The 66318-nt window shown below is 37.1% G+C and overlaps 4 protein-coding genes and 3 long non-coding RNA genes across 9 annotated transcripts; 5 read left to right on the top strand and 2 right to left on the bottom strand.

Annotated features, from left to right (window-relative positions):
- Window positions 1–826: 826 nt before the first annotated feature.
- Window positions 827–2799, bottom strand: LOC111019564 (uncharacterized). Its single transcript, XR_002602569.2, has 3 exons — window positions 2513–2799; window positions 2368–2441; window positions 827–1090 (listed from the first exon to the last, which is right to left on the bottom strand). It is a non-coding gene; the product is annotated as an uncharacterized LOC111019564 (long non-coding RNA).
- Window positions 2800–5427: 2628 nt separating this feature from the next.
- On the top strand, window positions 5428–6989 carry LOC148213258 (uncharacterized). Its single transcript, XR_015788446.1, has 2 exons — window positions 5428–6477; window positions 6559–6989. It is a non-coding gene; the product is annotated as an uncharacterized LOC148213258 (long non-coding RNA).
- A 2428-nt stretch (window positions 6990–9417) lies between these two features.
- Window positions 9418–10080, top strand: LOC148213259 (uncharacterized). The gene has a single exon (XM_088123859.1). It carries the CDS (start codon window positions 9418–9420, stop codon window positions 10078–10080), a length of 663 nt encoding a protein of 220 aa, XP_087979985.1.
- A 22832-nt stretch (window positions 10081–32912) lies between these two features.
- LOC111019559 (polygalacturonase inhibitor) lies at window positions 32913–34176 on the top strand. The gene has a single exon (XM_022295958.2). It carries the CDS (start codon window positions 33000–33002, stop codon window positions 33984–33986), a length of 987 nt encoding a protein of 328 aa, XP_022151650.1. The 5' UTR covers window positions 32913–32999; the 3' UTR covers window positions 33987–34176.
- A 467-nt stretch (window positions 34177–34643) lies between these two features.
- Window positions 34644–36441, bottom strand: LOC111019563 (uncharacterized). 3 transcript variants are annotated; one of them, XR_015788387.1, is made up of 4 exons: window positions 36293–36441; window positions 35981–36031; window positions 35076–35301; window positions 34644–34987 (listed from the first exon to the last, which is right to left on the bottom strand). It is a non-coding gene; the product is annotated as an uncharacterized LOC111019563 (long non-coding RNA). The 3 variants fall into 3 exon arrangements; XR_015788386.1 differs by lacking the exon at window positions 36293–36441 and having other exon boundaries at window positions 35981–36286; XR_002602565.2 differs by lacking the exon at window positions 36293–36441 and having other exon boundaries at window positions 35076–36286.
- Window positions 36442–43729: 7288 nt separating this feature from the next.
- Window positions 43730–46805, top strand: LOC111019561 (7-deoxyloganetin glucosyltransferase). Its single transcript, XM_022295959.2, has 2 exons — window positions 43730–44273; window positions 45447–46805. Exons 1-2 carry the CDS (start codon window positions 43754–43756, stop codon window positions 46376–46378), a joined length of 1452 nt encoding a protein of 483 aa, XP_022151651.1. The 5' UTR covers window positions 43730–43753; the 3' UTR covers window positions 46379–46805.
- A 15050-nt stretch (window positions 46806–61855) lies between these two features.
- On the top strand, window positions 61856–62467 carry LOC111019544 (uncharacterized). The gene has a single exon (XM_022295944.1). The coding sequence runs from the start codon at window positions 61856–61858 to the stop codon at window positions 62465–62467; it is 612 nt and encodes a 203-aa protein (XP_022151636.1).
- The last annotated feature ends 3851 nt before the right edge of the window (window positions 62468–66318 follow it).

Here is a 66318-nt window from a genome sequence, read left to right on the forward strand (position 1 = left end):
TAAAGTAGATTGATATACTTCCTCATATAATGTTTTCGTACCTATGTTTCAAGCGCAAGTTTAATTCTTTCGACATTATTTTCGGGATATGTTTCTTCCCTTATTTTATTTCGCCTTGTTCTTCTTTTATCTCTATTGCTAATTTCATATCATGGTTGCTTGAACTATTTGTAACATGGGTGATTTTTTTATTATCTTTTTAACATATTTATTTTGTTTACATGTATAACATTTGGCAAATGTATATAATATTGTACAATAAATGTTATTTTTCTTAATTTTATTAAATATCTTCAACTAAAACTTTGGTAAAGGAAAGCCCCAACGATGGAACCTTGAAATATTCGGGAAGTCGATGTTCTCGGACTCTTGAGTCTAAAGATCAATATCTCGGACGCCAAGATTTGATTTTTAATATGTTTCCTAAAAAATTGTGCAATTTTAATCAATATGGTTTAAACAAATATTTATCTGAGAAAATATCTTTTATAAATGCGTTTTCCCCTAAAAATTTCAAAACTTTTAAAAGCATTTACGATATTTCTAAAAAATAACAAATCAAATATTTGTCATTAATATTTTTCCTAAAAAGTTCCTATGATGGAAATTGAGGAGTTCGAAAGGTCGATTCCCTAATACTCTCGAGGTGGTGAATTTATTTTGGGAGGCCGAATTAAGTTCAAATAAAAAAAATTTCTTAATGGCTTTAGGCCACTCATAATTATTATTCATTATTTACCTTATGAATAATGATCAATAAAATGTGGGACATTTAAAAATAAAAATAAAATTCTTTTTTTTGAAGGCCATTTTCTTGAAAACAATATGAAAAACAAATTATCATTCATTGAACGAGTGTTGTGGGGTGCTAATACGTTCCCCATACACAAAAGACCCCGAACCCATATCTTTTTCGTGCAGACCAACTTATCCATGCATATGGGTGGCCAGTCACACCCTATAAATAAAGACTGGTGGCGACTCCATTTTTCTCCTCTCAGAAAAAAGTCGGCCGCTCCACGTTGCAAACCCGTAGCGACAATGTGTATTTAACTTCAACTCCAAAGAAGCAGTGTAGTGCTCCCAGATCCTTTAAGGCAAATTCAGAACTTAGAGTTTGGATAAGTTTATGAATATAGGTAATGTCATTTCCTGTGAGTATTATGTCATCAACATATATAAGCATAAGTGTTAAAATAGATTTATTTTTTAAAATGAATAGAGAAGGATCCGAGCGGCTGCATATAAAACCAATATGGAACAAGAAGTTTGCCAATTTATCAAACCATGCTCTAGGTGCTTGTTTTAATCTGTAAAGAGATTTTTGAAGTTCACACACATGAGAAGGATAGGGAGGATGGATAAAACTTGGAGGTTGGTGGAACACTTGTTCTTTCAAATGACCGTGAAGGAAAGCTTTTTTAACATCTAATTGTCGGAAAGTCCAATTTGCGCTAGTGATCAAGGATAGAATTAACCTGATTGTAGTTGGTTTAATTACATGACTATATGTTTCTTTATAGTCCAAGCCTTCAACTTGACAGTATCTTTGAGCCACTAAACGAGCTTTATGACAATCCATTGTCTCATCTTCCTTCCACTTGATTTTAAAGATCCATTTGGAGCCAACTATATTGACACCTTGTGGCTTAGGTACAAGAGTCCAAGTTTGATTATGTTGTAATACCTTCATTTATCTTCTTCCATAGCAACCTTCCGGTGGGGAGAAATTAGTGTTGCTTTGTAATTTTTAGGCTCGGTGTTTAATGTCTCAGCAACGTAGGACTGGTTCTTGATAGTCTTTAGGCGGTTGACTTCCTTGGATAGAGTTGAGTCAATTAGTGGATTTTTAGCCAACTTTCCTCTAGTGACCATGCTATGGGTGTTGATATCTTGTGAGTGATTTGATTGAGTTGCACATGTATAAAGATTTCTTGCACTAGGAAAAGCGAGTTAAATGTAAAAGCTAGTGTTGATGTTAGAGGAAGACTCACAATTCATTAAACTTGAGCAAACGTTATTTGGAGTAGAAGTAGGGGCATTCATGGGTTGGGTTGGGTCGATTTACAGATGTTTTCTGGACAACCAAAAATTTCGGGTTGATTGGTTCACTTACCCGAATGCATCACTCAACCCAACCCTTATTAGTTCAGTTTGGTTCGGGTTAGGTCCTCGGGTTACCGTGTTAGAACACCCTGATCTGCATAGACCAATGGCGAACACTCATCGAAAAGAAGGAAATAAGAAGAACAGATCTGAATCCCAAACTTCCCGCAGTGAATCGATCTAAAATAGAGACACCGAATATGATGCAAATTTCGGTTAAAAACAACGATGATAAGGTAGATCTAAAGTGGAGATGCTTACAGTGAGGCAGATTTGAAGTGGAGATGCTTGCGGTGAGGCAGATCTTAAGTGGAGATGCCGGCAGCGAGACAAATCTGGAGTGAAAATGTCAAAGATGAGAAAGAGGTGAAGTAGTATTGTAACCCATACAGAGAACTCGACTCACCGATTAAACCCATTTATGAAGACAGAGAGAGAGAGAAAGAGGGAGGGAGGAGGCTAAGGGAGAAACCAGAAAGAAAGAAAGAAGGGGCTGAGGGAGAAACTAGATGGACGGGGAAGGAAAGGGGGAGGGAAAGGGGAGGGCTGAGGGGGAAACCAGATGGGGGGAGAAGGAAAGAGAGGGGATGAGGGAGCTGCGAGAGAACGATAGAGAATGAAATAAAGGGGGAGATAAAAGAGGGAGAAGATGAGATTGAGAGAGAGATCGTGAGGAGGCGGTGGTGCAGAAACCCTAAACCTAAACAAATATATATATATATTAACAAAAATTATTTCGGTTTGGGTTGTACCAAACTTTTCTTTTTCAAACCTGAGTATCGAACCGAATTAGTCGGTTCTTACATTTTTTAACCCAACCTAAACCGAGAATTTACCTAAACCAACACAACCCTTACGGTTTGGATTAGGTTGCTCAGGTTCTTCGAGTTACTGGGTTTTTTAGCACCCCTAAGTAGAAGAGGGCAAATCTGTGTTGTTTGAAGTATTTATTTGCACTGCTTTTGAAGAAGCAGTTTCATCAGCTTTCTGAATGGTCGGAGAGGCTGCTTCTTGAGACATAGAGGAGCTGGAATTTTGTGTGCCTGCTGTGTTTATTTGTGTCAGGTTCAATTCGTATATCTTTGGATGTGGCTACTACATCAGTCATTGTTGTAGATGTTTCAAAGGCTATGTCTTGAGTGTAAATAAACTAAAGGTTGGTGTCATTGCTTTAGTTTGCACAATGGGAGGTTCAGCTTCCACATTAAATTCTTGGATGGAGTTTATTGACTAATTTTCATTGTCTACCTACTATAAATTTTCTGAATGAGAGTTTGCACCTTAGCTATTTGTTGTATCAGCCCACATATCAAACCTCATTCTGTTGGAAATGATATTTCTCTTTGCTAGGTAAGTCTTCTTCTTTCTCTAAAGTACCTGTGAAATCAGTGGCAAACAAAGAGGTGAGTCTCTTGCTCCAGTTGTTCGAACTTTGTTCCTCAAATGGGAATATTTCTTCATAAAAAACATGTCGTGAAATATAAATACAATTATTGGAAGGGTCAAAGCACCTATATCCTTTGTGATCCATACTATAGCCAATAAAAATACAATGATTTGTCCTTTTAGAGAACTTATTATTGTTAGGATAGTTATCGGTGAGAAAATCCCTATTTTCTACAATTCGAATTCTCCGTATTTAAGGAATTCAAAATGAGAAGATATCTTAATGGTCTTAGGATTTCCCTAGATTCAAGAGAATATATCATTTATTATTCGAAAGAGAAAATATCCCGATGACCTTAGGGTTTTCCTTCTATAAATAGAATAGAAGGGAAATACTTATGATGAAGATATGCTACGAATCTCCACTCTTTACTAAGTCGAGTACTCGACTACTTTGATTTCGACTTAAGCATCGGAACCTGTGTGGCAAGAACCACACTGTTCTTTAGTGCTATTCTGTTTTGCAGGTCTCGTCGATCCCTTTTATTCTAGAAGATTGGTGTGAATTTGGCGAGATCCCAGGAGGCCAAATTTCTGCATCAACAATTGGCGTCGTTTGTGGGGACGACTAAGATCTAAAAAGTCAAGATGAAGAACGATGAATATCACGAGAATGCAACTACACTACCTTAAAAAGCAACCGATTAAAATGCAGAGTTTCTACTTAAGGCGATGTTGGTCAAGGAACTCGAACTGGGACAGACCGAGAAGCAGGCCGATAAGCCTGCCAGCTGTCAGTGAAACCGTGGAAGATCAACGACAGGTTAAGCCTAAATGATCAAAAGGATCCTAAAGGTGATGAAAAAAGTGTGCGTACAGTTCCAACAAGGTTAAAACAAAAAGCAGGCGAGCCAAAACAATCAACGAAACTCAGGGTATAAAACCATTTTTGCAAAAGCCAAAATAGGTTAGAAACCCAATGGTGTTGATTAAACTCAACCTATAAAACCATGGGCAGAAGTCAAATAGGTTGGAAACCCAAGGGTGTCAACTAAACTCAATGTATAAAACCATTGGCGAAAGTCAAATAGGTTAGAAACCCTAGAATAAACCCTGGGTATTAAATCATGGGTAAAAGCTAAATAGGTTAGAAACCCGAGGGTGGTACAATTAGCCGAGCTAAAAGTTAGATTCCAAGGCCAACAAAAAACTTAAACAGTTAAAACTAACTGTAGCATAGAGCCCAAGAGACTTGACTACAGCCAACAACGACAAAAGGTTATGGAGGCTATTCCACGAAAATAGTCATCCATGAAACGACCAAGCGACAAGTACTCTTAATATAGAAGGTTTAACATTATGTTAATGCCTATTACATTCTATTTTGAGGGTGGGGGCTAATGTTATGGGTGAAAAAATCCCTATTTTCTACAATTCGAATATCCCTTATTTGAGGAATTCAAAAAGAAAAGATATCCTGATGGTCTTAGCATTTTCCTTAGATTTTAGAAGAATATGTCCTTTTTATTCAAAAGAGAAGATATCCTGGTGGCTTTAAGATTTTTCGTCTATAAATATAATAGAAGGTAAATACTCATGATGAAGGTATGCTATAAATCTACACTCTTTGTTACGTCGAAATAACCTACTCTCCATATTCGACTACTCTGATTCTGACTTAAGCATCGGAACCTGTGTGGCAAGAGCTAGGGGTGTTCAAAAAAACCGACAACCTGAAGAACCTTGTAACCCAACCCAACTCGATTAGATGAAAAATCGATTTGGTTGGGTTGGGTTTCTGAGAACAGAACATTTCGGTTCGGGTTGCGGGTTTGACTTAAAAAAATTTAGTTTGAACCGAATTGAACCGACATTATTATTTATTTATTTATTATTATTATTATATATATTTATGTTTTAGGGTTTGCTTTTCCTTTTTATTTTCCGCTGCCTCTTCCTCTACATCTCCTCCTTCCAAATATTTTCTGTCTAAATCTCATCACTCTTTGTCTCTCACTTCTCTCCGTCTTTGATTTCATCACTTTCTTGCCTCAATCTTGATCTGACATCTCTCATCTATCACGATTTTATCTCAAACTCGATTTCGCCTCCCCGTTCCATTGTCGTTGTCTGTCGTCGCAGGTACCATGACCATCACCATAGTTTGTCGCTGCAAGGCTTCACCCGTCGCATGTCATCGCAGGGCCGTCGCCCATCGCATGTCGTCGCCGTCTGTCGCCCATTGCCGCCGTTGCCGCCTCTATATCTCAGTATCTATTGTGATGAGTGAATGTAAAGTTGAGTTTTTTTTTTAATGTCTGAGTGGATTTTCTCTCATATATCCTTCGATCGGTTTGTTTGGATCTGTCTAGATCTAAAACTTAAAAGCAATTGATTTGTTTAGATCTGGATCTTGAAATCTTTTGATTTGTTTAGATATGGAACTTGAAATGCTGTTTGGATCTAGAATCTGGAATTTGAAACTAACAACAATCCAGTTACCCAACCCAACCCAAAAATTTTCAGTTTGGTTGGGTTAGGTTGGCCCTCATGTTCGATTCTACCAGTTCTTTGATCGGATCAACTCGAACGGGTTGGTCCCAAAAACCCCTCTAACCCGACCCAACCCAATCCGTGAATACCCGTAGCTATTCTGTTTTGCAGTCTCGACGATCCCTTTTATTCTAGAAAATTTTTAAAGCCAAATTTTTGCATGATCAAGGATTATTTCTTAGATAAGAAAAATATATACATCCAAATATTCTAATTTTGCTATAATTAGGTTCTTTTCCAAATAAATTTTGAAAATGAGAGTTCATGCTTAAGGCTTTTATGAGCATTCGATTTATGAGATAAACCATAGTTTAAAGGCATTGTATAGGTAGAGGATGAGGTCAAACCTGGTCAAGGTCGGGCTCGTGGCAGAGCTGACGAGATATGTTGAGGGAAAACCTGCACAAAAGGGGCAAACTCTCCGACGCTCAAGTTAGTAAACAGATTGGACTCAATATAAAGTTCGAGGAGAAATTTGGTACCTGATGTGGAAATGGTGCACTCTATTTATAGGTTGGGACTCCCACAGACCTTTTGATCGGCAGTTATCGATGTCGCAGTCGGACATGTCGGAGAATTTTTGCCGAACCTGGTAAAAGGCTGCACCCTTCAGATACTCTTAATGGGGAATTTGCATTATGGTAGACCACCTTAGCCTGTTCCGAGATGGACCTCGTCAGAGACGTTCTCAAGTGGCCCCAATCTATATCTTCCACGTGGCATAAGGATGTTCACCCCGAACAAGCATCAATTCAATATCTTAGAGGCATGTGAGCTTGAAACATGAGAAATAGACCAATTTCAACGATATGTATATGTTTTCTCTCTACTACTCCATTTTGTTGTGGAGTGTAGGGAAAAGAAAGTTGATGGATTATTCCAAGTTTTTCTAAAATATTCTTAAAGGCAATGGATTGAAATTCTCCACCGCCATCACTTTGAAACACTTTAATTTTTCGTTTAAATTGGTTCTCAACTAAGAGTTGAGTTTAGCAAAGCAAGTAATAAACTCAGATTTCTTTTGTAAATTAAGGATAAAGCCACACATACCTAGAGTAATCATCTATAAGCTAACATAGTATTTAATGTCGACAAGTTGCCCCCATAAATTACAGTGAATTTTATCTAAAGATTTTGAGCACAAATTTTCATTAGACTTAAAAGGAAGATTACAACTCTTTCCTAGCTGAAACGGAGTGCAAATTTATTGCTCTTTTTTCCAATTTAAACATTGATGAGTTGTTTATTAGAGAGAATTTTCAAAAAAATTGTCATTCAAGTGGTATGGTCTTCCATGCCATACAATATGAGAAGCTTTATTCAAAGAAGTAGCAGTAGATGTAATGAAGGCAATATTTTCTGCTATCGGCTGCATTGTTGGCAACTGATAAAGTCCTTTTCTTTTCCAACCTTCAGCTAGAACTTATCCCTATGAATCCTTAATAACAATTAAATTTATCAGCAAAGAAAGATATGGAGCAATCATTATATCTAGTAAGTTTTCTAATGAATAGGAGAATTTTCTTAATTTCTAGTACTATTAAGACATTTTTAAGATCAATTTGACCTTTGTGAGTTACGAGTTTAGTGTTTCCAACGTGTGTTGGGTTCAAGCCACATGGGACGCAACTTCCACCAAGCGATGACTCCTTGCATATGTACGGGTATGGGGATAATACGCATACCCCAGGTATAAGGACATAAAGGCTAAAGGGCCGCCAACTCATGGGTAATAGAAAAAACTGTGCGAATCTTGACCATTTCCAACATACAATTTGTTAGGTCCGTTATAAGGTCTTAAGAGAAAAATTGTAGAATGGATCGTTGAGTATGTGAGAAGTTGCACCCGAATCTGCATCTATGTTTGTGTCATCCACTTCATTCAAGGTAAGAGCAGCTAGAGCTTCCGGAATTTCTTCGGATTGATAGGCATGGTCAAATCTCTTCTAGCACTCAAGAGCCATGTGATCTAATTTGCCCCATATTTGACAAGTCAATCTTTTTTCCTGCTTGAAATTCGAAAGATTCATATTTGGACTTCGTGAGCTGCTCTCTTTCTGTGAAAGGAATAACTTATCTTGTTGCTTGAGTTCATATGTATTGCCATTTAGATTGATAGGTTGTCTACTGTTGTGGTAGAAACCTCTTCCCTTAGAGGTGAATTGTTTTCCTCTCCCTCCACTTCTTCCACAATTTGAGTAAAAGGCCTGATTGATGTTAGCTTGACCTCTTTTTTCTTCTTCTTCCATGGATAAAAGCTAATCGTGTGCTTTCAAGACGAGGGTAAATTGGCTCAAGGAAGGGTAAGGAGGTTTAGACAACATGTCTATCCTAAAATCTTTATATTTGTGTCCTAGTCCTCTTGCTAAGTGAAATATTTTTGTTATTTCATCTAGATGCTTTTTCATTGCAGCTAGCTTATGACACAAACTCTTGAATTTTCTTATATATTCACCTGTAGACTAAGAACCTTTCTTCAAGGTGAGCAAAGCTTCATTCAAGTGTATTTCATTTGCTCATTAAAGTGTATTTCATTCTCTTTAGTCTTAGTCAAAAGGAGATCTTCAAGAGAATGCCATACCTCTTTTGGAATGTTAGTACCTTCCAGTAAAGCCAACACGTCTTCCCCAATGATTCATAGCAACCAAGAGGTGAGAAGGCCATCATTGTTGGTCCATACGATGTATTGAGGATCATCCACTGGTTTCCCTTCCTTGTCTACTACTTGTCCCGTGGTGGGTGCATGTCTTGTAAGATGACGCTCAAGTCCAAACGTTCTGGTCAGTGGTAATACTTGTGATTTCCACAACAGATAGTTTGAAGAGTTTAGTTGGATGGAAACAAGGGTAGCACATTGGTGAAAAGTTTGTATTGTTATTGGTGTTGACTGGTTTGCCATTTGGTTGTTTCTGGATTTTAAGGGAGGAAGTTAGTTTGAAAAAAAAAAATTTCTGTGTAGCTTTTATACCATAAAGAGTTTAAGCCAAACTTCAGAGTGAGTATGTTAGTTAACTCAAAGCTACAAATACAAAGTTTGAATGTTAGTTTTGAATTGGTTTGGTCAAAGACCTAGTTTTTAGAAAGTTGTTGATATTCCTTTTTTAGTTGTAGTCAAGTCTAAGTTGCTATTCTTATGGGTTAGTTGAGTAGTTAATTATGTGGAGATATTTATGTTTATTTTTAGTATCATAGTATGTATTTATATGGAGCACTAATGAATGAAATTATTACTTCCCCCACTTTCTTATTTCTCTCTCAATAAGTACATCAACAGTGGTATCAGAGCCTTAAATTCTTAAGGGATTTGTGAGTAAGGACTAGTGAGATATTTTCGAGAGAAACTAAGTGATACACCTGTGAGAGTTTTGTCCAATGGAGTTAGGATCAAACAATCTTTCTTCACTGGCTCCACCTGTATTTGATGGTGAAAACTATCAAGCATGGGCAATCAGAATACAAGCCTACATGGAGGGTTGTGATTATCGGGAAGCAATTGAGCAAGATTATGAAATTGCTCCACTTCCTGATAATCCAACAATGCATCAGATCAAGACTCACAAGGAGAGGGTCACCAGGAAGGCAAAGGCTCGAGCTTGCCTATATGCAGCTGTGTCTCCCGCCATATTCAACAGAATTATGGCATTGAAGTCAGCAAAGGAGATCTGGGAGTTCCTCAAAAGTGAATATGAAGGTGATGAGAGGATTAAAGGCATGAAGGTGTTGAACTTGGTGAGGGAATTCGAGAGAATGCAGATGAAGGATTCTGAGTCCATCAAAGAGTACTCAAACAAGTTGATCGGGATTGCTAACAAGGCAAGAGCATTAGGAACTGATCTATCTGACAATAGATTGGTTCAGAAGATTCTGGTTTCAGTACCTGAGAGATATGAAGCAACCATTGCTTCCTTAGAGAATACTAAAGACCTCTCCAAGCTCAAAGTGATAGAAGTTGTTAGTGCTTTGCAAGCACAGGAGCAGAGGAGGTTGATGAGGCAAGAAGGAAGCATTGAGGGGGCACTAAAAGCTAGAATGTAGCCGGGAGAAGGTGGAAGAGAGAAGAAGTGGAAAGGGAAGAAGACGAGTGGCAGCAGTAGCTCAGAATCTACTGCAAAGGATGTTGGTAGTGCATGCAAGCATTGCGGGAAGCACAACCATCCACACTTCAGATGCTGGAGAAGGCCAGATGTGAAGTGTAGAAGGTGTAATTTATTGGGACACATTGAACGGTTTTGTAAAGGTGTCAAGACTCAACAACAAGGAGGAGCACATGCTGCAGTACAGCAAGAAGAAGATCAACTCTTTGTGGCTACCTGTTTCTCATCGGCCAATCAATGTGATGGTTGGTTGGTTGATAGTGGGTGTACCAATCATATGACAAGTGACAAAAAGTTGTTCAAGGACCTTGACAAATCATTCAAGTCAAGGGTGAAGATAGGAAATGGTGAGTATCTAGAAATGAAAGGGAAGGGCACAGTGTCAATAGCGAGCTGTGCTGGAACCAAGTTGATCAGTGAAGTGTTGTTTGTTCCTGAGATTGATCAAAACCTGTTAAGTGTTGGTCAACTTGTAGATAAGGGATTTAAAGTGTTGTTTGAAGACGGGAAGTGCCTCATTTCTGATTCCAGTGGAATGAGTTGTTCAAAATAAGATGCAGCACAAGAGCTTTTCATTAGATCCATTCGAGAAGGAGCAAATAGCTTTCAAGTGTCAAGTGAATGACACTGAGTATGGCACAAGAGGTTGGGGCATTTTCATCAGAAGGGGTTGCAGTGTATCTGCAGAAAAATGAGATGGCAATAGGAGTACCGGTTCTGGAGGAGCTGAAAACAAACTGCAGACTGTCTGACAGGGAAGCAAACAAGATTGTCATTCAAGAAATCAGTTTGGAAAGCAAACGAGAAGCTACAGCTCATCCACACTGATTTGTGTGGACCTCAACCAACTCTCTCACTAAATGGTAGCAGGTATTTCATTATCTTTATTGATGATTATACTCGGATGTGTTGGATATATTTCATGAAGCAGAAATCTGAAGCAGCTGGAGTGTTTCTAAAGTTTAAAAGATGGGTTGAGAATCAAAGTGGCTGTAAGATTCAAGTGGTGAGGTCCGACAATGAGACTGAATATACATCACAAAGGTTTAATCCTTCTGTGAAGAAGCTGGGATAGAACATCAACTCATTGCTCCATATTCTCCACAACAAAATGGAGTTAGTGAAAGGAAGAACAAGTGTATTATGGAGATGACAATATGCTTGTTGCATGAGAAGACTTTGCCAAGGGAGTTTTGGGCTGAAGCAGCAAACACAGCAGTCTTTCTATTGAATAGACTACCTACAAGGGTCTTGGAGAAGAAGACCCCCTATGAAGCTGGTTTGATACTAAACCAAAACTGACAAATTTGAAGGTGTTCGGTTGTTGTTTGTGTTTTTTTTTATGTTCCACAGGTGAAGAGAGACAAGTGAGTGAGAGTGAGAAGGAACAGAACAGGAATCTTTGTAGGCTATAGCATGGTGTCCAAAGCCTACAAGATCTATCAACCTCACACAAAGAAGTTGGTGATTAGTAGAGACGTTCAATTTTTGGAGGATGAGGAGTGAGACTGGACAGAAGAAGCAGAGGTGAAGCAACAAGAAGTCTCTCTGGAGCCTGATGAACTAGTTGATGATGCACCAGTGAGAGGGACTAGACTACTGACTAAGGTGTATGAAAGAAGCAGCGTAGCTGTGTTGGAGCCTGCAGGGTTTGAAGAAGCTCAAAAAGATCAAAATTGGATGGAGGCAATGAAGGAGGAGTTGAGAATGATAGAGAAGAACAAGACATGGGAGCTAGTGGAGAAGCCTACTGACAGAAAGGTGATTGGAGTCAAATGGGTTTTCAAGACTAAATTAAATCCAGATGGCTCTGTGAACAAGCTCAAGGCCAGGTTAGTGGTGAAAGGGTATGCACAAGTCTGGGGAGTTGATTTCTCTGAGACTTTTGCACCGGTTGCAAGAATGGACACAATCAGGATGCTACTGGCTGTGTCAGCTCAGCTTGGATGGAAGGTGTATCAACTAGATGTGAAGTCAGCATTCCTAAATGGAGTGTTAGAAGAAGAGATCTACGTTGAGCAACCAGACGGGTTCATCACACCAGAGCAAGAGCAGAAGGTTTATTTACTGAAGAAGGCTCTCTATGGGTTGAAGCAAGCTCCTAGGGCATGGTACAGCAAGATGGATGATCACTTGCTGAGCTTGGGTTTTGTGAAGAGTCTGAATGAATCCACACTCTATGTGAAGACATCAGGTACTGTTATTGTGATTGTATCTCTTTATGTAGATGAGTTGCTGGTGACAGGAAGTGATAATAATCGGATAGAGGTGTTCAAGCAAGAAATGATGAAGGTGTTTGAGATGACCGATCTAGGTCTGATGCATTACTTCATTGATATGGAGATTCAGCAAAGGCAGAATGAAGTGTTTCTCTGTCAGAAGAAGTACATGAGAGAGATATTGAAGAGGTTCAATATGGAGGAGTGTAAGAGTGTGAACACTCCGATGATTCAGAAGGAGAAGTTGCAGAAGGATAATGGGGAGGAACCTGCAGACGAGAATGTGTACAGAAGTCTAGTGGGATGTCTTATGTATCTCACATCTACTAGGCCTGACATCATGTACACTGTAAGTGTCTTATATAGATTTCTTCACTGTGCAAGCAAGAATCGTATGGTTGCTGGAAAGAGGGTTTTGAGATATCTTAAAGGCACACTGTCTTTTGGGATCAAATACAGTAAAGTTGAAAATTTTGAGTTGCAGGGTTACTCAGGTAGTGATTGGGCTGGGTTATTAGGTGATATGAAGAGCACCTCTGGCTATTGTTTCACTTTTGGCTCAGGGTGTTTCTCATGGTGTTCAAAAAAACAAGATATAGTGGCTCAGTTAACTGCAGAAGCTGAGTTTATTGCAGCAACAACAACAGTCAACCAAGCTGTTTGGCTGAAGAAGTTGATGTGTGACTTGCATCTAAAGCAAGAAGAGAGTGTGAAAGTGTTTGTGGATAATCAAGCCACTCTAGCTATTTCATTGAATCTGGTTTTTCAAGAAAGGACCAAGCACTTTAAGATCAAGTATTATGTTCTTAGAGAGATGCAGAAGGAAGGAGAAGTTCAGTTGGTGCATTGCAGCTCAGAGGAGCAAATAGCAGATATCTTCACTAAGTCCTTTAGTGTGGGTCGTTTTCAAGCTCTTAGGAGCAAGTTGGGTGTTTGTAGTATTTGAGTCAGGAGGAGAATGTTAGTTAACTCAAAGCTACAAATACAAAGTTTGAATGTTAGTTTTGAATTGGTTTGGTCAAAGACCTAGTTTTTAGGAAGTTGTTAATATTCCTTTTTTAGTTGTAGTCAAGTCTAAGTTGCTATTCTTATGGGTTAGTTGAGTAGTTAATTATGTGGAGATAATTATGTTTATTTTTAGTATCATAGTATGTATTTATATGGAGCACTAATGAATGAAATTATTACTTCCCCACTTTCTTATTTCTCTCTCAATAAGTATATCAACAGAGTAACAGAGGATTGAAAAGCTTATGAGTTAAAAGCAAAATTTCTTGATTGTATTTGCTAATACCCGTGAGCCTATTTAAACATACACAGAAATATATTGGAATTATGCTTTTTTTTTTAGTACAATATGTAGGGGTGGGGAAAGAACCCACAATTTCGTAGTTTGAGATATATGTTAATTATCGTTGAAGTATACTCTCTGTGACCTAATGAATCATACTTCTAACATCTGGGGAATTTACAAAGGGAAGAATTTGTGCCCAAATAGTCAACAAATGGAAAATGAAAATAGCAGGTGCATATGCAAGAGTGATTGGCTGGGATAGTGCAATAATGAGAGATTCTTGCTGATTAGAGGAATTGATTTCTAGCTTGTATTTCTAGCCAATTTCTCTAATAAAATGGAATGTACTTGATTAATGTACAAATTACATTTTGTCCATTTCCCTCTAAACTATTTAATTTCTTCATTTTTTTTCTTTTTATTTTTTTATTGAATTAATTTATTCTTAACATGCTCTTTCAAGATGGTTGAACCCCAAAGAGGTATCATCTTGGGCCAGATCGCATTTTCAAACCTGATAATCATTTGAGGTTTTGAACTCTGATACCATATTAATATTTATGAGATTTCATCTCAAAACCAATTGACAATGAGAGAAGTAGCTCACTTATAACGTGAGATCCTTGACAATCTCTAACTCCTACCTCGAGTTGGAAAAAAATTGAAACAAAAATAAGAATTCAAAGTTGGAAAAAATTTGAAAGAGAAAAATAAAGAATCGGAGTTGGACAAAATTGATTAAGAAAAATAAGATATAAACATAAGTGAGATGGAGGTGGAAGTATAAATATAGGTAGTGGTAATGGATTCAAACCTCATATGATGGGTAATGGGACTAGGGTTAATTAAGAGGGAATGAGTAAAAACCCCATGATGGTCACCTACTTTAGGGATTAGTAATTCCTATGTATTTCCCGGCATCAAATGTTGTAGGGTCAGACAGTTGTCCCGTGAAATTATTCGAGGTGCGCGTAAGCTGGTCTAGACACTTACGGATATAAAAAAAAGTAGTGGTAGAGATAGAATTGAAAGAAAAATAAAGAATATAGTTGAAAAAAATTGAAAGGAAAAATAAGGAATCATAGCTGGAAAAAAATTAAAAGTTATCGCTATCGCTATTGTTATCACTATCGCTACCGCTAATGATTTTAGAATTGTTGAGACCAAATTGGAAGCTACGTATGTTCCTAATACAAAATATTGTTATCGCTTCCACTATCGTTATTCTTTATCTTTATTTACTATCGCTACCGTTATCGCTATAACTAAAAAAAATGTGTGAAAGGCACAGAGAAGTAATTTGCCGTGATAAGATGATGTCAGGAAGGATTAGAATAACAAAATTTTTAAAAAACCAGACATATCTAATTGATGCCTCCAAATATAGGTAATTAATGGGAATATCCCTGTACTTTTTTAGTGGTAAAAAAGGAAAAAGTAGGAGAATTGGACATAATGGGGATGTTGGTATATCATTTGGGCAAAAATTAAAGGTTTCCAGCTTCACCCACTTTGGTAGCCATTAATGAACTATATAATAGTTCTTTTTGGATAAGATATTTAATATTACGATTATCAAGTTCAAATCTCAATCCACATGTTATTGTATTAAGAAAAAAAACTTTATCATCACGATTAACTATTTAAATTCTAATTATAATTAACAAGCAAAAAAAAACCACCTCGTGTATTAAAAAGTATTTATTACTCTTTTAGATGTGGTTAGTTAGTTTTATTACATATTACATTATATAATCATATTTACCTCTTTATATATTAAGATCATTTCGTAAATAATATGATTCATTAGTATTCTATTGTATATATTAAAAAAGTTAACTCAACGTACACATTGTAATGTAAAATTTTAGTAATAACAAATTTTTTCATACCTGATTAAAAATATATATTTTGGAAAAAAAAAAAGTCAACACAATGAAAGGAAAAAAGAAAAATCTAATGCCATGATTTAATTTTTGTATATATGTTTACACAAGCCCATGGTTTCTTTTTTTTTTCTTTTTTTCTTTTTTTTTCCCTGCACAAGCCCAATGATTTCATTCTGGGATTAGTATATAGATGGTCTATTTAGGAGACCTAATTACATAAAAGGATTCAAAGTACTAGAATTTACACTTTTGTCTAACATAATTCCTAAAATAGATGGTACCCATAATAGAAATTACTAATATATCCATCTCAATATTAAATCATTAATAAAACATGAAATTGGTAAATATTTATTAAGATATATGAAATCCCTAAAATCAAGCAAATTCAAAATTCAAAAATTGGGATTTTTAGAAACCCAAGATTTCGTAACCTCTTCATCTCCGTTGTTTTCTCCTTCTTCACCGCTGCGACAAAACCTTTTCTCCATCATCAAGCTTCCGGTCGCGTTTCTGAAGAGGTATCTCCGACGGGTGCTTCTCCGTTCTCTGCAGAAAATATCTCCGGCGGGCTCCGTCGCATTTCAGAGGGAAACATCGTCACGCTTTCCTTCGTCTCTGGCGGCTACGTCGACCCATTACACTGTAAGTTCTAATTTCATCTTCTTCCTCCGTCACATGATCAATCCAGCTCGTTATGTCCACTTATATCGTATTTTATGTTATATTTAGGTTTCAATTTTGTACAGAACATTGCAGATATAGTTCTTATTGTATATTCTAAAATTAGGTTTCATTGTTTGACAGAATCTGTTGCTCTCTGGCTTCTGGTATCTCAATGTATCTGCTATTATCGTTTATAACAGTGTATATTTGAGTTTATATAATATAGTGATACAAATTATGATATATAATATATATCTACATAAAAGTATCTCCATATATACCAGTGAAACAATTTCCATGGAAAATATAATAGGATATATAATATATCTCTAGTTTACAGAGGACTTTCGGTATTAAATTGGTATATACGAGTATATTTTCTTTACTCGTTTGTTCTGAGAACGTATGTATGGTGATATAGTGTTTAGATAAGGATAATATATATATTAAGATTTATGTATCTCGATATATACGAATGGTGATTTAAAGTTAAAAATATATTGGATATATACCGTTAATGATTTACATCAATACATATGGATAAATTTTATATCGCATAAGGTTTAGTCTATGTTATATCAGATATATTATATACTCAATATGTTATACTTTATACCATGTCTTTTAGAACTTCATATTGGCTTTCAACTTGGGTTGTTTGTCGTGTAATGAGCATTTACTATTTTACATGTTTTAGGTAGATATATATTAGTTGAATTACATTAACATGGTCAAGTGCAAAGGGCTACCAAAACAAAAGGAAAGAAGAAGTGCTACCTACATGACATTTATAAAAGTACATTACATGGGTATAAATTATATACTACTTCATAGGCGTTTATACGTAATTGATAGTATATTTCAATAGTACAAGTATATTATGTATCCATGTATGTACTAATCCCTATCTTATAATAACAAAACAACATGAACATAATTTATACCCATAAATATGAATAGCTAAAATGTAATTTAAAACAAGATAGTAATAGGAAGTGCAGAAATAATGTGACAGTGGAAAAAACTGTGATATTAACCTGTAATTATAAGAAATAATAAAAACATGTAATTGCTGGAGGCGTGAATGACGGTGGAAAAACCAGAATTCATGTTTTGAATGATGAGTGGCGTGTAACATAATGTGTTTTTTTTTTTTTTTGAACAAGTGCGAATGTGAGAGGAGTGCAGAAAATTTAGATTACCATTTTGAAACATTGTAGTACCGTGCAACATATCAGAAATCGAAGGGAAAGTGTTCGTAGCACCGTAGCAGACGACAAAGATGTTTTGTTGGGTAGTGAACAAAGAAGAAAACAGAAACAATGGAGGAGAGATGAAAAACAGAAGAAAAAACGGAAGAAAAAAACGAAGAAGAAGAAAATCGAGGGATTTGGAGAGGAGAACGGAAACAATGGAGGAGAGATGAAAAAAATCATTTTTGAGAGATTTGGGGGAGAGAATTAAGGAATTTGAATTGAGATAATATCTATGGGGCCCACATTTATTAAATGATTGTGATATTAATTTATGGAAATAACAATTTTATATTTCAAAAAATCCAAATCCATTAATAAATGAAAATGCAATCAACAGGGGTAAATTCGGAATTAAATGAAAATCCTACCTGCAGAAATCTAAAAGTGTAAATTTATAGAAATTTAGACATTTATGTAAATAAGTTTCTAAAACAGTCCTCCGAAGATATTATCTCTTTCATTTTTGTATATAGTTAAATTGTCTGTTTTCTACATTACCCCCGACTCTTTTTTTTCTAATTAAAGGAAACGACAATTCTGGGGTTTTTTTTTTATTAATATAGTTAATAATAAAACTTATTTTAAAAATATTGTATTTTAATTAAAAAATATTAAAAACATGGTATGTTTTGAAACTTTTTTAAAATATAGTTGTTTTAAAAAAGTGAAGGCTTCCGACATGTTGAAGAGACGACCATGCAATGTGGCGCCACGCTGGGCGCCACGTAAATTTCTTTTAAATTTGGGAGATGGTTGTCAACCATCTCTTTTTTTTTTTTTGATTAATTGTGGTCGTATCTTGAAGAGACGACCACATTAATTTTTGTTATTATATTTTATTAATTTTTTTAATTTTTTAGTGAATAAGTGTTCAATAACATTTTCAAAACATACCATATTTTAAATATTTTTAATTAAAATACAAATGATTGGGTATATTTATTAATTTATTAGCTAAAAATTCACTTTAATCTCTAGTTATTATTAACTATATGAATAAAAAAATCCCCTCAAATATATTATTAACCATATTTTTAAAATAAGTTTTATTATTAACTATATTTATGAATTTTTGTTATTATATTATATTTATTTTATTTTATTTTTTTATTTATTTGTATTTTAATTTAACAAAATTTTTTATTTAAACTGTATTCTATTCCTATGCTGTGTAAACAAAAATTTATATTTTATTTTTTCTTATATAATCATGAAATTATCTATGTTAGTTCAAAATTGGAAATTAATATTATAAATTAGAGAACAATGTTTGTAGTCTGTCAATTTACAGTCTATCGATCTAATTCGTTCCACAATGGAGACGTCGCCGGTTACGATGTGGCTGACAACGAACTAGTGGTGCCGCTGGTATCTCATGACTCTCTGTAGGGTCTCGATCCTCCATAGGGTTGAAGTATCGTCCATGCTCTCCACGTCCACGTCCATGGCCCCCTCCATAGCCATACTGCGGCGGCAAAGATGGTGTGTGATATTGACTAGAACCAGGAGTCGGTATCATGACTATAGGCGTGGACGGACCAGCATCACCCTTGTGTGTGTAAATGATGGAATGTCTTCAACCCTATGATAGATAACTTTAGGTACGGGATCGTCAAGCCCTACTGGAGCATCTTGATCTACTTGACGTCGTCCTTTACGCCTAGGGCCACGAGCAGGAGTAAGTACTTTGTACATTTGATGAAACCTCTGAAGATGTCTCCCGCCAACGTTGCACAACGTATTAATTTCATCTGATGACGAGAGAATACTGATTTGCTCGAAACACGCAGCCTACATGAAAAAAAAATTAATGAATATGTATTTATTAATTTGAATAATTTTTATAACGAAATAAAAGATTATATCGTAGCACCAAATGCTGCGCCACGTTTTTTTTTTCATTTTTAAGCCCAATTGTGTAACCCATATATCTTTTTAAACCCAGGTTTTGATAAATAAATAAAAAAAAAGGGACAAATAATTAAAAACAAAAGGCAAAAATCAATTTTCTCTCATCTTCTTCGCAGGACCCCCCCCCCCCCCCCCTTCTGTTTTTCTCATCATCTTATTCGCAGACCTAGTAGCCACCATGGGAACTTCGCCGTCGCACTCCCGGAGCTCCATGTTGTTGTCATCGTCTTCTCCAGTAGGTCGTCGGCGTTTTCAATTGTCCGATGAAGACAGCCCGTGGCCGCCTGTCGAAATCCCTCGCCGCAAGCGTACCTCTACTGACCACCGTGGTCGTCGGCGACTCACTTCTAGTCCAGGGGTAAGTTTGATTATGCCCAAACCCGAACCCTTTGAAGAGGCTGTTCCAATTTCTGAAGCCCGACGTCGAGCCCTAAAAAACCCCTCTATACTATTTCTCCAAGTATGGGGGCGCTTCGAAATCCATGGTGGCCTGAGTCCAAACAAAAAAAATTAAGGAGGGATTCAAACCGGAAGATACTGCTTTTAAGTTCCGATGAAGAGGATAAGCACGATTCGACTCATGATTCTCCTATGCTACTACCACAGTGGACCCGAACACTTGCTCAAACTAAATTAGCAGCGGGACACGCTAAGGAGGTAAAATTTACTCATTTACCTACTGATTTCGTTGAAGGTATGTTTCAGGGTGACAATGTTGTTGTTGGTAATGTGATTGGGACGAAGCAAGACAATGCGTTGGCCACAACAAATGCCTCTGTTGGTATAGAATATGCGGCTGGCACATCAGATAGTCAGTTTCGCACATCAGAGAAAGATTGTCCTACGGCGCCACTGAGTTCTAGTTCCTTGAATGATGTATTATTTAATTGATGGTGAGCTGGAATATTCGATCATGGGATTGTCCTCCGTTCCGGGTGATGGTTGAACCGCCGACAATCGCGCTAAAGCAACACGTGTCCTACGCCGAACGGGTAATTCTAAATTGATAGCCCTTGCCGACCTTGTCCTTACAGATGTCATTGTTCCCTCCGACTCCTCCACTAATTGCACATCACTATCATCACCATCATTAAGGGATCCTTTATCAACGCTGTTAGTGTCTATGCCTTGGCTTGGAGATTCGACCGAAACACTCCCCCCCGACTTCATATTCGTCTCTACTCACAAACTCATTAGAATTAAATAGTACATCATTCAAGGAACTAGGACTCAGTGGCGCCGTAGGACAATCTTTCTCTGATGTGCGAAAGTGACTATCTGATGTGCCAGCCGCATCCTCTATACCAACAGAGGCATTTGTTGTGGCCAACGCATTGTCTTTCTTCGTCCCAATCACATTACCAACAACAACATTGTCACCCTGAAACATACCTTCAACGAAATCAGTAGGTAAATGCGTAAATTTTACCTCCTTGGCGTGTCCCGCTGCTAATTTAGTTCAAACAAGTGTTCGGGTCCACTGTGGTAGTAGCATAGGAGAATCATGAGTCGAATCGTGCTTATCCTCTTCATCGGAACTTAAAAGCAGTATCTTCCGGTTTGAATCCCTCCTTAATTTTTTTTGTTTGGACTCAGGCCACCATGGATTTCGAAGCGCCCCCATACTTGGAGAAATAGTATAGAGGGGTTTTTTAGGGCTCGACGTCGGGCTTCAGAAATTGGAACAGCCTCTTCAAAGGGTTCGGGTTTGGGCATAATCAAACTTACCCCTGGACTAGAAGTGAGTCGCCGACGACCACGGTGGTCAGTAGAGGTACGCTTGCGGCGAGGGATTTCGACAGGCGGCCACGGGCTGTCTTCATCAGACAATAAAAACGCCGATGACCTACTGGAGAGAAGACGATGGCAACAACATGAGCTCCGGGAGTGCGACGGCGAGTTCTCATGGTGGCTACTAGGTCTGCGAAAAGATGAATGAGGGGGAAAAACGGGGGGGGGGGGGGGGGGGGGGGGGGGAGGTCTGCAAAGAAGAAGATGAGAGAAAATTGATTCTTGCCTTTTGTTTTTAATTATTGTCCCTTTTTTTTATTTATCAAAACCTGGGTTTAAAAAGATATATGGGTTACACAATTGGGCCTAAAAATGAAAAAAAAAACCCAAAACTAAAAATATAAAATAATTCACATCAAGTGCCCCTCCCATCAAGTTCAAAAAATGAAATGAGGGACCGATTAAATCATTCATGTATTTAAAAAGAAAATAGAGGTTTTACCTCTATCATATTGATTTCCAAATAAGGTTAACTCTTTGCGTTAACTTTAAAAAATATTACCTGAATTGTCTTTTAAGTCGATAGCCCCATGAGGATATACCTTCGTGATTTTGAATGGGCCGGACCATCGGGACTTTAACTTACCGGGAAATAGTCGGAGAGTCGAGAGTTAAATAATAGAACCTTCTCACCTATTGGAGGTGCTTGCACCTTATTCGTCGATCATGCCACTGTTTTTTTTTCCTTATACATTTTTGGCATTTCGTACGAAAACTGCCTAAATTCTTCAAGTTCTTTTAGCTGCAATTTTCTTTCTTCACCTGCAGCAATAAGATCAAAATTTAGTTTTTTAGTAGCCAATATGCTCTATATTCTAATTTTAAGGGAGATGACACGCCTTACCAAATACCATTCGAAAAAGGAGACATACCAAGAGGAGTCTGAACGCAGTTTCTATATGCCCATAGTGAATCATCTAGTTTAATTGCCCAATCTTTTCTATTTGTATTGCCGTTTTTTTTTCTAAAATAGTTCTTATTCCCTATTAGATACTTCGGCCATACCATTGGTTTGTGGGTGATAAGCAGTTAGCAGTTTTATGTTGAACTTATATTTTGCTAATACTTTACTCACTGCTCTATTAACAAAATGTGTTCCTTCATCACTAATTAAGCATCGTGGAGTGCCATAAAGGGTAAAAATATTTTTTGCAAAATTGAATAACAATTCTAGCATCATTTATGATGTTGCTATGGCTTCTATCCATTTAGACACATAATCAACTGCCAACAGGATATACATTTTACCAAATGATGGTGGGAAAGGTCTCATAAAGTCAATGCCCCCAAACATAAAAAATTTCTACTTCTAAAATTGGATTAAGAGGCATTTCATTTTTTTTGAGATATGTTACCTACCCTTTGACACTTATCACATACCTGGGCGAATTGTTGGGCATCTCGAAATAATGTGGGCAAAAAAAAACCACTTTGTAATACCTTAGTGGTCGTTTTTCGTCCAGCATAATGGCCACCATACGGGGACGTGTGACAGCATTCAAAATTTCTGTTTGTTCCTCCTCAGCTATACATCTGCACAAAATGTTATCAGGACCCAACTTATATAAATAAGGCTCATCACACTATATTTGTTTAGCATCATGCAAAAATTTTTTACCTGCTGCGAGTTGAACTCATAAGGCAAGATCCCACTACCACGAAGTTTCGTAGTCTGCATACCATGGAACACTATTAATTTGAAGGAGTTCATCAGCAAAATGTCCTCGATTTCTGAGGGTTCGTTCTGATAGTGGACTCTAATCAAGACAAGTGGTCTGCACACCCCTGGTTTTCTGTTCCTTTCCTATCTCGAATCTCCAAGTCAAATTCTTGAAGGAGTAGAATCCATCTAATTAGCCTTGGCTTCGCATCTCTTTTTGCAAACAAAATTTCAGGGCAAATGATCATAGTAAACACAATAACTTTCGAGCCTATTAAATATGATCTGAACTTATCAAAAGCAAAAACAACAGCTAATAGTTTTTTTTCATGGTGGTGTAATTAAGCTGAGTGGCAGTCAAGGTTTTACTGGCATAGTAAACTGGATGTAAAATTTTATTTCTCCGTTGTCCTAGCATGACTCCTACTGCATATATCGCTTGCTCACACATTACCTCAAATGGCAAACTCCAGTCAGGCTCTATTATGATAGGTGCTGAACTTAATGCTTTTCTAAGAGTATTAAATGAGTTCATGCATTCTTCATCAAATTTAATGGCCTATCAATTTCTAACAATCGACATAAGGGTTGAAATCCTTGCAAAATCTTTGATGAAACGTCGATAAAAGCCAGCATGTCCAAGAAAACTACGAATACCTTTAACAGATGAAGGTGGGGGCAGTTTTGAAATTATCTCGATTTTTGCCCTATCTACTTCCATACCTTTGTTGGAAATCTTATGTCCCAAAACACTTACCATAAAATAACACATTTTCCCATTTAAGATAAGGTTTGTTTTCTCACATCTGTCTAAAACTTTTCCAAGATTTTCTAAATAATTTTCAAATGAATCCCCAAAAATTGAAAAATCATCCATAAAAATTTCAATCACATTTTCAATCATGTCAGAAAAATTGCCATCATACACCCGCTGAAAAGTAGCTGGTGCATTACACAAACCAATGGCATTCTTCTTCGAAATGCAAATGTTCCGTATGGCATGTGAATGTTATTTTCTCCTGGTCTTCTGGGATATTGTGATCTGGTATAATCCAGAGTACCCATCGAGAAGCAGTAGAATTCTTTGCCTGCAAGACGATCAAGCATTTGGTCAATAAATGGTAAGGGAAAATGATCTTTTTTCGTTACCCCTTGTTAAGTTTGTCGGTAGTTCATGCAACCTCTCCATCCAGTTACAGTACGCGATGGGATTAATTCATTTGCTTCATTTGAGATGACCGTCATGCTACCCTTTTTTCGGGCACACATTGAACTGGGCTAAACCAGCTACTATCTGCTATTGGTAGATTACTCCTGCATCAAGCCATTTGAGAATTTCTTTCTTCACAACCTCCTTCATCTTGGGGTTCAATCTCCTTTGATGTTCAATTGAGTTGCTTACTCTCCTTCCAAATGTATTTTATGCATACAAAATGATGGGTTGATTCCCTTGATGTCTGCTATGGTCCCATCCAATAGCTTTTCTTGTAACTTGATAACACCTGTAATAACAAATTTTTCATGCTCGTTAGAAATGATGAAGATATATACCGTTAAGTTTCATTTTCCTCCTAAATATGCATATTTTAAGTGATCAGGTAGAGGTTTTTTGCTCCAGTTGTGGAGGCTCAATGATCGAAGGCTGCATGGTCCTGGTTCCTTCATTGGTCAATGTTTTCCGTCTCAGGTTTCTCTATTGGCCATGTTGAGGTAGCCATGTTTCCTACCTCCTCTGCTTCTTATAACTCTTGCTCCAAACCTGCAATCATCAAATCATAATATTCTTCTATAGAAATAGGGTTAGCTGTATTGATGGCCGAGCATTCATCATCTACTTCATCTGGTAGCCGCATGGCATCCAGAACATTGAATGTTACTTACTTGCGCGTCATTGACTTTCATTGTAATCTCGCCTTCCTTACGTTGAATATTGTATCTCCTGTTGCGAGAAACGGTCGCCCAAGTATTATTGGCACTTCCAAGTCTGCTTCACAATCTAAAATAATGAAATCTGCAGGAAAAATGAACTTGTCAACTTTTACTAGGACATCCTCTATTTTTCCCTCTGGTTTTCTAATGGACCTATCCGCAAATTGGAGGGTTACAGTTGTTGGGCGAGCTTCTCCTATGTTAAGTTTCCTAAAAACGGATAAGGGCATTAAATTTATACTCGCTCCGAGGTCGCATAGTGCTCTCCCTAAGTTTTTCCCTCCTATTGAACATGAGATAGTGAAACTTCCATGATCTTTATATTTAACCGGTAGTGGATTCCCTAAGGCATCACTACTACATTTAGTTACGCCACTGTTTCGTGTTCTCCTAGTTTCTTTCTCCTAGAGATAATATTTTTCAGAAATTTAGCATAATTAGGCATTTGTTCAAGAGCATCAACTAGAGGGATATTAATATGTAGTTGTTTCAAGATATCGAAAATTTCCGAAAATTATTATCCTGAGTTTTCTTTATTAAACGCTGGGGAAAAGGAGGAGGTGGTCTAGCAGTACTTACCTGTGGAGCAACCGGTACACTTACCTCTGGTTCTACTATTTTGTCAGGTACGGTCTGTGTGTCCTCCTCTCTCGAAGGGCTAGGGGAAGATTCATCTGGCATCCGAGGTCCTTCATATGTTAGTCCACTCTTTGTTGCAATGGAGTTGCAATGCTCTTTTCCTATTCTTCTTGGCTCTTCTGTACTACTCGGTAATGAATCCTAGGGTCTTGTCCTTACCTCATTCGCAATTTGTTCCAATTGCATCTCTAAATTTCTTACCGTAACGTCATTTCTGCCCATGTAATCCTTCACATCCTTCATGTCCTTCATGGTAGCATCAGTCCTAGTCATTAATTCCTTCATTGTGGCATCGTTCTTGGTTATGAATTCTTTCATTAAAATCTCCATGTTACTCAAATTTTGTTGTGCCGGTTGCACATAATTTTTTTGTTGGTTGTATTGATGTGGAGTTGGTGGAAAAACCGGTGAATTTGGAAATCCAGGTGGGGTATAAGCTTGCTTGTCTGTTGATTATGTCTCGTACCACTGGAACTTCCTTGTCCACTCCATGAGAAATTAGGATGCTGCTTCCATCCCGAATTGTATGTGTTCGAATAAGGATTGAATTTTTGTTGATTCATTTGACGTACATAATACATAGAAGAAGGGTTAGAAGGGCAATTTTCAGATGGATGTAGATCTCAACAATAATAACAAGTAGATTCAGCTATTTGATAAAACAGGAGAAGGATTGGTTGTTGTTGGGGCTGATGCGGCAGCCGCATTGTTCTTTTCCATGTTCTTCAACATTTGAGTGATGATGTCAATTTGTTTTTACATAGACGTCATATTATCTAAGGCTAGCACACCTGCTGTATCTGCTCGTTTTAATTGGGTCCTTGATTTCTCCGAGCACCATTGATCATTGTGTTCAGATAGTTGGTCCAGAAATCTCCACTATCTCGTTGAAAGATTTTGATGTAAATTTCCCATTTGCGGCCCCATTAAGCATCATCTTAGTCGGTATATCGCAACCTCTAAAGAAATGTTCAATTTGTACGCACGTTGGGATTCCAATATTTGGACAATTCCTTATTAGATCTTTGAAACGTTCCCAGCAACGTTACCACCGCCTCATTCTCCTTTGTCTGAATGAGATAATCTCTTCCCTAACATCTGCATTCCTTGTCGGTGGGAAGTACTTAACAAGAAATTTATCCACCATATCGCTCCATGTGGTAATGGTGTCTGACGGGAAGGCGTTTAGCCATGCTGTTGCTTGGCCTGAAAGAGAAAAAGGGAATACTGTGAGTCTTAATGCATCATTAGAGATTCCAAGTAATCTAAAAGTGTTAGCAACTTTAATAAAAGATTTAAGGTGAGAGCGTGGATGTTCATGTTCAAGCCCCCCAAACTGGCCAATAGTGTTTAACATTTGAAGCATCATTGGCTTGAATTCAAATTGGGCATCTGCTGGAAGTGGATTCATAACGCTAGAGTTCAGGTCCTCTAATATTGTGGCTGCATAATCTCGCATTGCACGGTCTCTTTGATCAGCCACGTGAATTGGGTTCGGCACTACATTTTCTGCCATTTTGTTGAAGTGCTCATGTTCTTCTCTTTTTGGGATTTTTGCTTGCTGTTTTTTCATTCTCTGTTCATTTTCCTGTTCTTAACCTCTTGCAGGTTTTCTCGATCTCTGGATCATAAGGTAACAAATATGAATTTGTGCTCATACACTGATACTCACTTTGAAGTTGGATAGGGGGATATTTTCAGAACAGAAACGGTGGAGTGATTGCACACAAAAACAATTCACAAAGAATAAATTAAAATGAAAATAAAGTCCTCGGCAACGGCGCCAAAAACTTGTTGCGCCTCTGCTTAATAGCAAGAGGGACGAGTCCAAGTGCACACTGTCACAAGTAATAATCTGGAAATATTCCAAGTTCGTCTCCACAGGGACTAGTTTTCTTTTAAAATTGATTTTGCAAATTGTTGGAATGAGCAATCTAGTTTGGGAATAAAAATAATTGATTGGTTGAAATGCCGTTTAAATTTAATAAAATAGAATTTTGAAACCAACCCTGATACTACTGACTAATTTGAAGAGAAATGAATTACTACCTATCAGAATCTCACACTAAATTTACTCTCTAATTGCAAACTGGTTCGACTCCTATTCCATACCTCTTTTGGTTTGTTTAGAAGATTAGGCCAGTATTTAAACATGTCTGTAAATAACTAGAGAATCCTAAGTAATTAAAAAAAACTAACTTACGTTTAATTAGGTAAGAGAGTCTATGTCTAAGATCTTGTTTAAGTTCTTATGTCTAAGTAACTTCCCATTTTATCTTGATGGACTCCGTTGACTCTAACCTTTTCAGAATTAAACTTAACTATTATGATTTAAACAAGTGGCCAGTAAGTAAAATCAACTAGATTAATTAACTCAATCAAGATAAGCAATTTGAGCGTAAACACCGTGCTATCTGATAGATGTAATTAAAATGATGGGAACTAAGTCATTCGTAAGAGGGTTGGAAAATCAAATTAGCTACTCATAAAAACCTGAAAAATAGAAATAATAAGAAGTGGATTGAAATAAATATCATATTAAATTTAGAAGTAATTACAATAGCTAAATTAAATCGAGATTCAAAATCTAAGAAATTATAACAACAAAAAGGAATTGCAATAAAAATAATTCAAGGAATGTTGAGCAAAATTAAAGACAAAACAAATTATAAAAACGTAAATTCTAGAGAGGAAACAAGCTGGAATTTTAAATGTCAAGTGAGCTCCCCCCTTTGAAGCTTGATGGAACTTGGTATTTATAAGCTAAACCTTGCAAGTTGGTGGAGAATATCTTGGGTATTTGAGTGGAGGAGCTACAATGGGGCTTAACAGCATTTGGTTGCACGGATCAAGGGATGGGTTGAGAATTCTTCTAACTGTCCGATCAACAAAAGTCCTTATTTGTAGGTGGAGAATGCGTTAGGCGCATTGCTAAAGTATCTGGAGTGTTGGCGATGTGCCAGACGCATCGCTGCTAGCTTTAAGATAGCCTATGTGTCAACTGCAGTAGGTGCATTGCTACTTTTTCCTTCCTTTTTCCCTATAAAACATATATATTTCCTCATAATTCCATCTATTTATCCAAAACCAAGTGTACAAGTCTTTCCTAAGAAATAGTCTCATTTATACCAGATTCAATGCATGAAACATACGTATTTAACTTCAGAAGACACTAAACATGCACAATTTGTAAACACTTTTTTCTAAAATTCAAGACTTATCAAGTAGGTACTTTGTACATTTGATGAAGGCTCTGAAGATGCCTCCCGCCAATGTTGCACAACGTATTAATTTCGTCTGATGAAGAGAGAATACTGATTTGCTCGAAACACGCAGCCTACATGAAAAAAATTAATGAATATGTATTTATTAATTTGAATAATTTTTATAACGAAATAAAAGATTGTATCGTAGCACCAAATGCTGCTCCTTCTCAAGTTATATATCGTTTGGTGATTAACGTATACCAGCTCATGTATCCTGGATCGCAAGCACCATCGTCGTCGACTGGAGGATTGATAACAAGAAGGGATCTCATGTTCACCCTTGAGTTCCAATTCATCAAACTCATCATCTGTCGCTGTCCTGAGTTCTATAAACCTATTATCAACAGTTAAGTCTGTATTTTCATCTAAATTAGTCGTTGGAGGTACAACTGACTCAGGTTCGGGATCAAGACATTGACTATGGTCAAGACATTGGCTGGGTCCCTCGAGATCCAATGATTCAAGAGGGATATCATGTTACCGTCGAGGTCAAATGGGACATTCGTCATATTTCTAACATTCACGTATAATTCCACTAATTGTGAACATGGCGATGCAATAGAGAACATTAAATCCAATGCATTCTGGTTCTCTAATGGAATAGGAATGTATTTAATGGAACCCGATGGTGTTTGATTAGGGTGTCTATAAACAAGTTCTAATTTACTCCTCCCCATATCTAACTTCAGTGACACTCCAGCCATTTGAACAAAATGTTCAAACTCAATACCACTGTACACAGTAAAACCTCCACTTGATGGTCCATCGTAATCAATTTCATTTACACCATCAACAGTACCTCCATTCATATACAGTACAATCACCAAACATTTAGCTGTCATTTCAATCCTAAATTGGAAAAGGATATATTTAATTAAGGTCCTAATTAAATTTAACTACACCAATCAAATAAATAACCTAAATTTATTAAATATTACGCACATGTATTAAATAAAAAAGCAAATCAATAAAATAAATAAATTACATAAATATATATTATTTAAACAAATAAATAATATATTAATTAACAATTAAAAACAATTAAATCTAACTAAACTAAGTTTCATTCTAAAACAAAATAAATATATGATTTTATAATTGCCTAAATTCATCCAATAAAGAAACGAATTAAAAATATATGTACAAATTAAACAAATAAATTAGATACATTCACCAATTAAATATAGCACAAAATACAAATAAATAAATAAAATTGAATAATAATAAAAAAAGAAAACAAAGAAAAAATACTTTTATCCTTTGTAATTCCAAAAAAAAAGGAATGGAGTGGTCTCAAATCTAACAAAAAGAATAAATAAAATTAGATTACAAAACAACAAACAAACAAACAAACAAAAAAAGAACAAACAAACAAAAACGGAAAAAAAAAAGAAGGAAGAGGCAGCCGCTCACCGGAGGAGGCGGCGGCAGCTGAAGAGCGGAGGAGGCGGCACGCCGATGGCGGTGCAGAGGGAGTCGGTGGCGGATCAGCCAAGCGGCGGCGGCGGCAGAATAAAAAATTGGTGGTAGGGTTTGGTGGTGGGGTAGGCGTTTTAAAAAAGGGTTAGGGGTGGGTTTTGTAGATGGTCGTCTCTTCACAGGTGGTTAATTTTGAGACGTGGTCGTCTCTCAAGAAACGACCACCTTAGATGGTCGTCTCTTGAAGAGACGACCACGTTCAAAATGGTCAAAATTTAATAAACCATGCAACGTGGCGCCACGACCACAAGGGATGGTCGTCTCTGACCATCATTTGGTGTTTTAAAACAACCATATTTTAAAAAAAAGTTTCAAAAACTACCATATTTTGAATATTTTTAATTAAATAACAATATTTTTAAAATAAGTTTAATATATAATAATATTAAAAAAAAAACCCGACAATTCTGCCATACATTAATATTACTAGTTTGAAAGTACAACCCGCCGTGATACTATGAATTATTATTTCACATAATCCAATTCCAATCAATGTCGTGTGACAAAAGTATAACATGAAGCCGATGGATTCGAATTCAGGACTTTCTCGTGGGACCTAAACTATTCTCAATTTGGCTTTTAAATACGATATTGGTAGTGTAATTTTAGTTTTTATTCATATTTTAAAAGTGATCAAAATTGGTCTTGGCTTTTAAAATTATAATACAAATTTTATTTAGAATAAAAATTCTTTAATATAACCTTATTATTACATTTTTTAATTATGATTACATTTTAATAAATTTATTGAGTGGAATGTCATTCTAAAATTATAATTAAAAAAATAAGATAAAATAAAAAATAAAATATTTATGACGTTATGATTACATTTTAATTATGATTACATTTTAATAAATTTATTGAATGGAGTGTCCCGTTGAAATTGTAATTAAAAAAATAAGATAAAATATAAAATATAAAAAGTAACTTTTGAAAAATATAGGATTAAAACTAACGTTTCAAAAGTAAATAATAATAATAATAATAATAATAATAATAATATTATTATTATTATTATTATTATTATTTAAGCCTTATATCAATTCGTTGGAGTCCTAACCATTCCATCATCAATTTGTTGTGAAAGCGAATGCCACGAAAAAAGCACTTTTTTTTTCATCCTATTAGAAAGGTCATGGCTTTTGTGCACGTAACAGTGAGGGAAATTTTCAAAACATCTTCCAAAACTATTAAGAAGGGGTAAATTTATACTTTCTAACCCAAGCTTTAAATCTCGATGTCTATGAAAATGTTGAAATAGAAATATCGATAAAATGTTAACGTCGATGTCGATGAATATTTCTGAAGAAATCATAGAATAAAAAATTCATAAAAATTTATCTAAATTAACAAACATTTTATCAATATTCATGAAGTTTCATCTTATGTCCACTTAAATAGAATAGCCTAGTTATATTATAAACCCTTGTTGGGTCATTTATTTTTCTAGGTAGAATCCTATTAACATGTTCACTTAAGATGGAGTCTCTTTTGGGTTCCCCGATCTTAGTTGGATACTCTTTTTGGATTGAATGCTCATTTGAACTTTTGGACTATGATATCATATCAATATTCATGGATTTCCATCTCAAAACCAATTAGATGATCAGTAACTCATGTCTCAATATCGTAGCTCTTTTGGCTCATCGATCTTTCTCATATCATATCAATATTTATGCATTGTCAATTGGTTTTGAGAGGCATGTTAAGCATCTTATGTTGAAAAGATATGAGACCTAACAAATGTTCACAAGAGACATTAGCTACCTTTCACTTTTTTAATTAAGTTAAAATTTATTATTTATTTATATTATGTCTACGTTACTGATATTTCGTTGATATTATATTACATTTTGTCGATTTTTTGGTTTTTTCTTTTACAATGCTATGGAAATGTTAATTCACTCTTATATGTAGATGTCGAACCACTCATATAATTATAATATGAATGTAAATGCGTCCCAAGGGATAGTTTGGGGCCTCAAGGAATAATCTTGAGGTCTTGGGTTGGCCCCAAAGCATATTTAACAACTACAACGAATTCCATAAGTTTGAAAGATAATCTCGCTCAATTAAAAGTTTAAAGGTGTCATTATTATTATTTTTTTTTAATATTCATAAGTGTTTCAGCCAACTTACATCATTTTAAATATCTCACGGAACAATCGATTAATCCTAATTCCTAAGATATGTGACCATCGTGGAGTTTCAATTCATTCTCTCTCAATTTACCCTAGCATCCTTTCGACTCCATGATGATCTAAAGATGCCATTACGAACTAAAGCAAGAAAATTGTCTACCACCTAGTAATTACATAAATTATTTTGTACGGCTTATTTTTTAGCCATGAATTTTACATTATTGAATGACACACTAATAATATGTTATATTTAGTAGGTTACTACTATTAGTTTGTTTGACACTTACTTTGACATGCTAACAATAGTTGATCTATATATCATGTGGGGCTAATTTGATCATGATCCTTAAACAATACTATTAATATACAGACGTAAACGTTAAACTCAAAATCAATGATATAGATTTGTGAGACACAAAATTTAAAATTCGTGAACTAATAAAAAATCTAGAAATTCATAAATCGAACCTATAATCTAACCTCTAAATCTAGTTAAAATTTAATAATGCATCCCTAACTTTGTTGTTTCCTCGAGCTACCATTCTTTAATAATTACCAAACTGTTTATAGTTTAATTGTTACGATGAAAAGATTGGAAGTTCGAATCCTCCCAAGAAAATCCCTTTGAACGGGCACGTGCAGCTGCCTATATAAGTTAAGAACTCTTCACGTTTTAGATTTAGCCAAAAACCTACCAAGGCCACATAGTAGTAGCCAGCCATGGCTGCTCCAAAGCTCACCTTCTTCTTCCTCCTCTTCATCTCCTCCTCCATTTGTTTTGCAGAACTCTGCAACCCAAATGACAAAAAAGTCCTCCTCAAAATCAAAAAATCCTTCAACAATCCCTACATCCTCACCTCATGGAAACCCGAAGAAGACTGCTGCAGTTGGTACTGTGTCCAATGTCATCCTACTTCTCACCGTATCATCTCCCTCACCATCTTCGCGGACGACAAACTCTCCGGCCAAATCCCCCCGGTGGTCGGCGATCTCCCGTTCCTCGAAACCCTGATGCTCCACAAGCTCCCCAATCTCACCGGCCCCATCCCCGCCGCCGTCGCCAATCTCCACAACCTCAAATCCCTCGACCTCAGCTGGAACGGCCTCTCCGGTCCGGTCCCGGAGTTCCTCGGCTCCCTCTCCTCCCTCACTTACCTCGACCTCTCCTTCAACAATCTCACCGGGTCCATCCCGAGCTCCCTCGCCAACCTCCAGCGCCTAGGCGCTCTCCACTTGGACCGCAACAAGTTAACCGGCCCCATCCCGCACTCCTTCGGATACTTCAAGGGAAAAATACCCTACCTTTACCTCTCCCACAACCAACTGTCAGGAAAAATACCAGCTTCCTTGGGGAGGGTGAATTTCAATGTGATTGATCTGTCTAGGAACAAACTCGAGGGCGATGCGTCGGTGATATTTGGCGGGAATAAAACGACCGAGATCGTGGATTTGTCGAGGAACTTGCTGGAGTTTGATTTGTCTAAGGTTGTGTTTCCTCGGAGTGTGACTTGGTTGGATCTTAATCATAATAAGATATTCGGAGGGATTCCTGAGAAGGTGGTGGAGCTGGAGTTGCAGCTGCTGAATGTGAGTTATAATAGGCTGTGTGGTCGGATTCCGGTCGGGGGAAGGTTGCAGAGGTTTGATGTCTATGAGTACTTCCATAATAAGTGCTTGTGTGGGAAGCCACTCGGCAGCTGCAAATGATGTATTTGGAAAAGATGAACTCATTGCCAAATATCTTTTAGTATTTTTCCTCTGTGTTTACTTTTTTATGGTGGATCTGGCTTGTGGTTTTGTTTGAGTTGTTCTTTGAAGCTTGGATTTGCTAGATTTTGAGTTGGGGATTGGAAGGATGAGTTTAATGTGTAAATAATGAAGTATGAGTTTGTGTGCACTACTAGCATTGAAGTTTTTACTGACCAAAAAAGCGTTGAGAAAAGCCTAAAAAACGTAGGGAAAAACTATCCCAACGTCTTTTTTTTAAAAAAAAAAAACGTTGGGATGGGTACTCTATCCTGACATTTATAAAAGCGTCGGGACAAGTGTTTTTTAATTTTAAAAAATAAATGTAAAATATGTATATTAAGCACATTCCACAGCCTACGACGAATAAAACACTAATTATACATGTACGTTGAAGAAAAATTCAAGCTCAACAAGGGCACATGCGCCTGTCCCAAGACCTGAACCCGGGAGACATTAAGCTTACCAGCAGGTTAAACTTAAAACCTCTAAACCAGTATGATCGAGATACTCCAAATCCTTGCCAATTGGACTACCGCTTGGTGGCTAGAACTATGCAACACTATTAATATTGGAATCCATTTCAAGACATTAAAAGCCTTCATCAAACAGCACGAATATTTCAACGTATATTTCATTTTTCCAAAGAAGAAACTAGAGTGAAATACAACCATAGATTTCATTTTTATTCTATTTACTTAAACTACTAATTCTGACCCTACGCCAATATGATTACAAATAATTAAAAAAGATCAAATTTACGTCAACCCATAATGAATAAGAGAGCATGGAGTCTTGGGCACCTTGAGAGCTATATCTGAATTGGATGGCCATGACTGCCTCTCTCGTAGAATCTCCCTTCTCCACAATCTGTTAAAGCTCTACAATCTTCTCCAACAAAATCTTGAATTTGAGTTGGCTGCTTCAATGAACTTTACTATCAATTTCAAGAGACTGCACGTCTGAAAATGCCCCAACATACATCCATAAGGGGAAAAAAAATCTTAAACTTACAGTTATAGTGTAAGGTGTTTGAAGTTTAGGGCAAACCTATCCAGCCTACACAAAAGTTCCTGTTAAGAATCATAGAGTTTCGCATGTGAGAGTGGTTGTCAAAGACTCAAACGACTGAAGCGGACTTCCCCCTCCACGAGAATAATCCGAAAGGCATTTTCAATTCGGAAGGCTTTTTTGTTTGAGTAGGCGGCTCTGAGTCTTGTGACTGCCCTATTCGGCAGAGAATCACGGGCCTTTCAGAGCAAGGTTCTCTCGGAACCTACCCATATAGAGCAGAGTACAGAGAAAAATGATGACATGAACCCAACATGGACATAGGCTAAATAAATGGGAAAGGATATATGCAAATAGATATCTAAATTCTAGTGGTGGTTAGTTCCTTGACGCCCACAGTTGTTAGTTCCACAGTTATTAGTTCCTTCACGCCTTTATAACCTCAACATTTGGTTTTTTTACAGTTGTGTTAATTGTATACCACCCACGATTTTTAACTATATCATTGTATAGGTACATGCAAATGCAAATGTTTTGAAATATTGAAAAAATCATGGCAGAGCTCCTCTTTGCATCTCTTGGAAAGCTTCTCTTTGCATCTCTTGCAAAGACACAAACTTTTCAGTTAGAGGGAGGAAAAAGTAACAAAAAAGTTTCAACCCAAACTCACATCAACCTCACAAACATCCCCAAAATTAAATTCACCAGCCCCACACAATATCAAATTTCATGAAAGCTTTCCAATTTGAAACAATTACCAAAAATTTCAAGAAATCCAACGTGAACAATTAAATTAATGAAATTTGGTCTATTATCAAAATAAACGAAAATTGTTTCTTATGGGAATCATGGTGCAACATAACTGGTGGTCAAGAAAGTTCGTTATCTACAAAACAAATAAATAAAACTAAGTTAAATATCACCCATTTGTTCCCGAACCGCACCTACAATTCAATCACCACCTGTGCTCCTCCTCCGCCGTGAACTTGCACCCACTTGCCAGAGATCAGAGGAAAACAGAAAAACCGAAACACATAAACACATAAACTCACATACCAAGAAATTAGACCCGAATCCGAGCTCAACCATTCTCTCAGGCATTTTCACAAACAGTTTGCAGGCACAGATACAATCGAAGATAAATCAGTCAGAAGGGAGGAAAGAAACAACAAAAAGCGAACAGCAATTACTCAATCATTCAAAAACATCAACAAATTCAGAAATGCAGAACCAAAGCAGGAGCAGAAATTGCTTACTTTTTCAAGTTGGGTCTAAGTTTGTTGACCCAACCAAGACGGCAGCACTTTCCAGTCCTCTGAAGAAGTCCTGATCACAATGGTTAAATTGGAAAAGAAAAAGAAAATTATAATTTGAAAAAATTTAGAGATAACATTAATATTCAAAATATATAAATAAAAAGACACAAAATATATAATTTTTGGAGGAAAAATAGATTTGGAGAAGAAATAAAAATATAAAAGATAAATTTTAGACAGAGAAAAGTTTGAACGAATATTAAATCTTAAGAGAGAGAAATGAGGGTGATCGGTTAGAAACAAAAAAAATAAATAAATAAAAACATTAAAGTCGTACATGAGCTGGTTCACAACGTCGTGAGACAGTTCGATCCATATCTAGTGTAGGCGTTAGATCATTGAGATGAATTTTCCCTAGTACGAGAGGATAGGGAAGGACGCACCTCTAGTGTACCAGTTATCACCTCTTAGTGTACCAGTTATCATGTCCCATGGTAAACTTTGGATAGCCAAGTGCGGAGCGGATAATTGCTGAAAGCATCTAAGTAGTAAGCCCATCTCAAGATGAGTACTCTCCTATTCGGACTTCCCCAGCACCTTCAGTAGAACAGCCAAGACAGCGATGAGTTCTCTGCCCCTGCGGGGATGAAGCGGCAGAAATTTTGAGAATTCAAGAGAATGTCACGGCGAGATGGACCGTTTATCATCACGATAGGTGTCAAGTGGGAGTGCAGTCATGTATGCAGCTGAGACATCCTAACAGATCGTTAGACTTGAACCTTGTTTCTACATGATCCGATCCATTCGATTAGAGATGAAAAATTTAGAGAGATAATGACAAATATTCAAAATATTAAAATTTGAGAGAGATAAAAATAATTTTTTAAAGAGATATTTATGAAAAAAAAAATAGAGTGAGAAAGAAAATTTTCAATATAAATATGTGAAAGAAAAAAAAAGTTGAGTTTTATAATAAAAAATAATATTTTGAAAAACAGAAATATGTTTTTAAATTTTTTTTTTTTGCGTTGAATTTATATAGAATTTGAAAATCCCTTTTGAAAAACAAAAAATAGAAAATTGAATCGGTTATCAAACACCCTTGTTTTTTAAAAAATTAAAAACCAAAAACAGAAAACGAAGGGCCCGTTTGATAACCATTTTAGTTTTTGATTTTTTGTTTTTCTTATTTTTAGTTTTCGGTTTTTGGTTTTATGTTTTTAAAAAACAAAAAATGTTTGATAACCATTTTTTGTTTTTTGTTTTTAAAAAACAAAAAACCAAAACATGTTTGGTTACCATTTTTAGTTTTAAGTTTTTAAAAGTTAGAAAATTGAAAATACATATTAGAAAGAGAAAAATTTATATAGAGTAGAGATGACAATAGTGTGGGTGCGAGTGACGATGCTTTCTTCCCCATTCTCGGGTTCGTGAAAATTTTTAGTCTCCGTCTCCACCTCGTTCTTGGGTCCGAGAGATGTTCTTGAGAAAAATTATCGGTTTTATAATTGTTTTTAATTATTTTTAGAATTTAAGTATAAAAAAGTGTAATAAATATATATTAATTATTTAAAAATTGAATCGGGGACGGGAACGAGGTTGGGACATGCATTTTCTATTTTTGGGATACAACCCCACGAAAATTTTTGTTTTCCCCGAATGCTACTTCTTCGACGCCAAGGCACCAAGCTAAGACCCCATCGAATATCTTGTAGTCCAAATTGCCACAACATTTTGTGAAGCATTTCAAGTCTTTCCTGGCTATGTGCACTGACGACACTGATTGCTTTAGTTCTTGACCCTCTTCTAAGCCTATGGGAGAAGATTGGGTAAAAGAAGCTTTTAGCCCTTGCTTGTTCGGTGTTATTTCTCAGTCGTCCAATGGTCTTTAATCGCATGAAAATGGAGATGGAAATAAACTTTTGGAAGATAAATTTTAGAGAGATAAATAAAAATGTTTAGAAAAAATATAGTGAAAGAAAAGTTAAAAGACAAAAAGAGAAAAATTTTGGAGAAAAAAACAAAGTCGAGAGGAAAAGATATGTCGAAGAAAAAAAAGAGAAAAATTATAGTGGAAACAAATTTAGAGATAAAAACAAGATTCAAATATAAATTTTATAAAAAATAAATAAACACATAGATAAATAAAAGTTAGAAAATTGAACGAGAAAATAAAATATAGTTTTTAGAGTAAAGAACAGATTAGATTAGAAGAGAAAAAAGTTATAAAATATGAAATTTTAGAGAAAAAAAACTAGGAAAAATATTAAATTTTTAGAGGGAGAAATGAAACTGGTCTGTTAGAAAAAAAATAAAAATACAGAAAAATTTAGAGATAGACAAATAACAATAAATATTCAAAATATGAAAATTTTAGACGGAGGAAAATAAAGTTATGTAAAGAGAAATTTAAAAATAAAAAAATTTATTGTGAAAAATAAAATTTTTAGAGATAAATTAGAGAAAGAAAAAGAAAAGTTGAATATTAGAAAAAAAAAAGAGATCAAACTAGTATTTTTTATTTTTGAAATTTACATAGAATTTTAAAATGGTTTTCGAAATAAAAAAGAGAAAATTGAATTGATTATCAAACAATCATATTTTTGAAAAATTAAAACCAAAAACCAAAAATAAAAAACAAAAAACGAAATAGTTATGAAAGAGATCCGAAGTGATTACAAGGGATCTTAATTGAATTGAAACCTTGAATTAGTTACTGTGAAATTATTTGAATATTTTACGCTTGCGGAAATTCTGCCATCCGATTGTTGAGAATTTTAAATTTCTTTAACTCAAACATCCTTATTTAAATAATGAACTCAATCCAACCTAACCATAAAATATAAAAGTTGGGTCGATAGAGTCACTAATTTAAAATTTTGTTTAACAAAAGTTAATATTTTAAACAACTATTTACCTACTTTCCAACATTGAATTAAGATTTGTAACTCTTTATTGGATTTCCATTCCTCAGTCAAGTCACCCTCTGAACCACCCATAATTTGTATTCGTTTGGCCACTAAAGAATTCATCTTAATTTCTATTTTTTATTTTTGGTTATGGACTCTTGAAAATTATTTTATAATGTTGTCCTGCACCGATTACTAACTAGATAAGGATTCCACATTGAAAATATAAGAGACCTAATAAATGTTTATAATGAACATACACTACTCTTGTCATTACCAATTAATTTTAAAATAGAACCCCATGAATATTAATATGATATTAGAGTTCAAGAAGTTCAAACGAGCATCCAATCCAAAAAAATGATCCGACAATTTTTTCGAATAGATTGAACTATTGGTAGAGTCCATGTCAAATGTTTCGAGAGATTATCTCATTCTCATCAACCACAAGACCCAATTGAGTCATCGTCAAATTGAAAAGCATTTATGCCTATCCCCATATGGGCATATTATTCTCTGAAATTGGTGTGTGGTTCTTGAAAATTTTCATCTTGTGGGCGCTGTAGTGACCTCTCGAGGGTTTTTGATCTCCAAATAATTTAAACCAATTGGTCATGCTAATATCCATTTTCGGACCTGATTTTTGTTTCAGCTTTTTGAATTCTAATACCATATTAATATTTATGGGATTCCGTCACAAAATCAATTGGTCATGAGAGAAGTAACTCATTTCTATTATCCTTAATTTGCCCCTCAAGAGTACTTGCCCAGAAATCAACATCAACAACATCTATGAGACGCTTTAAAATTCAAGGACTCCTCCTGGACACAAAATTTGAAATTTTAAAGATTTACTAGACGGTTTTCAAAATTTAAGACCCATTAATTTTTATTTTAACTCGTGGATTTAGGATGTCAACGTTTAATAATAATATCAATTTACAATCTCAACATAGACCAATCTTTTTTTTTTGTTGAGTTAACAACATGTGGGTGAGAATTTGACTAGTTGACCGATGCTCAGGTTTCAGTTATATGTTAGTTGATAAGACATTAATTACTTTATTGAAGTTGAAAATTCAATCTTTAATTCAAAAATGGTTGAGGAAAATAGGATTGAATTATCTTAATTGACCATCTAAACCAAACTTTAGGACAAGAAATAGTAGGATTTATTATCATGATAAAATGAATGAGGTTGAAATTGTTTTGTTTCAAAACTTATTGAAATCCAAAATAAATATTCCTTAAAAAAGCAAAGTTGTTCAATTAATTCAATAAAAAGTGGATTAAAAAAAATCAATAAAAAGTGAAATGGGACTTCGCACTCAATCTCATTATAGTAAGGTCCAATTGAATCTAATTCTACTTTGAGTCAATTTTCAAGTTCAACTCATTCATTTTCAAAAATAATATCCAGTGGATGGATAAAAATCTTTCAAAAATCCTTCATTTACAACTCTATTAACATTAATTTTTATATACTTTTTATCATATAGATTCTTTAAAATATGGTTTTCAAAAATGTACATTTTTGGTTCTTTTAAAACTTTCAAGTATCTATATTTTACTCTATACAATTTTTTTTTTAATTATTTTGGTCCGTAGTGTTATTATGTCACTTAAATACTCACTGAATATTCAATATTGTCTCAACTTATAATATTAATATATCATCTTAATAGATACAACTTATAATATTATTCACTACATAATCAATAGATACATTATTTTATTGTGTGACATTCACATTTTAATTTAATTTTATTTTAGTTGATGGGTACCTCTACCTCACAATACAATGACGTGAGCATATTAGTACGCTCATTTTAAGAGGGGATACAAATACACATAAACATAAAGGAAAAAGATCGGTCTAACCTGAACTAAGCAATGTGTATTAATTTTTATTACAAACTTTCAATTTTATCAAGCTGCACCTTAAATTTGGACAAATGTTGCAACATTCACTTTAAACTTTAAAAAGTGTTGCAGTTTCTATCCTATCAATTTTCGTGAGAAGATTTGAAAAAGTATTATTATATGTATCAAATGAATAACAAAACATATATTTGTTATAAAATTGATAGAATTCAAATAAAAACGATACAAAGAGTTAGATTTATTTTTTTTTAACAGAAATATTGAATAGAGGATAAAAATTGTGAGATTTAGATTCAATTTAATTTGTTAATTTTTAGGGTAAAACCCGAATCCCAGATTCTACCTAGCTAAGGCTTCAAACACAGGACAAAGATATGGAAAGGTAGCATAGGGGCTAGTGAACGCCAACCGAACACGAAACCATATTGTTTAGTATAAACATAATATATATTATTTAACTAGATCTAAGGGCACGGGCTCCAATATAGATTTGTCCGTGTGACTATGAAAAAGTTGGAAATTCGAATCTCCACTCGCTACGAGTTGTTGAACTAAACAAACAAAACAAAAATAAAGACCAAAATAAACATTAGGACTAAAATAAAAATAAGTAAAAAAAATTAAATGAGATTTAAAACTTTTTGAAATGATTATATTGTTAAAATATTATGAAAATATAAAACATAAATTAAAGAATCCAATATAAGGACCATTTTGAGTAGGCATATTTGTCAGTCGAATCCAACCATTTTTGGGATTACATTCCACATTCCCTTCAAAGAAATGCTACTTTAATTGCACTATCCCTTCACAACTTTAATTGTGCAATCTTCCTCTTGCAACTTTAAAAAGTATGGCAATTGAGGCTTCAAGAATCATTGAAAATAGTATTTTCTATAAGTGTTCGATGAATTATAAAACATATATTTAGTATCAATGGATCGAATTCGGACAAAAATGACACTAGAATTTTCTTTCTTTTTTTGGTTGAAATTTATAAGTTTTGACGGAATTAGTTTAGGCGTGTTTTGTTAGTTATCTGAAAATTGAAATTTAGAAACAACGATTCGATGAAAAACAAGTTGTATTCCATATTTCTAATGTTTTAGAAATATGAATTAAATTTACCCAAGCCATCAATTTAAGCTTTTGAGTTGAGTATAGTTTATTCATCCTTAACATGGTATCAAAACAGGAGGTCATCTGTTCGAACCTCTCTATTGTTGGAGGAAGCAAGCAATCTCCACTAGAGCGAGAATAACTAGTTGGCTTGGTTTCGTCTCCGTCTCAACTCTCTTCCCTTCTTATACTCGTATGTGGGTTGAGTGGAAATGTTGTTTCAAAACTTTCGACCAAACAGAAATTCATTGAATTCCAAGGCCTTGATTTCTAGTTAATGGCCTATTTAGTAGCTCAAGCTTTTGAATGATTTTAAGTTTTGGCGGATTCCAAATAAATTCCATCGTTTGTTACAGAGAATGATTTTAAATAATCAAAATCGTGTTTTCACTTAAAAAATTTTCCAACCAAAACGATTTTTCAGGATTTGAATAGAATTTGAAAATAAATTACTTATTTAAACTAAAACTAATAAATTAAGATTAAAAGCCTGCATCATCAAACTTTTAATTTCTTTTTCTTTCTTACCCAATTAAACATAAAAAAAAAAGTTAATTACATTCATTTCAAATTACTCTCATTTTCAACGAGATTAAATTTTAAAATTATTTCTGGATGGAAAAAATGAGCTATCCAACCAAGATCTCTAACTAATTTCCCGGAATAAAGTAGATACATATAAGTAATAACGAAATGAAATACAAGATATAGGAACTCAAAAGCTTAACACATATTTTTATAGTGGTTCACCCCAAACTCGAGACTACATCCAATCTTCTGCAACTATAGGTCTTTCTTTCAATACTCTACAATGATCTCAAGATATCACGACAATGGATAGTGGCTATCTAGCTTTAAGTACAATGACAAAGGATACTTAGGATTATTAAACGAATACCTCACTAAACTCACGAGAACGAGCTATCGATAATGTTCTACGGCCCCCTTTTCTCTCTTCTCCCACACTGCTAGTTGCCATGCTTGATCTTTTATCATTTCTATATCAAATGACCTAGTAGAAAAGAAGGCTTTTATAACTTTAGCGCCGTAACGCCACAACACATGCATTAAGTGGACGCTATGGCGCTCCAAATCAGATGCTTCAAGTTGTTGCCCCATGACACTGAAATAAAGCGCCTAGGCACTAGATCGCTTGATCACCGCAGTTCCATTGTTTCATAACATTTTTGAGATTTTAAATCACAGGATAAATTATTTTTCAAGTATTCTTGATGCCAAACTAGAATTAAAGTCAAGTATAAATGGAAACATTATTCTTACCATTCTAATCCCAACCATTTCTCATAGCTTTTTATACATTTACATTACTATTACATTATTTTATCTACTTTCTAAATCAGGTCAATATAATTATATTCGTTGTTTCTTTATCTTTAAACTTTAGCTCCACCACTTACACCAAAGTATTGGAGAAGGAATAATAAGCAAGCACACACATCAAACTTTTTATTCGAACTTGAAAGGAACTCTACAAAATTTGGCTATAAATTGGAACTATTTTCCCAAAGGGACAAAATTAAATCACAACATGGCTTCTTACGATGTTAAGCCTCACGTTGTCTGCATCCCTTTTCCCGCACAAAGTCATATAAACGCAATGTTAAGCATAGCAAAACTTCTCCACGAAAGAGGCTTCTACGTAACGTTCGTCAACACCGAATACAATCACAAGCGCATAATCAAGTCTCGAGGCCCTGACTCTCTCCACGGCTTATCAGACTTTCGCTTTGAAACCATTCCCGATGGCATGCCAGAGGCCTCAGACATTGATGCTCCACAAGACCTACGTGCGCTATGCGTCTCCAGCTTTGAAAATTTTTTAGCCCCTTTTTGTAGCCTTATTTCTCGACTCAATGATGCTTCGTCTGGAGACAGTAGCATTCCCCCGATCAATCGTATCGTTGGCGATGGTCTATGCTCATTCTCCATCCAAGCTGCTACGGAATTTAATGTTCCAATTGCACAGTTTTGGCCTATCAGCGCTTGTAGTTTGTTGGGTTTTATTCATTTACAAGAACTTGTGAATCGAGGGATCACTCCATTGAAAGGTGATTAATTATGATCCCCTTTATTTTGGTCTACTTTCTCTTAATTTATTTCGTACCTTTTTTCCTCTGGTTTCAAACACATTTGAATTATTAGTCAAATATAAAAAACAAAAACAAGTTTATAAAAACTATTTTTCTTTAAGTTTTTAACATTAGGCTTAAATTTTGACAACAAATAAATAGATAAAAGAAGTAAATAAACATGTGAAAATTAAATGGTGTTTCTAAGTTAAATTGTTCAAAAATAAAAAACTAAAAACAAAAGGAAAATAAGTCTTTTTTATTTTTTTTACTACTAATGTGAACCATTTGCTTTCATTTTTAGTTTATGACACATTGCATTTTTATTTATTACCATGTGTTTAAGACTTTCATGATGTTCATGAATTGTGGTATGTATAATGAATTATGGTAGGTAGTTATATATTATTGTACTTAAAAGTTTTCCATAAATTCTATAATTTTTTATAATTTTTTTATTATTTGTCTTGTGTATAAAATTGTTTTATTTACCTTGTACTTGCATGTTTAGGTCTATACATTTATTATTTGGAACAAAAATGTCATTTTTTAATACAACAAAAATGTCCAATAGATTATAATAGTCTTTTTTTTTTTTCTGTATTTAACAAATTGATGTAATATTCCAAAACAAAACATTTGTGCTAATGTGATGTGTGATATAAGATTTTAGTCCAATACAATGTCAAAATTTAATTTAATAGTAAGGACCAAAATAGACTTTTAAATCAAATTTAGTAACTAAAGTAAAATAGTAAAATATTCTAAATCAAACAAACATGAAAAATAAGATAACCAAAATAAGGTTAAACCTTTTTTGAAACAATGAAAGTGAGGCATAATAAGCTAGTTTTAAAATATTTTCTTAAAATAATTAATAAGCTAGCTTTAACGTACTATTAAAACTACCAAAATGGGCATAGTTCACATATAACTTTAACCAAGAGGTTGTGAGTTCAAATCCCTCCCCAGCATGTAATTAAAAGGACGTGAGACCTTATAGTATTACTCATCCGGGATGATGATCTTCGATCATAGGGATCCACTAGCTCAAGTTACATGACATCAATGATTTCGAAAAACCCAATAAAAATATATTTTGACCTATATATGAATGATTAATTTTTTTAAAAGTTTAATTATAATTTGCAGATGAGAGCTATTTAACAAATGGCTATCTTGAGACAACAATAATAGATTGGATTTCCGGGATGGAAAACATACGACTCAAAGATCTTCCAAGTTTCGCCCGAGCAACCGATCCAAACGACATATTTCTCAACTTTCTCATCCAAGAAACCCAAAGAACTGTAAAAGCCTCAGCAATTATACTCAACACTTTTGATGCATTAGATCAACAAGTTTTGGATGCTCTCTCTCAGTTCCTCCCTCCCATTTACACCATTGGCCCACTCCACTTACTCACAAAGCAAATCAAGCATCAAAATTTGGCTGCAATAGCCACAAATCTGTGGCCAGAGAATCCAGACTGCATCAAATGGCTCGATTCGCACGAACCCGACTCTGTGATCTACGTAAATTTCGGAAGCATAACCGTAATGAAACTCCACCATTTGGTCGAGTTCGCTTGGGGACTCGCAAATAGTAAGAAGTCATTCTTGTGGATCATAAGGCCCGATCTCGTGCGAGGTGATTCGGCGATCTTGCCGTGTGAGTTTATGGAAGAGACCAAAGGAAGAGGGATGATTGCGAGTTGGTGTGCGCAAGAGGAGGTTTTGAAACACGAGTCAGTGGCGGGATTTTTGACGCACTGCGGGTGGAATTCGGTTGTCGAGAGCATAAGCTATGGAGTGCCGATGATATCATGGCCTTTTTTTGCTGATCAGCCGACGACCTGCAGATATTGCTGCGTGGAGTGGGGCATTGGTATGGAGATAAATGGTGATGTGAAGAGGGATGAAGTTGAGAGTTGCATTAGAGAGGTGACGGAAGGGGAAAAAGGGGAAGATATGAAGAGGAGAATTGTGGGATTGAAGAGTAAAGCTGAAGAATCGTGTAAGAGTGGAGGATCTTCTCATTGCAACTTTGATAAACTAATAGTGGAAATTCTACTAAATTGTTGAGTGGAGACTTTTAAAGTAGGTGGATAAGGAATATTATGTGGAAGGTTGATGTCAATGGACGTGTCGTTTGTAATATCGATAAAATTCAGATGTTGATAGATATTTATAAAATGGGTTATAAAAATAAAAAAGTCGTTAAAAAGTATTTAAATTAAAAAAAATAGTATGGAAATGTCGATTTACTACTAATATCGATGTCGAACATGTTGATACATGACATCTCTAAGTAAGAACTTATTTTGTGTTTTAAAATTCAACTAAATAGTAGTTGATTTGTAATATTTTACAAGATGGCCAAATTTGATCAGCTTAGTACAAGTGATTAAGACACATGTATTTGATCGAGAGGGTTTGAGTTCAAATCTTTAGCCTAACATGTTATATATATATAGATAAATAATGAATGATGTTTGGTGCTTTTTGTTCCCATTTATTTGTATGCTAATCTAAATGAGACAATAAATACCACTTATTTATATATATATATATATATATATATATATATATATAAAATGAAGGATGATGAATGATGTTTGGTGTTTTTTGTTCACATTTATTTGTACGATAATCTAAATGAAACAATGAGATAATAAATATCGTTGTGGTATACCAATTTTCCTTTTTTTAGGTATGGGGCTAATACTAAATTAAAGTATCCGTGAGATAACGTAGTGGCAAGGATGTGAGGCCTTATGCTATCACTATTCAAACCTTGTACTAGTAATAGTATTACTCAGGTAACGTGTTCTGGTTATACAGATCCACTAGCGCAAGCTATATGACATCAACGATTCCAATAAACCCAATTAAAATATACTTTAACCTATATATGAATGATTAATTTTTTTTAAAGGTTACTTATGATTTGCAGATGAGAGCTATGTAACAAATGGATATCTTGAGACAACAATAATAGATTGGATTCTCGAGATGAAAAACATACAACTCAAAGATCTTCCAAGTTTCGCCAGAGCAACGAATCCAAACAACATTTAGCAAGAGAATAACGTAAATGTAGTCAACTTTTAGATGCCCCTACCTCTAAGGCTGGATCGCTACTTATAGCGTGAAGTTGTTCCAGAACTTTCCGTAGCTAACCCTAACTCACCGTTGCAAGGCCTGGGCGAAACCGTCGATCGAAGATGGGGGATCATTGGCTGGGCCGCGGGCCGAGCACCGGGTCGGGACAGAGCACCGGGTCGGGACCGAGCACCGGGTCCGGACCGAGCCCCTCGTGGCCCAGCGGGCTTCCCTCCGGTCGTAACCTGTAGCTCGACTATCGATTCCCGTTGCATAACAGTTGCCCCTACTCCCAATGCGATGCTTTCGATCTCATTGGGAGTATAGCTTTTGTAGTGACTTATCTTGTCTGTAGGCCCGCGATCCAGGAGAATGCAAGTTTTTTCGGGGTTCGCACCGAGAATGTTTCAGTCTAATGGTCAAGGATCGTGGCCCGAGCCGATTGAGTTGTCGAATCATTATGGGGCTCATGGCACCCTAGTCGCAGTGTGCTGTCTTATCTTCACGAGACATAGAAAAATGTATGTCGATTTCGAACGGACCTCCTCGGATGATGGGTCATCGTCGAAACCTTCGTCAGAATCTCACCCCACTCTTACGGCGAGGGACCTGCGTCGCTTACGTTCGAAATACCGTATCCCGGATTCGGTTAGCCTTCGTCTTCCGAATCCGGGAGAGAGTATTGATGGCTTTTATCCCGGTGAAGTTGTATTTTATGCCGCGATGTTCCAATTTGGAGTTCGCCTACCGTTGCCTATTTTCCTTCAAAACTTTTTAGCTTTTAATCAAGTAGTTCCTTCCCAAATCGTCCCGAATGGGTGGTCTACTTTGATCAGTTGCTTTATTTTGTGGTCGTACCTCGGGGGCGAGCAGCCTCTAACCGCCATGGATTTTATGTCGCTTTATCACTACGTTGCTCGTATTTCTTTTCTTTGGAATTATCAATTAACCCTCTTACCAATCACTTATTGGCTTACGACTCTAACTCTGATGGAGTTTTGTTGCTTTCATTTCCGTAGGTTTCTAACCCATTGGCCATAGCCAATGGTTTTACACCCGCTATCGTTTTTGGCATTTTACTCCATCTCATGTTTTAATCGTTCTAGGTCAATCGACCCGCTTCTGGTTTGGCCGTGTTGAGATTGTTTAATTGTTCTTTCCAAATGTGTCGATTAAAGTAGATTCGTCCTCCGTCGCCCGTGGTCGGCGTCGAGTGGTGGTCGGACCCGAGCCCTGTTCAGTCGAAAATAAGACCTATTGGCAAAAATAGGCTATCTTATAAAACTGCCAATTAATGTAGATTGGTGCCCATTCGCATTTGGTCGACACCGAACAATGATCGGACCCGAGCAGTGGTCGGCCCCGAGCCCTGCTCGGCCTGCTCGGCTAGAGCTGGTTTTACCGTCGCCGTGTAGAGTTGAGCCCTATTGCCCCCTACTCTCAAGGTAGTGTATTGTCGATATCTCTTGAGAGTACGCTTGTAGACGAGGCAAGGTGTTTTATCAAAGTCGCTCGGTATCTCGTTTTGGATTTAGGAGACATAGTTGACAGAGAACCAAACAAATGGATACTTTATTGAATAAAAGAAATAATAATTAGAAATCTTGCTAAAAGTAGAGAAACAAAAACAACCACATTTGAAGGAAGAAAGGAAAGGTCAACAGCCCCCCTTAGTAGAAGTCCTGTCGTTGCCCCTCATTGAGGTATAGTAGCATTCCCGCGACACTCGTTGTTCTCCTTTAATCTCTCCCTCTTTTGGTCGGTTCGCTTTCTGTCTGGCTCCCTTTTTGAGTAAAAGAACTCATCAGCGCTCATGTACCTCTGATCTCGGCTTAGCGCCTCCAAGAAGGTACTCGGTGTTTTATTTCCGAACGAAAATGACAAATGCTCATCCCTGACGCCGGACATGAAGGCCAGCAGAGATACGGCGTTTGTAAGGCCTTCTACCTGCAGCTTCTCCTAATTGAACCGAGCTACATAGTCGTGTAGACTCTCTGTCGTCCTCTGTTTAATAGTTAAAAGATAAGCCACAGGTCGGCTCCGACATCGTCCCCCTACAAACTGGGTCACGAATGCTCTGGCCAAGCTCTTGAAACTCGAGATTGACCCTCGTTTTAATTGTCGGAACCATATTCTGGCTGACCCGTTTAATGTAGTCGAGAATACCCGGCACCTGACTGTCTCCGACACTCCGTAGATATCCATCCATTCCCGATAAGCATCTAGATGGTCCACTGGGTCGGTCGTCCCGTCGAATTTTTCACCGTGGGTAGCTTGAATTTTGGAGGGATCTTCTCTCTCATGATCTCCTCCGTGAATGGTGAGTCGACTTGATCCAGTAGTTCTTCGAGGTCGAATCCCTTCTCCTTTTGGTTATGTCGCTTCTCTGAAGACTCTAGCCGATCTTTCAGTTTGCCTTTGTCGAGACTTATCGGCTCAGAGTTTCTGTTATCCTGGTTGTTCTTGCCCCCGTTTGGTGCCGGGGATTTATGTTGCTTTTTTATCTTTTGGGAGTCGAAAATTCGGGTTCGTCGCCTGGTATTTCCACCTATTCACAACTTGCTCCCTGCATTGTTTGTTGATTCCTCGGTCTCGCTTTGCGCTGGGCCCTTCCCTTTTCTCGGGTCTGACAAGGGGTACCTCGTCGGACTCTTGTCGCTCAAATTGTCGAAGGACTTGGGTCATGCGTTGCAGCATGCCCTCTACCTTGTCTTCCAAGATCGCGAACTGCTTTTGGAGTGGCTCAGGGGTTGTTAGTGCATGCGCCTCGGGCAACCCTTCCTGACGTTCCGGGTTTGACTGGCTGGTCCCATCCTCGAGTCCTCCAACCTGGGGGTCGTCCAATTTCAGCCTCCTCTTGGCAGAGTAGTTATCATCAGAGCGTCGTGGACTTCTTTCTGGTGTCATGTTGCTCAACTGGATGCTTTAAATCGTCCCCACAGACGGTGCCAATTGTTGATGCGTGGATTTTGGTCCTCCAATTCTCCTCCTCGCACCCACCAAACTTGTTGATTCGGGACTAGTACCTGCAAAACCAAATCGAGCTAAACCGGTGTGACTCTAGTCACACGGGCTCCGATGCTTAAGTTAGCAAGAGAATAACGTAAATGTAGTCAACTTTTAGATGCCCCTACCTCTAAGGCTGGATCGCTACTTATAGCGTGAAGTTGTTCCAGAACTTTCCGTAGCTAACCCTAACTCACCGTTGCAAGGCCTGGGCGAAACCGTCGATCGAAGATGGGGGATCATTGGCTGGGCCGCGGGCCGAGCACCGGGTCGGGACCGAGCCCCGGGTCAGGACCAAGCCTCGGGTCAGGACCGGGCCCCTCGTGGCCCAGCGGGCTTCCCTCCGGTCGTAACCTGTAGCTCTACTATCGATTCCTGTTGCATAACACCATCGTTCGTAGAGGCTGCTTCTCGTGGATTGTCACCGATCGTCGCTGATCAATGTCCATTGGAACTGATCTTACTGCTGCAGATTGTCGTCGTCCAGGTTCGTGGATCTACTCATCGCAATGTCGTTCATGGAGTCATGTTTGTAGGGAGGCCGAGCTGCTGCTAGGCGGTGTTGCTGGAGGAGTGCTGGGTTGTCGGAGGGGAGGGATGTGGCGACTGCGAGTGACTCACGAAAACCACTGGTGGGAGAGAAAAAGAGAGAGAGGTATATTGAGAATGAGGTGTATGTGGGTTTTAGGAGAGAAAAAGATTAGGGTTTTGGAGGGTAAAAAATCATATATGGGAGGTGCCCTAAAATTGAGGTTTTTTCCTTACAATTGAATAAGTTGATAGAACACTAAGATACATAATAGATTGTCCTCACCTGTTTGATCAAGTGTACGAGTCAAGTTTTAATAAAGTGGTAAGTCAATACCGATATCATCCTCTGGATTGGGTTTCTAGATCACTCAAGTACCACAGATTCAATTGCTCAATTTTATTTAGAGAATCAAAATCAAATGAGAGAATATAATCAAAGCAAATAAACATGCAATAACAAAGATAAAAACAATGGGGAGAAAGGTCTTAAGGAATTGATTTCACCTATTGAATCTATGAACCAACTACTTAATTTCTCAAGATTGAAAGAATTATTAATTATATAGGCCAAGAACTCTCAAATCTCAACTGCCTCTCCCGAGTGCAAGTTAATTCTCCTTACAAATTAAGAAACCAATATCACTATCTAGTTTCTATAACAAGTAAAAGCTTTATTGATCAAGTCTTTTAACGATCTCTAAAGGACTTCTAAATCTCCAGATCTTAAAACCCCTTTTGTTCTGCATCCCAGTTCTAACTCTAAACCACCTCTCCCGAGCGTAAGATTTCAAGTCTAAAATCAATCAATATATGGCCAGTAGATTCAAGGCATTAAGCATAGAGAAACATAAATAGAATATTCATAAACATTCTATCAAGAAAACTAAACAATCAATGCATAAAGTTCGATGGGCTACATCAATCCCTAAGATAAGAGGTTTAGCTTCTCATATTCAATGTAAAACAATAAAATCACAACGAGAAGTTGATAACAAAACTAGAAAAATCAAGTGAAAGGAGAAGAAACTATGTTTGGCGTGTCAATTGTCCGTTCCCGAAGCGACCTCCACGATCCCGAGCCTTGAAAATCACTTTTCTAAGATCTTCAATGGTCTCATTGCCCTCCAAATTGGCCAAAAAGGCAAACTACCAGAAAACCTCTCCCAAACTCCCCCCTCTCGATGGCTGCACAACCCTATTTTTATAAAAAGTTGTCGCGGCAGCGCCGTGATGCAATATATAGGGTCATGGTGCTACACTATTCACAAAACGGGAAATTTAAACTTCGGAGCGCTGAGATGCTCTAGGCCAGTGCCGTGGTGCTATCTCCTCGGGTTTTCGGCTTCAAAACTTGTTGTTATTCCATGTTGGTCACTTTGATTCCAATTTTTCTCTCATTTTGATCCAAATATTACTTGTTTCATCCCGATACTTTATTACTGCAAAATATATCTTATGTGCTTAAATTTGTCATGAACAAACGAAAACTAACAAATAATTTCAATATAAATCATATGAAATGTAGCTCACAAAGTGTTCTATCAGTTTGAAGGAAAAGTAATAATTTCGAAGGATATTTTACTCAGGTGCTTCCTAAAGGAACAAGACAACAAGTAGTTGCAGTTAGCTTGAAAAAAATCATATATTTGTGATAAAAATGCACAAAATTCAACTAAAGAAAAATATGTGAGCATATATATCATGATACAACCTTTATAGATTTTATTTTGCGAGTTGGGGATGGAATAGTGGTAGCACACTACTGATCTACATTTTATGAGATTCATATGGGTATTATTTATTAGTTTTTGTTTCTTTATGACATATTTATGCACGTAAGATATATTTTGAAGGAATGAATAATCAAGAGGAAATGAGACATAAATGGATAAAATTGAGAGGAAAATCTTAGCCCGAGCAAATAAGAAAACATCACAACATTTAATCAAGTGCAAAAATCCGAGAAGATAGCACCATCGCCTTGGCCAATAGTGTCATGGTGCTCTGAAATTTTAACTTCGCGTTTTTAAAATAGTGTAGTGCCATGGCGCTGTCGCGAAATTTTTTTTTTTAATTTCTAAAAGTAGGATTTTGTAGTCGCTAAAAGAAGAGAGGTTGTTTGGCGATTTGCTTTTTTGGCCAATTTGGAGGGCAAGGAGACCATTGGAGAGCTTAAAAAAGAGATTTTCAAAGCTCAGGATCTTGGAGGTTGCTTCGATGATTTACACGCCGAATTTAGTTTCTTCTCCTTTTCCTTGATTATTCTAGTTTTGTTACGGAATTCTCCCTGGGATTTTATTATTTTACATTGAGTATTAGTAGCTAAACCTCTTATCTTAAGGATTGATGTAGCCAGTTGAACTTTATGGTTAGATTGTTTAATTCTCTTGATTTAATGGTTATGAATGTTCTATTTATGTATCTTTATGTTTAATATCTTTAATGTACTGGTCATAGATTGTGTTGAAGCAAAAAGTTGACCCTTCTGGATCTACCAAATTCGCACCAATTATGAATAATCAAACGAGAATGGACGTAAACTGCAAAACTAATAACACTAAACACCGGTGTGGTGATAGCCACATAGGTGTTGCATGTCCACAACTGAGGTGAAAACAAGTGCAAGTATACATCATTCTCGTCGATTGTAGTATAAACAAGGTCGTATCCACAGGGACTAAAGATATTACTCTAAGCATGCATTTAAGAATATATACCAAAAATTCAAATAAAAGATAATCGGTGTTGGTACAACTAAACTAAATAAAATGTTATAAAAATGCATAAAAGAAATTTCAATAAAGAGAGTACTATAATAATAGATGTTGGGGCGTATGAAAACAAAGAAATGGTTAAGAATAAAAGAGAAATAAGGGGGGATTCACTCTAAACGCTCTCACTCACTCCCAGTGAACGCTCTAGCAAAGCTTACAGTGTTGATTGCCCAAACAGACATGGCTCTCTCCCGAGATACCCATACATGCTCATTCCCAACTCCCACCGTGAAACAAGCAGGCATAAAACACAGTTTATAGGCACGAAAGAGTGAGACTGATCCCTAAGTACTCGTCATTCTACTATAAAGAGAGAAATCTAACGCAAATAGAGAATATCATGCATCAAAAGGACTTTCCAAAGTCTGGAAGGAGCTAACAAACTAAAAATGTTGGCCAAACACAATCAGTAAGATGAAAATATTAAAACATCTCTATTAAATCAGTAGAGTAATGTTGGTCCTCCGCTTAATAGCAAGAGGGACGAGGGCAAGTGCACACTGTCACAAGTAATAATCTGGAAATATTCCAAGTTCGTCTCCACAGGGACTAGTTTTCTTTTAAAATCGATTTTGTAAACTGTTGGAATGAGCAATCGAGTTTGAGAATAAAAATAATTGATTGGTTGAAATGCACGTTTTATAATTTAATAAAATAGAATTTTGAAATCAACCCTCATGCTACTGACTAGTTTGAAGAGAAATGAATTACATCATCAGAATCTCACACTAAATTTACTCTCTAATTGCAAACTGGTTCAACTCCTATTTCATACCGCTTTTGGTTTGTTTAGAAGATTAGACCAATATTTAAAACATGGTTGTAAAATACTAGAAGAATCCTAAGTAATTAAAACTCCAACTTACATTTAATGGGTAAGAGAGCCTATTTCTAGGATCTTGTTTAAGTTCTTATGTCTAAGTAACTTCCCATTTTATCTTGATGAACTCCGTTGACTCTTTTCAGAATTAAACTCAAATGTTGTGATTTAAACAAGTGGCCAGCAAGTAAAATCAACTAGATTAATTAACTCAATCAAGATAAGCAATTTGAGTGTAAACGCTGTGCTATATGATAGATGTAATTAAAATTATGGGAACTAAGTCATTCGTAAGAGGGTTGGAAAAGCAAATTAGCTACTCATAAAAACATGAAGAATAGAAATAATAAGAAGTGAATTGAAATAAAATATCATATTAAGTTTAAGAAGTAATTACAATAGCTAAATTAAAATCGAGAACTGAAATCTAAAGAAAATGATAACAACAAAAAGGAATTGCAATAAAAATAATTCAAGGAATGTTGGGCAAAATTAAAGACAAAACAAATTATAAAAACGTAAATTCTAGAGAGGAAACAAGCTGGAATTTTAAATGTCAAGTGAGCTCCCCTTGAAGCTTGATGGAACTTGGTATTTGTAAGCTAAACCTTGCAAGTTGGTGGAGAAAATCTTGGGTATTTGAGTGGAGGAGCTACAATGGGGCTTAACAGCATTTGGTTGCACGAATTAAGGGATGGGTTGAGATTTCTTCCAATTGCCCAGTCAACAAAAACCCTTATTTGTAGGTGGAGAATGCGCCAGACAAATTGCTGAAGTTTCTGGAGTGTTGGCGATGCGCTGGCGCATCGCTGCTAGCTTTAAGATAGCTTCTGTGTCATATGCAGCAGGTGCATTGCTGCTTTTTTCTTCCTTTTTCCCCTATAAAACATATATATTTCCTCATAATTCCATCTATTTATCCAAAACCAAGTGTACAAGTCTTTCCTAAGAAATAGTCCCATTTATACCGGATTCAATGCATGAAACACACGTATTTAATTTCAGAAGACACTAAACATGCACAATTTTTAAACACTTTTTCCTAAAATTCAAGACTTATCAAGTAAGCACCTACAACAACATTGTTTTGTAAGCTACAGCATGCAATCCCCCGAAAAAATGGGGTTTAGTTCATAATAAAAGAAAATAAAGTGATAAGTGGCTTTTGGGTCTAGTAATTTAGGGTGTTTTTGAGTTATTTGATAGTTTTTACCGACCTTTCCTTTGGGTAGTTTAATCGTTTTCAGTATTTCTTTCTTTTGTAGGACTTGAGTTGAAGAAGAGGAGAAAAAGAGCAAATAAAGAAGCAAAAGCGAGCCAAATTCCAGTGCGTTGGGTGCTTTGGCGCCGAAAATTGATAAGATGGCAGAATGTTGGGCGTCTATGCGTTATGAATGTTGAAGCGTTGATTTTACATGTATGCATTTGGGTGCCTGGCGCCTAGGCGTCCAAAACGCATGCATGTAAAATCAACGCAGTGCCGAAATTGGGAACCTAGGCGCTCCCGATAGAATTTTGTTAAATATCTCATTTTAGCCCTAGCCGCAAGGGAGGAAAACAGAGAGAGAAGAGACGTTTTTAGAGAGAAAGTGCATATTTTGAGAAGATTGGAAGGAATAAGAAGAACGGAGGCTCGAGAGATCGCTAGATTTGTTTTCTCTCTCCTTTAGCTTCGACTTCTTTCAATGATGTTGATTGAGATTTTTCTTTTTGGATTATAGCATGAACTAATTACCCTTTTCTAGGGCATTGATGTAGCCTTTATCAAACTTTATTCCTCCTTGTTCTTTATTTGATTTCTAGTCTAAACTTATTGGTTGTGAGAACTTTTCTTTTCTCAATGCTTTATTTGGATTTGGCCAATCTTTACATTGATTCTTTGTCATAAATCGAGGTTGAGAAACAAGATTATTGGCTAGCTTGAATAGTTCTCCTTTATTTGAGCAAGAGATAGAGATATTCTTGTAAATTTGGTGGCATCTTTAGGTTTTACATGCTTAAGTATATTTGAACTGCATTAGTAGCCATAGAAATATAGGTACTCTACTCTTCAAAGAAACTCGTTCTTACTTGAGAAAGAATATCAAGTCCATATAATAGAACCCGCCAACTACCTTGGCTTAGAATAGTTTCAATTAAAGTGTTAGGAGAAATAAAAGGTGATATGGGTGAAGTCATGCTCTAGAATTTACTCCCCCCTATTTTCAATCTTATATCTTGATACTTGTGTGTTTTCTTGTTTTCATTAAATAAGGATTTGAATTACTTCTCTATTCATTATATTTGATCTTTTGGCATTCAGATAAAGTTGAAGTTGAGAATTCGGTAGTTAGCAATAATTCATTCCCTGTGCAGACGATACTCTATTCACTTCTATACTACTTGTGATGATTCGTACACTTACAAATTCGAACAACAAGTTTTTGGCGCCGTTACCGGGGAATGAAATTTTTACTAATATCGAAATCACAGCTTTGGTATTAATCTGAATTTTTTTAGTTGTTTATTAATTCATCTGTTTGTTTCATTTAGGAAATGGAGCAAGTGCATGCGAAAATTGGGAAGCAGTAGTCTACTTCCTATCGACCTTGAGATCGGCGCACTTGTCGAAGAAACGGAAAAGAAAAGAAAGAGCATGTTGCACAACAAAGTGAGAGAATGGCAGAAGGCGGGGAAAATGAGAATCTAGGGATTATGTGTTGTCAAATGTAATTGAGATAAATTCAGCTATTCAAAAGGCCAACAATTCAAGCGAACAATTTTGAGATCACATCGGCCACACTTTAGATGATCCAGACTTCAGTACAATTTTGTGGATTTTCTAGTGAAGATCCAAATGCTCATATCGCGAATTTTTTGGAGATTTGTGATACATTCAAATATAATGGAGTGACAGATGAGGCTATCAAACTAAGGCTTTTTCCGTTCTCTCTAAAGGACCAAGCTAAGCAATGGTTGAAGTCTTTGCCAGCGATTCAATTCAGACATGGAATGATTTGGCTCAGAAGTTCCTTGCCAAGTTTTTTCCACCTGCCAAGTCAACTAACATTCAAGTTAAAATTAACAACTTTGCTCAATTTTAAGGAGAAACGTTGTATGAAGCATGGAAAAAATACAAGGAGCTCCTAAGAAAGTGCCCCCACCATGGATTACCTAAATGGATGCAAGTACATAATTTTTATAATAGGTTGGATAATGGAACAAGAACTACAATAGAAGCAGCATCAGAGGGGGCTTTCATGGGTAAAACTGAAAGTGGATCATATGATTTGTTGGAGGAAATGACATTCAACAACTACCAGTGACATAGTGAGGGGTTAGCTCAGAAAAGGCTGATGGAAGTAAATGAGGTGGATGTCATCGCTGTATTAACCGCACAGGTTGCTTCGCTTACCAAGCAACTTCAATCAAGTCAGCTTACGTTAAATGCTATTCAAACACCACCTATATTTTGTGAATATTGTCATGGTAACCATCGTGAAAAAGATTGTCAAGTGGAGAACCCATTTATGCAAGTCCAACATGAGCAAGTTCAATTTGTTGGGAATTTTAATCGCTAGCCAAATAACCCCTATTCCAACACTATAATCCAGGTCGGTGCAATCCCCTAACTTCTCATGGAGGCAAAATCAGAGTCAGAATCCTATTCCACCACCTGGATTTCAACAACCAGAGAAGAAATCTAGCCTTGAAGAGGCAATGGTACAACTGACAAACAATACAACTTAGTTCATGGCCGAAACAAAGACCAACTTCCAAAATCAAGCAGCTTCTATTCGTACCTTAGAGGTACAAGTTGGTCAGTTGGCCAACATGATGGTGGATAGGCTTCCAGGTAATTTGCCAAGCACAACAGGGGTCAATCCAGTGGAGTACTATAAGGCAATTACCTTCAGGAGTGGTAAGGAGTTGGTTAAACCAGAGCAAAATAAGAAGCCTACAAAAAAAGTTCAACAAACAGAGATTACACTAGAACCATCCACTAAGATAGTTGAGGACACTGTGACACCACAGTTAGCCAGTTCACCGACCATTCCATTTCCTCAACGCCTCAAGAAAAACAAAAAGGATAAGTAGTTTAGTAAGTTTATTGATATTTTTAAGAAACTGCATATTATCATTCCTTTTGTAGATGCCCTCACCCCAAATGCCATAGTATATGAAATTCATGAAGGACATATTGAAGAAGAAAAGAAAGTTGGAGGATTATGAAATGATCCCACTCACAGAGGAGATTTAGGGAGTTTTTCTATTCCTTGTTCAATTGGTGATAATGTTGTCTTTGCAAATGCTATATGTGACTAAAGAGCCGGTATTAACTTAATACCTTTATCTGTTTTAAGGAAATTGGGACTTGGAGAGGTGAGACCGACCACAATTTCATTACAGCTAGCTGATAGATCAATAGAGTACCCAAGGGGGATCATTGAAGACATTCTTGTCAAAGTAGGAAAATTCATCTTTCCTGTGGACTTTCTAGTGTTGGATATGGAGGAAGATGAAAACATGTCTATTATTCCGAGAAGACCTTTCTTGGCTACAAGAAGAGCGAAGATTGATATTAGAGTTAGAAGAGCTGAAACTAACAGTTCAAGACAAGTCAGTCATTTTCAAAGTCTTCAAAGATCCCGACCCTTATTATAATCCCACGAGTTGCTCTTGCATCATTGGGCGAGATCAGCATCATCCCCATCTTCTTTAAAGTCATATGCATCATACTACTGCTTTAAACTACCTTGAAGAGGAGAAGAAATGTCAGACTAATGACTATAAATCAAGCGCTATTGGAAGGCAATCAAAATGTTTCTTTTGCAACTTTTGTTTAGTTTTTCTTCTTATTTTTTCTTTTTATTTTTTATTTATTTTTTATTTAATTTTAATTTTATTTCTTTCTGACTTTACTTTTTGAATGTAGGAAAGAGAGCAAGGTGAAAAAAAAAGAAAAAGAAAAAGTCATCGGAGTTATTAGATTTTTAAAGTCATGCCACTTAGGGAAGTCTAGTATCCCCTATCCTATTTTTATTTGATCATTTTCTTGCCCTTTATGCATTTTCATACATTGGGGACAATGCATGATTTAAGTTTGGGGGTGGTGTGATTCCTTGTTGAGTTGTGGTAGACGATGATAGATGGTGTTAGTGATTACAATATTTGCTCTTACAAAGTAAATGTTAAACTAGTTTCAAGCATGCTGAACTTATTGACTGTGTAGTTGGTTTGACTTTGTTTTTGGTTCTATTACAATCTTATTGATCACACAATTCTGAGTACCTTATTTTCTCTCGTGGTTTAAAAGTTCGCTTAGCTAGTTTTATCATTCATGAAAAGCATGTTTAATCTTTATTAATTCACCATACGGGTGTGTCTCGTTAGTACCTCATGTCTATGATGATAATTAAGGAATTGAGTAACTTTAGCGTTTGTTATTTGTATAAGCTGTGAGCTATTAGCCAATGTGTTTGTTTGATAAGGTTTTTTTTACTGGTCTCTACTAAACTTAAATTTTTTTAAAAAACACCATATGAGAAGTTATTGTCCTAATTGTTTAACATTTTTTTCGCTTTCAAACAAATATTTTCCCAGTGTATTTAGCCAATTTATTTTTAAGGAAGAACATGTTTATTTTACTTTTCAAAAGAAAATGTTAATAAAAAAAATCACATTCGTATTTTTGCAAACCATTTGCTCGATTTCGACCCCTGCTCGATGCCGAGCCCCGTTCTTGTTCCTCTACTAATGCTGGAGGTGTCCCGGCCCATAAGCCCACGTGTATCAAACCTACGGTTGACATTTTGTGAAACCCTAGGGGGAAAATAGACTATAAATAGGGAGAGAGGTCACCCCTTGAAGGTAAGCAAAATTACACTTTCAAGTGTCTTACTTGCTTAGAGATTTCTCCCATAGCTAACTTAGGCATCGGAGTCAGTGTGACATAAGTCACACTAGTTTAGGGTTGTTCGGTTTTGCAGGTATCTAGTCCTTTGATATTCGAGTTTGGTGCACATTATGGAGTGAGCCGGTCTACCTGAATCCAAGCATCAACAATTGGCACCGTCTGTGGGGACGATACAAGCTGCATACCCAAGCAAGCAACATGAACCCGGAAGAGAGTCCAAGACGCTCTGATGACGACTGCCATCCGAGGAAGAGGTTCAACATAGATGACCCCTTGCTATGACGAGTTGAGGGTGAAGCGAGCCGACCTAACCCGGAGCTTCGAGAAGGGATGTCAGATGACCTACGAGCCGAGGCACTAGGTCAACCCGAAAACAAGTTTGTGGCCCTGGAAGAGAAGGTCGAGGGTATGTACCAGCGCATGACCCGACTGCTTCAGCAGTTAGAGTAGAGAGAAGTTAGCCTATTGTCGCTCGTTAGAGACCCCCGGAAGGGAAAGAACAGGCGGAGAACTCGAATTTTCGACTCGCAAGGCCAACCGAATGTCGACAGGAGGCGGCCTAAATCTCCGGTACCCAAATGGAGGCAAGGACGAGCAGAATACCCGAGGAGACCTCGGGCCGGTAGTCCTCGACAAAAAAAGCCAGGGGAGCGACCCGAAATTATCCGAGAAGCAACTGAGCTTGAAAGAAAAAGGGTTTGACCTCGAGAAGTTAATAGACGAAGCAGATTTCCCTGTTCACAGAGGAGATAATGGGGGAAAAGGTGCCTCCAAAATTCAAGCTACCAGCCATAAAGCAGTTTGATGGGACGGCTGACCATGTAGATCATCTCGACGCCTATCGGGAATGGATGGACATATACGAGGTCTCAGAAGCAATAAGATGTCGAGTTTTCTCATTCACCCTAGGCGGGTCGGTTAGGGTTTGGTTTCGACAATTAAAGCGATGATAGATTTCAAGCTTCAAGAGCCTGGCTAGGGCATTCGTGACCTAGTTTGTAGGAGGACGGAATCGGAGCCGACCAGTAGCCTACCTCCTAACTATAAAATAGAGAGCGGCAAAGAACCTTCACGATTATGTGGCTCGGTTCAATGAGGAGAAGCTACAATTGGAAGGTCTTACTGATGCAGTATCACTACTGGCTTTCATGTCCGGCATCAGGGATGAACACCTATCGTTTTCGTTAGGAAGGAAAACCCCAATCACCTTTGTAGAAGCGTTGAGCCGAGCCCAGAAATACATGAGTGCTGGGGAATTTTTCCACTAAAAAAAGGAACCTGAAGGGAAACGAACCAACAAGAAAAGATAAAGGTCAAGAGAGAAGAAACTGAGCTCGAGTTGGGTAAAACGAGATCGAGTTAGTTAGAAAGATCTGCCTCGAAAGCTCGAAAAATACACTCCAACCGCATTCCAACTTGAGCAGGTGTTAATGGAGATCAAGGATCAAAGGTTGTTTAAATGGCCAGAAAGGATGAAAGCATCTCCAAATAAGAGGAGCAAGGGGCGGTACTGCCTTTTTCACCGAGACCATGGGCATGCCACACATGATTGTTTTGACCTCAAAGAGGAAGTGGAAGGATTTATCCCGAAGGGGTATCTCAAGGAGTATATGGAAGATCCCAAAGCGACTCAAAATAGTGAGAATGACAACAAGTCTCCTGCCAGGGAAATCCAGACGATAATGGGAGGTTCAACAGAATGGGAGTCCGGCAGGAAGAGGAAGGTGAGCGTGCGGGAAGCAAGAACAGGACTAGGGCATTATGAAGTCTACCATACAGCTTTTGTAGGACGACCTTCAAAAATCGAAATTTCAGAGGACGAGACCGCCCACCTTTTCCACCCACACAATGACGCCTTGGTTATCACCTTACAAATAGCCAATACGAGGGTGCACCGAATCCTGGAGGATAGGGGCAGCTCGGCTGGCATCATCTCTTTAACAGCTTATAAGGCTATGGATTTAGGAAAGAGAATGCTTAAGAGCAGTTCCGCATCACCAGTGGGTTTTGGGGGAAAACGGGTCATCCGGAAGGCTAGGTAGAATTGCCGGTAACATTTGGAAGTGGACCGAAGAGCGTCACCAAAATAGTAAAATTCCTCGTCGTCGACTACTCATCTTCCTATAATGCAATATTATGAAGGTCGACCATACACACACTCAAAGTGATACCCTCTACATACCATCAATCTATGAAATTCTCAACACCTGCAGGTATAGGTGAAATCAAAGGAGAACAACGGGTATCACACGAGTGCTACTACACCTCGTTAAAAGGCCACAACACAGGAATTTGGACCTCTACTTCAAAATGATCACTGCTACTTTGGCGACCAATGAAATAGGGTTTAGGGTAGATTCAAACTTTCAAGGTTGTCTTTTGTTTTTCTCTTTTCCTATGGTTATGTTATTTGATTATGCATTTGTTTTGGTTCAATAAAGTTCTTATTATCTACTTGCGCAACCACTGTCACTTCTTTCCGTGAACTCCTCAAGTAGGGGGCATGGTAATATATGAAGCAATGAAATATGGAAGAACAATTAAAGATCTCAGTCAAGGCCAAACCAAAAGCGGGCTACTTGGTCTAGCACGGTTAAAACACGAGGCGGAGCAAGGGGCCGAAAGCCAAGCAACGATGATAGTAACGGGTATAAAACCGCTGGCTATAGCTAACGAGTTAGAAACCTACGAGAATTAAGGGCAGGCAAAGTCAACTCTGCCAAAGTTACAACCTTAAGCAAATAAAGAAGCTTGAAGAGATTTAATTGATAATTCCGACTAAAGCCAACAAGGTAACAAAAAAAAACAATAGAAACATAACAGATAAGTTTCCAAAACATGAAGCATCAATAGACAACTTGACCTATGTCGTCTCTACTCCTTGTCGTCGTCGTCATCCATATCGTCGGGAGCATCGCATTCAGCCCTAAAACGCTCTTGAAGAAATAAGTAATCAATGTCAGGGTGTTCATTGGAGACCCAACGGAGAGACCAGGAGATGCCACATTCCATAGGGGCATTCTACAGATCGACATAGCCCTGGTCTTTTTAACCTCCTCAGTCAAGAATTCGGAGTTGGAGAGTTGGGCATTGGCCTCGTCGAGCTTCCTCTGTAGAGCAACTAGGTCATCTCGGGATCTCCTCCTTTCGACCTCCAGGTCATGCTGAGCATTCGCCAGCAGGATGTTAGCCTAGTCTAAGGAGGCAAGAGCTCGATCCAGTTCATCCCGAGGAGCGTAGTGATGACAAAGGTGGTTGATTCGTCAGCAACTCTACCCGAAAACACGACCAAGCAGTTAGAAACCTGCTAAAGCCAACAACGAACGTTAAGCTAAATGCGACATTGAATACCAAAACCAACTACGAGACTGACCTGGTGGAGATCACTGAGACAGGTATTGATGCTTTGTTAAGGGTTTGAGTACCAAAACTCAACCCGCTTGATGACTCCCCCATCCTTGCCAAAGGCTGAAAGCTCTCTCCAAATAGGCTGCCCCATTGACATGACATCATACGAGCCCGAGAAATGAAAAGTCGATAAATGAGAGGAAGAACTAGGATGGCCACTAGAGGAAGACGAGGTGGATGTCCCTTGAAGTCGGGCAGAGCGACGAGGTGCAATAGGAGGCATCGAGGGCGAGCCTGAGGCTGAGGTGGGGTATTATCCTTCGTCAAATCAGTTATCTCGACATTTGAGGCTCAACTAGATCCAGCACCCTAGCTCTGAATGTTTCACCGACGTTCTCTCTCAAATAGAGAAGTGGCTCGTCTCGACATGTCTATAAAGAGGATACGAAATAAAAATCGGCTGAATGCAGATTTAAAATAAACTCCCGACAGTTACTTGAAGGTCGAAGAGGAAGAGCCAAACCAAAATCTACTAGGTTTTGCTCGTTTACTAAGTCTAGGTCCCACTGCTTGATGTCGACTAACTGGATGGCAGTGTGGTAAAAGTTCAACGCCTCGCGGAAAGTTCACAGATACGGGGAACTGTCAACAAAAGAAACAAAAAGAAGAAGTTTAGAATATGATATAAGAAAGTCCCAATAGAGTTTGGGAATCTATTTACCTAACTCCCTACACTCCATCGGGATGGGGAAATGCAATCCATGGTCATCCCGGACAAGCCAATCACAACCGACAAAGAACCACTCATCCTTCCAGTGCTTTGCTGAGGAAGGACCCATAATAAGAATTTGATTTCGCGAGCTAACGTAAAAATGAAAGGTGTCATCAGGGCTATGCTTAAGGAAGTAAAGCGACATAAAGGTGGTCGCGGTTAAAGGTTGGTCACCCCCAAGGTAGAACCATAGAATGAAGCAACTAATCAATGTAGACTACCCATTAGGGACGATCTTGGAAGGAACTACTTTATTAAAAGATAATAAGTTTTGAAGTAACAATGGCTAGGGTAGGTGAACACCAAATTTGAACATGGCTGCGTAGAATACGACTTCCCTGAGGTAGGATTCAGCAATACTTTCCCCAGGATTTGGGAGACAAAGGCTGACTGAGTCGGGAATGCGGTATTTTAAGTGGAGACGGCGTAAGTCCCTCGCTGTAATTGTAGAGTTGTCCACCCAGGAAGGACGAAAAGATAGGGATTCAGAGGAAGGGTTGACTGACGAGTCGTCATCGGAGGTAGTCCACTCAAAGTTTAGATCACTATCGGATGCCATGGAAATAAACAAGTAACAAAGAACAAGAAATGAGGGGAGATTACCTCAAACTGAAAGAGATGAGTGAAATGTGAAGGAGGTGGAAAGGGTTTATATAGCCCCATAAAGTATCGGAGCACGGCTCGGACCAGTGGTCTCAGACCATTAGGTCGAAGCCTACTCGGCCACCATGAAACCCGTGACCACCTCGATCACGGGTTCTGTTGCAAGGTGACTACACCTCCACGGGAACCATAGCGTGACATGACTACACTTCAACGGAAATCGAGTGATATGACTACACCTCCATGGGAACCAACAAAGTAGGGCTTGACAGCTAAGGTGCGATGACAACTCGGTCATGAGTTCCAACACTGCTCGGCTCGACAGCCGAGGAAGAGGCCACCTCGGTCGTGGGTCTTGACCAAGAAGCGACAACACAATGACAGATTTAACTCATCATTCACAGGTCCATTGGGCATGGTGCAAACCAGAAATTGACAGTGACAACTCTTATCGTGACCCGCCAGTCAATGTACTTTCAAAGTAATAGGTAAAAAAAGACTGAAATACCTCACTTTGATAGTACAGACAATTGTTATAAGGTAAAAAATGACGAACGAAGGTGAAAGTAAGCCAGGCGAAACAACCCGCGAAGGACGGATCGGACCGAGCAGGGCTCGGTTCCGACCCCTACTCAGTGTCGAGCACCGTCCTTGTTCCTCTACTAATGCTGGAGGGGTCCCGGCCCATAGGCCCACGTGTATCAAACCTAGGGTTGGCATTTTGTGAAACCCTAGGGGGAAAATCGACTATAAATAGGGAGAGGGGTCACCTCTTGAAGGTAAGCAAAATTACACTTTCAAATGCCTTACTTGCTTAGTGATTTCTCCCATAGCTAACTTAGGTATCGGAGCCAGTGTGACAGAAGTCACACCAGTTTAGGGTTGTTCGGTTTTGCAGGTATCTGATCCTTTGATATTCGAGTTTGGTGCACATTGTAGAGTGAATCGGTCTACCAAAATCCAAGCATCAACATTTCATATACGAGGTATGTATAATATATACTCTTTTCCCTGACGCTCTCCATGAATTTCACATTATGAGATTCATGCTCGGCTTCGTGGTGCCTTAAGAGCATCCTCCCTTCGGAAGTTGTTTGCATGGATCAATATCAAGGTGAATGGAGAAAGTATTTAAAGTAAGCAAGAGAAGGCCATGTGACAACACTTCCT

This window comes from Momordica charantia, assembly GCF_013281855.1.
Source record: "Momordica charantia cultivar OHB3-1 chromosome 1 unlocalized genomic scaffold, Mcharantia_2.0 BLBB01000001.1, whole genome shotgun sequence".
Lineage (NCBI taxonomy): Eukaryota > Viridiplantae > Streptophyta > Magnoliopsida > Cucurbitales > Cucurbitaceae > Momordica > Momordica charantia.

Bases quoted from the DNA above. Each gene is read 5' to 3' on its own strand.
- LOC148213259 (XM_088123859.1), top strand. From the start codon at position 9,418: ATGGAGTTAGGATCAAACAATCTTTCTTCACTGGCTCCACCTGTATTT.
- LOC111019559 (XM_022295958.2), top strand. From the start codon at position 33,000: ATGGCTGCTCCAAAGCTCACCTTCTTCTTCCTCCTCTTCATCTCCTCC.
- LOC111019561 (XM_022295959.2), top strand. From the start codon at position 43,754: ATGGCTTCTTACGATGTTAAGCCTCACGTTGTCTGCATCCCTTTTCCC. The intron at 44,274-45,446 runs GTGATTAATTAT...TATAATTTGCAG, and splicing joins AGGGATCACTCCATTGAAAG to ATGAGAGCTATTTAACAAAT.
- LOC111019544 (XM_022295944.1), top strand. From the start codon at position 61,856: ATGGAGATCAAGGATCAAAGGTTGTTTAAATGGCCAGAAAGGATGAAA.